The following is a 71,722-nucleotide window of genomic DNA, read 5'->3' on the forward strand; positions in this document are numbered from 1 at the left end:
ACCCATTTATTTACCATATGTAAAATAGACAGCAAGTGGGACTTCGCTATGTGACACAGAGAACTCAGCCTAGTGCTCTGTGACAACCTAGAGGGGTGAGATGGGGTGGGAGATGGGAGGGGAGTTCAAGTGGCGGGGGGGACATATGTATGCCTGTGGCTGATCAATGTTGATGATGTATTTTTAATTTTTTTTTTATTGTGGTAAAACTCACATAGTGAAAAACATACTATATTAATCATATTTAACTGTACAGTTCAGTGGCATTAAGTACATTCACATTGCTGTGCAATTCTCACTACCATTTATCACCCGAATTTTTCACCTTCGTAACCTGAAACACTGTCCGCTGTAAGCATTCACTTCCCATTCCCAGTCTCCACCTCCCCATCCCCCCAGACCCTGGCATCTACCAGTGTACTTTCTGACACTATGAATTTGACTTTTCTAAGTGTCTTATGTAAGTAGAATCAAACAGTATTTGTCTGCACTTAATGTATGTTGAAAAGCATAAAATTCACCCATTTAAAGCACACAATTGAATGGTTTTAATATATTTAAAGAATTGTACAACTGTCATCATAATCTAAGTTTAGAACATTTTCATCACTCCCCATACCCATTCAGTCACTCCTGTTTCTCTCTTTTTGGAAACCACAAGTCTCTTTCTGTTCCTTTGTTCTTAGTCCCTTAGTCGTGTCCTACTCTTTGTGACCCCATGGACTGTAGACCACCAGGCTCCTCTGTTTATGAAATTTTCCAGGCAAGAATACTGGAGTGGGTTGCCATTTCCTAGGTATTCTGTAATTTTTAAGGAAAACCTCTAATGTTGAATGTTTATGTTGTTTCTACATTTTTACTCTTGTTAACAAGGCTCCAATGAACATCTAAGATAATACAGTTTTTTACATTTTGTCTGATTATATTCTTAAGATGAATTTCTAGAACTAGAATTTTCTTAATAAAAAGCATGTCCTTTCTGTTTATTTCCAGAGTTATAAAATGACAGAGTTGAGCATGTATTTTTCTCTTGTTTGATGTGCATGAAAAAAATACTCAGTTATGTGGAGAAAATATTTTTCAAGAACAACAGTGTATGTGTGAATATGGATTTTTATAGCCTATGTCTATGATCTTCAAGAAATATAAAATTAAATTTATAAAAAAGTGGAAGACCAAGTACAAGCAGTCTGACATTTGCTTCAACATTCAGCACTATTATAATAATTTCTAGCATAAAAATAAGTTCTTGGATCTCAAGTATCTTCAGTAACTGTCAGTTTAATTTATGACTATTATCCTTGCTTCCCTGAGACCTCTCTTGGCTGTTTCTAAAGTTCTGTCTAGCTCCACTGATCTGTTCACTCCAACACCAGTACTGCACTGTTTTTGTGTTTGACAGAAAAAATGTTCCCTTTCTAGCACTCTTCTCGACATTGTCCAAATTTATTTTTAAAATATTTTTATTTATTTCTTTGGCTGCGCTGGTACTTAGTTGTGTCATGTGGGATCTAGTTTCCTGAACAGGGATCCGACTGCACTGGGAGCTCGGAGTCTTAGGTCCAGCTTGGAGCTGGACCACCAGCTTGTGTTTATTTTTAGATGAAACTTCAAATAGTCATTGTTTCCAGGAAGTCCTGTTATGATTTTGACTTGGATAGGCTAAATAATCTTAGATTAATTCAGGAGAATACACATATGTGCAATACTTCATCTTTATATCTAGAAATTAGTGAGTTTATTCATTTATTATTTAAATAGAGAAATGGAGAATTGGAAAGTGAAAGTCGTGTTTGACTCTTTTTGACCCCATGGACTGCCCATAGAACTCTCCAGGCAAGAATGCTGGAGTAGGTTGCCATTCCCTTCTTCAGGGGAAGAACTGGAAGGTCTTGCTCAATTCTTATTAACATTTTAAAGCTTAGATTATTTTGCTGACAATGTCATTGTTCACGTTGTATTTTCACCAGATAATTGTTTACCTATATATAATATTTATAACAGTAATAGGCAATATTTATTGTATGTCCACTACATGCTAATACTTTGTGTTCAGCACTTTATTCCTTAATTTTACCCTTACCACAACTCGTTGTTTACAGGGGAAATGCTGGTGTTAAAGAGCTCAGGTAAGTGGCATGAGGTTTCATAGTGAGTTACAGAGCTCAGATAGTGAGTTCCAGCTTCTGAAATATTCATCTTAATTCTTAATCACTGCATTGTAGGTGGACTTACTGGGCCCACTGTTAGTTTTGCGGTCTATTCATTCATTGTGTGATTGGCCACTTTGCTGACGCTTATTTTTGTTTCCAATGGCATTTCAGTTGATCGTCTTAGATTTTTCTGATAATCATCCTATCAATGAAAATGATACTTTTTCCTTCTCCTTTCCAATATTTTTCTCTCTCCCTTTGTCCAGTTGTATAATAATCATTTCTTATAGTGCATAAGAAAGAAAGAAAGTGAAGTCACTCAGTCACGTCCGACTCTGCAAACCCCATCTGTATATGGGATTTTCCAGGCAAGAATACTGGAGTGGGTTGCCATTTCCTTCTCCAGGGGATCTTCCCAACCCAGGGATTGAACCCAGGTCTCCCGCATTGCAGGCAGAGGCTCTACTGTCTGAGCCACCAGGGGAGCCCTTTTTATAGTGCATAACCTATTTTAAATATTATTTAAAAATCTGTTTGTCTTTGCACAGTGGCAGTATCATTGCCAATGAGGTTTATTTGAGGCGCAATTATTGCTAACTAAACATCTACTCAATATCATGATGTACTAATCTTTAAGCACTTCAAGAATATGGTAAGATGGTAGAATTTAAAATAAGACATAGATTTTATTCCTGTAATATTGAGTATGGCAGATAAGAAGAATAGCAGACCATTCAGTTCAGTTCAGTTCAGTTCAGTCACTCAGTCATGTCTGACTCTTTGCGACCCCATGCATAGCAGCATGCCAGGCCTCCCTGTCCATCACCAGCTCCCGGAGTTTACTCAAACTCATGCCTATTGAGTCGGTGATGCCATCCAGCCATCTCATCCTCTGTCGTCCCCTTCTCCTCCTGCCCCCAATCCCTCGCAGCATCAGGGTCTTCTCCAATAAGTCAACTCTTCACATGAGGTGGCCAAAGTACTGGAGTTTCAGCTTCAGCATCAATCCTTCCAATGAACACCCAGGACTGATCTCCTTCAGGATGGACTGGTTGGATCTCCTTGCAGTCCAAGGGACTCTCAAGAGTCTTCTCCAACACCACAGTTCAAAAGCATCAATTTTTTGGCGCTCAGCTTTCTTGACAGTCCAACTCTCACATCCATACATGACCACTGGGAAATCCATAGCCCTGACCAGATGGACCTTTGTTGGCAAAGTAATGTCTCTGCTTTTTAATATGCTGCCCAGGTTGGTCGTAACTTTCCTTCCAAGGAGTAAGTGTCTTTTAACTTCATGGCTGCAGTCACCATCTGCAGTGATTTTGGAGCCCAGAAAAATAGTCTGACACTGTTTCCACTGTCTCCCCATCTGTTTCCCATGAGGTGATGGGACCAGATGCCATGATCTTAGTTTTCTGAATGTTGAGTTTTAAGCCAACTTTTTCACTCTCCTCTTTCACTTTCATCAAGAGGCTTTTTAGTTCCTCTTCACTCTCTACCATAAGGGTGGTGTCATCTGCATATCTGAGGTTATTGATATTTCTCCTGGCAATCTTGATTCCAGCTTGTGCTTCCTCCAGCCCAGTGTTTCTCATGATGTACTCTGCATATAAGTTAAATAAGCAGGGTGACAATATACAGCCTTGACGAACTCCTTTTCCTATTTGGAACCAGTCTGTTGTTCCATGTCCAGTTCTACCTGTTGCTTCCTGACCTGCATACAGGTTTCTCAAGAGGCAGGTCAGGTGGTCTGGTATTCCCATCTCTTTCAGAATTTTCCACAGTTTATTGTGATCCATACAGTTGAAGGCTTTGGCGTAGTCAATAAAGCAGAAATAGATGTTTTTCTGGAACTCTCTTGCTTTTTTGATGATCCAGCGGATACTGGCAATTTGATCTCTGGTTCCTCTGCCTTTTCTAAAACCAGCTTGAACATCTGGAAGTTCACGGTTCATGTATTGCTGAAGCCTGGGCAGACCATACGACCCAGCAATCCTACTGCTGGGCATACACCCCAAGGAAACCAGAATTGAATGAGACGTGTGTACCCCAATGTTCATCGCAGCACTGTTTACAATAGCCAGGACATGGAAGCAACCTAGATGCCCATCGACAGATGAATGGATAAGAAAGCTGTGGTACGTATACACAATGGATTGTTACTCAGCTATTAAAAAGAATGCATTTTAATCAGTTCTGATGAGGTGGATGAAACTGGAGCCTATTATACAGAATGAAGTAAGTCAGAAAGAAAAACACCAATTCAGTATATTAATGCATACATATGGAATTTTGGAAGATGGTAATGATGACCCTGTATGTGAGATAGCAAAAGAGACACAGAGATAAAGAACAGACTCTTGGACTCTGTGGGAGGAGATGAGGATGGGATGATATGAGAGGATAGCATTGAAACATGTATATTACCATTTATGAAATAGTTCACCAGTCCAGGTTCAATGCATGGGACAGAGCACATAGGGCTGGTGTACTGGGACAACCCTGAGGGATGAAATGGGGAGGGAGGTGGGAGGGGGATTCAGGATGGGGAACACATGTACACCCATGGCTGATTTATGGCATGGCATAAATGTATGGCAAAAACCGCTACAATATTTTAAGTAATTAGCCTCCAATTAAAGTAGATAAAGAAATTTAAATAAAAGAAGTATGGCAGGGAAGAAGTCAATCCTAAAGGAAATCAGTCCTGAATATTCACTGGAAGGATTGATGCTGAAGCTAAAGCTCCAATACATTGGCCACCTCATTTGAAGAACTGACTCATTGGAAAAGACCCTGATGCTGGGAAAGATTGAAGGTGGGAGGAGAAGGGGACAACAGAGGATGAGATGGTTGGATGGCATCACCGACTCGATAGACATGGGTCTGAGTAAGCTCCCGGAGTTGGTGATGGACAGGGAAGCCTGGCGTGCTGCAGTCCATGGGGTCGCAAAGAGTCGGACACGACTGAGTGACTGAACTGAACTGAACTGAGAAGAAGTTGCTGGAATGACTAGAAGTTGCACATTGTCCATGTTATATGTTTATGCCTATTATTATTTTGTTGATAATCTGTATTAAAGTATTATAAAATTTGTCCAAGATATTTTAATGCCAAGAAAACAGTTGATTTTGTGTATGTGAATGTCCTTATTTAATAGAAGTAACTTAGTAAGCAAACGTTTGTTGGTGCTGATGTTGCAGACAGTTGGAGAAATGCATGGAAGCAACCAGAGTGGACTCTCAGAGTTCCTCCTCCTGGAGATCTCAGAGAATCCTGAGCAGCAGCAGGTCCTGTTTCGGATGTTCTTGTCCATGCACCTGGTCACAGTGGTGGGAAATGTGCTCATCATTCTGGCCATTGGCTCTGACTCCCTCCTGCGCACTCCCATGTACTTCTTCCTGGCCAACCTCTCCTTCACAGACCTCTTCTGAGAAGAGGTTTGTGTTGTCACCAACACAATCCCCAAGATGCTGATACACCTTCAGTCTCAGAACAAAGTCATCTCATATGCGGGGTTTCTGACTCAGCTCTACTTCTTGGTCTGCTTCATGACTCTGGACAACCTCATCCTGGCCATTATGGCATATGACGACTATGTGGCCATCTGCTGTCCCCTCTATTACAACACGGCCATGAGCCCTAGGTTCTGCATTTCACTCCTCACCTTGTGTTGGGCACTCTCTGTCCTCTCTGTCCTCATCCACACCCTCCTTATGACCAAGGTGACTTTCTTTGGGTCCCGGAAGATCCACTACATTGTCTGTGAGATGTACATCCTACTGAGGCTCACCTGTTCCTGATGTGACATTCACATCAGCCACACAGTGTTGATTGTCACAAGCTGCTTCATCTTCTTCACCCCTTTGGGGTTTGTGATCACCTCCTATGTCCGGATTGTCAGAGCTATCCTCCAAATACCTTCAGTGTCTGGGAAACACAAAGCTTTCTCCACCTATGCTTCCCACTTGGCTCTGGTCTCCCTCCTCTGTGGGACACTTGGTATGGTGTATCTATAGCTCCTCAAAACCTACTCCATGAAGGACTCAGTAGCCACAGTGATGTACACTGTGGTGACCCCCATGGTGAAGCCTTTCACCTACAGCTTGAGAACAAGGCCGTACATGGGGCGCTGGGAAGACTCCTCTTAGGGAAAGCCTTTCAGAGGTTGACATGAGGTAATCTGGGCATTGAAGTGGAGATTGCTTTAATTGATGTACAGGGCATTATCCTATGGAGGATGCAGGAGTGATGAGGACACACTTGTTTAGTCATTAAGTCATGTCTGACCCTTTTACGACCCCATGGACTGTAGCCTACCAGGCTCCTCTGTCCATGGGATTTGCCAGGCAAGAATACTGGAGTGGGTTGCTGTTTCCTTCTCCAGGGAATCTTCCCGACCCAGGGACTGAACCGGAGTCTCCTGCACTGGCAGGTGGATTCTTTATCACTGAGCCACCTGGGAAGCCCTATGAGAGCATAGATCCAGCTCAAAATGAGCTCATACCTCTGTGATGAAGAAAATACACCTATGTGTAACCAGTGTCCCCAGACCTCATCAACCTTGGCAATAAATAAGGTCATGCTAACACTAATACTAAAATTTTGCAGGATCAAAGTCTTCAACTTATCTGACCACAGGACCACAGCACCACCATCCCAGTCTTTCATAATATACCCAGCTGTGGCCTGGAGAGGGGGCTCTCTAGCACACTCTTGGTCTTGACCTCTGTCATGCTCTAGGACCTGCTGCCTGTGAGCCATTTGGAGACACCTGCATTACCCCCACTGCAGGTGCCCTGGGTGAGGCTACCCATTCCCTGGGCTCTGCGTTTCACTTCTCATCTTGTGTTGGGCGCTCTCTGTCCTCTGTGGCCTCATCCACACCCTCGTCAACCACATGAGTGTTGCTCTCTCAGACCTGAAAGCAATACTGACTGTGGCTTTCTCCTGTTTTCCTTTTCCCTGTGGAAAGACCTCATCCCTGAGCAGCCCACCCTATCTTGGGTTATGCCAGCTCCTCACTCCATGGTCCCACCTCTCCTGCTTGCAAACACTCTACCCTGCACTCAAAGCAAAATGTTCAAGCATGATCAACACATGTTCATGGACAGGATTGGTGGTGGAAGCAGAAGTGGAGGAGGTAATTGTGAGACCTTATCCCTACTTAGGTTCCACCAGCCTAGTGTCAAGTGCAATGGATACAAAAGGAGAGGTTACTGATGAGAAGATGAGTCCCTGGGCTCCAGCAGTGTGAAAGAGGGAGCAATCCTTTACAGATGAATCAGCAGAGCCAACACTGACCTAGACTTTGAGAGACAGGGAGAGTTGAATTGATCTGAAGTTCAGTTCGTTCCACTGATAATGACTGAATGCCTGTTAGTGGCTTAGACTGTTTTACAGACATGAATCAGGAGCTCATAAAGGACCAAGGAGGGAGGCTACCGTAATTCTGTGTCTGAAGGCAGTGGTTATGCTCTGGGCATGAGGGTTGGGGAGACAGAGGAGGAAGACTCGCCTGGCTTGTTAGTGATGGTGAATTCAGGGAGAGCTTCCTTGAGATGGTGAAAGCTGAGCTAAGAATTAAGGCATGTGGATGAAATTACTAGGAAAAGTGAGTAGAGCAAGGCAAGGTAAGATCACGGGGTGAGTGGTATGGGGGGAGTATTTGTGCTTGCAGCAGAGAGCCAAGCTCTCACACCCTGTGATGTAGCAGAGCCAGTCCGGAGGAAGAAAGACTCCTCTTCTTTCCTGGCAAGGACTCATCCAGTGAAAATCCAGAGGTCCTTTGCTGACCACAGCCCTCTTAACTTCCCTTTTCCCTCTATGTAAGCTGTGAGGTCTTTTCTCTAGTTGCAGCGAGTGAGAGCTACTCTCCGTCTCAGTGCCCGGGCTTCTCATTGTGGTGGCTTCTCTTGTGGGGCACAGGCTCTAGGGCATGTGGACTTCAGCAGTTGGGGCTTGTGGGCTCAGTAGTGGCAGTTCCCAGGTTCTAGAGCAAATGCCCAATAGTTGTGGCGCATGGACTTAGTTGCTCTGTGGCATATGGGATCTTCCTGAACCAAGGATTGAACCAGTGTTTCCTGCATTGGCAGGCAGGTGCATTACCACTGAGCCACCCGGGAAGCCCCCCTCCTTGGTTGAGAGCTCCACCAGGTTTCCAGTCTCCTACCTGGATCCCAAATCCCCACAAAGTCACTTTTGTCTGCATGTGTGTGTGTGTGCTCACTCAATCGAGTCCAGCTGTTTGTAGCCCCATGGACTGTAGCCCACCAGGCTCCTCTGTCCATGGAATTCTCCAGACAAGAATACTACAGTGGGTTGCCATTTCCTCCTCCAGGGGATCTTCCTGACCCAGGGACTGAACCCACATCTCTTGTGTCTCTTGCACTGGCAGGTGGATTCTTTACCACCTGGGAAGCCCACTTTTGTCTGCATGAAGTGAGGTGAAAGTTGCTCAGTTGTGTCCAGCTTTTGCGACCCCATGAACTCTATAGTCCATGGAATTCTCTAAGCCAGAATACTGGAGTGGGTGGCCTTTCCCATCTCCAGATCTTCCCAACCCAGGGATCAAACCCAGGTCTCCCGCATTGCGGGTAGATTATTTACCAGCTGAGCCACAAGGGAAGCCCAGGAAGCCCAAGAATACTGCGGTGGGTAGCCTATCCCTTTTCCAGTGGATCTTCCTGACCCAGGAATTGAACCTGGGTTTCCTGCATTGCAGGCAGATTCTTTACCAACTGAGCTATCAGGGAAGCAGTACATTTGTCTGCATATGGCTGCTAAATGGTTGTTGCTTTTTTCCATTGTATATCCTTGCCTCCTTTGTCAAAGATAAGGTGTCCATAAGTTCGTGGATTTATCTCTGGGCTTTCTATTCTGTTCCTTTGATCTTTATTTCTGTCTTTGTGCCAGTACCATACTGTCTTGATGACTGTGGCTTTGTAGTATAGTCTGAAGTCAGGCAGGTTGATTCCTCCAGTTCCATTCTTCTTTCTCAAGATTACTTTGGCTATTCGAGGTTTTTTGTATTTCCATACAAATTGTGAAATTATTTGTTCTAGTTCTGTGAAAAATACCGTTGGTAGCTTGATAGGGATTGCATTGAATCTAATGATTGCTTTGGGTAGAATAACCATTTTGACAATATTGATTCTTCCAGTCCATGAGCTTTAACAAGTGGTGCTGGGAAAGCTGGTCAACCACTTGTAAAAGAATGAAACTAGAACACTTTCTAACACCATACACAAAAATAAACTCAAAGTGGATTAAAGATCTAACTGTAAGACCAGAAACTATAAAACTCCTAGAGGAGAACATAGGCAAAACACTCTCCGACATAAATCACAGCAAGATCCTCTATGACCCACCTCCCAGAATTTTTTTTTTTCCCAGAATATTGGAAATAAAAGCAAAACTAAACAAATGGGACCTAATGAAACTTAAAAGCTTTTGCACAACAAAGGAAACTATAAGTAAGGTGAAAAGACAGCCCTCAGATTGGGAGAAAATAATAGCAAATGAAGAAACAGACAAAGGATTAATCTCAAAAATATACAAGCAACTCCTGCAGCTCAATTCCAGAAAAATAAATGACCCAATCAAAAAATAGGCCAAAGAACTAAACAGACATTTCTCCAAAGAAGACATACAGATGGCTAACAAACACATGAAAAGATGCTCAACATCATTCATTATCAGAGAAATGCAAATCAAAACCACAATGAGGTACCATTACACGCCAGTCAGGATGGCTGCTATCCAAAAGTCTACAAGCAATAAATGCTGGAGAGGGTGTGGAGAAAAGGGAACCCTCTTACACTGTTGGTGGGAATGCAAACTAGTACAGCCGCTATGGAAAACAGTGTGGAGATTTCTTAAAAAACTGGAAATAGAACTGCCATATGACCCAGCAATCCCACTTCTGGGCATACACACTGAGGAAACCAGATCTGAAAGAGACACGTGCACCCCAATGTTCATCGCAGCACTGTTTATAATAGCCAGGACATGGAAGCAACCTAGATGCCCATCAGCAGATGAATGGATAAGGAAGCTGTGGTACATTTACACCATGGAATATTACTCAGCCGTTAAAAAGAATTCATTTTAACTAGTTCTAATGAGATGGATGAAACTGGAGCCCATTGTACAGAGTGAAGTAAGCCAGAAAGATAAAGAACATTACAGAATACTAACACATATATATGGAATTTAGAAAGATAGTAACGACAACCCTATATGCAAAACAGAAAAAGAGACACAGAAGTACAGAACAGACTTTTGAACTCTGTGGGAGAAGGTGAGGGTGGGATGTTTTGAAAGAACAGCATGTATATTATCTATGGTGAAACAGATCACCAGCCCAGGTGGGATGCATGAGACAAGTGCTCGGGCCTGGTGCACTGGGAAGACCCAGAGGAATCGGGTGGAGAGGGAGGTGGGAGGGGGGATCGGGATGGGGAATACGTGTAAATCTATGGCTGATTCATATCAATGTATGACAAAACCCACTGAAAAAAAAAATAAATAAAGGAAAAATAAATAAATAAAAAAAGAAAAAAAAAAAAGGTTGTTGCTGAGGGCACACAAGCAGAGGACCTCCTATTTGCTTTCTTTCTCAGTCTTTCTGTATGGTTCTTTTCTCGCTTTGAGGAAGGAAGGCACCACATTTTAAGAGACCCAAGGGTCAAGGAGCTGAAGGCAGCCTCCAACCTCAGGCCAGTGAGGTCCTGAGGCCCTTAACCCCTAGCCTGCAAGGAACTGAGTCCTACCAGTGACCATGTGAATGAATGTGAAAGCTTTCCCTTCCTCAGTCAGGCCTGGAGACAGTTATACCACTGGCTGATGGCTTGATCGTAGCCTTGCGAGAGGACTCAGGTCAAGTATTTTTGATGAAATTTAGCATCCATATTGAGAAGTTCTGTAAATTTAAAATATACATGATTCTAAGGACAGTATGAAAAATAAGAATGTAAAATATCTCATTTATAATTTCATAATATTGATTATATTTGAGATAGTAATGTTTTAGATATATGAATAAGAGAAAATATATCACTTAAATTATTTCACTTGCTTATTTTTGCTTTAAAATGGTCCCTGCTACAGACTCAGAAACAGTCTTGTCCCCATGAGGCTTCTAGAAAATTTAAAATTATGTATATGGCTCAGATTAAGTTTCTGTTGCATGGCTCTGGATGATATCCTCTTCCTCCAAAAATTATTTATTTTTGCATCTATTAGGCACTAAGATTAGATCACTTTTGTTCAGTCTGGACCTGACCTGACCCAGGGACTGAACCCACATCCCTTGTGTCTCTTGCACTGGCAGGTGGATTCTTCACCACCTGAGAAGCCCACTTTTGTCTGCATGAAGTGAGGTGAAAGTTGCTCAGTTGTGTCCAGGTCTTTGTGATTCCATGGGCTCTATAGTCCATGGAATTCTCTAAGCCAGAATACTGGAGTGGGTGGCTTTTCCCATCTCCAGATCTTCCCAACCCAGGGATCCCAACCCTGAAACTCAAATTTGAGTTTCACTGTTTATGAAGGTTGGCCAGTTATGATTTCCTAACAAACAATCCAGTGGAAAAGAGGGCAAAAGCTGTCAAAATGCACTTCTAAAAGAAGAAATACAACTGGCCACTTAATATGTGAGAAGATATCCAACTGCAGTTTTAACTGGAATTAAAGATCCAAATAAAAATACTGCCATTTCTCAACCTTCAGTTTGTAAAACTTAAAGATATTTATTTATAACAACCCTTTATGAAAGGGAAGTGGTAAACAGACACTGTCATAACTTAGTGGATGTATAAATTAGTGCTAAGTGCTCATGGGGTAGATAGAGTGGTGGAAGTGGTGGTGGTAAAGCTCTCAAAATGTTTTCTGGGTTCATCCTCAGGAAAAAGTTCACCTAGAAAATAATATAAAAGGTCATTTAATGTTGAGAACCCTGGAGAGATGACCTCATTCCAGTTCTTTATGGTATAGCTAGAAACAAGCCCAGCCATAGTGACACACTTTCTAAGGTCCCAGAGCAGTGGTTACAGCCCACACTCATGGTTGTCATTCTCAAGAATTTTTCCCTTTGAGAGAAGCTCATTCTCTTTAATGCCAAAGTGTCTGGAGACCCAAGAGTATCAGGAAAGAGACTGATTTCATCTGTGTTCCTTAGACTGTCACCAGGTGCTGCACCCAGTGGCTGGGAGGCTGTTGATTTTGATGGCCCAGTGGGGTTATGGAGGATGAAGCCTCAGCACACACAACTTTCCTCTCTCTTCTCCATCTCTCAGTCCTACCCGCTGTCTTTCTAGGATCATCTCCTAGCCAGAGGAAGCAGAAGAGGAATACCTAAACTTCCTTGTATCATTTCACTTCATCAAAACTTAAACTTTTCTTTTCCTGGTTGGATGGGTGGGGCCCAACAGTACCATCAAATGTGCTAGTTATTCCATGGCCATATGCTAATAGGAAGTGATTCTATAGATGAATTTTATTCTTATCTCCCCTCCTATTCATTCTTCATTTTCTCTACACCCATCCTTGACCTCATCAGCATTCCTTAGGCATCTAGTTTGAAGCCCTTAATTCTCTCATCCATTCTCACCTCCCATCCTTTCATGTCCTTTTCCTAATTTTCATTTTTCCTGCTTATTTCTTTTGCTCACCATCCTGTCCCATCCCTCCACATATCCTCATTTTCATCTTCAGTCCTCCACTCCCAAGTCTTTCCTACTTCTCACTCTCATACCTTTTCTTCCTATCTTTATCTCAGCCTGTCCTTCCAGTTTCTTGACTCCAAGAAGAGATTACAAAGAAGACAAGCTCCAGGTGTAGCCATGGACAGTTTTGGGAATGACAGAGTAGAGAAACTATTTTTCCAGGTTGCTGCCCTCATGGGAAATTTCCCCCAACCCAGAAAAGGCAGGAAAAGAGGGACCCTATCACCCCTCATGTCAGTGACCGCCTCCCTACAAGTACCCGCCACAGGGCACCCTGAACGTCAGAGTTTCTAAGGCTGTAGATAAGTGGGTTCAACATGGGATTGATAATTGTGTTGAAAACTCCAACTCCCTTATCCTTGTCTGAAGCCTCCTCTGAACCCAGGCGCATGTAGTTGAACATACCAGTCCCATAGAAGAGGAATACCACAGTGAGGTGGGAGCCACACGTGGAGAGGGCTTTCTTCCTGCCCTCCACTGAGCGGATTTGTAGAACTGCAGCTGCCACGTGGATGTAGGAGATGATGATGAGAACAATAGTTGTACCTGCCATTATGAAACTCATGCCAAAGAGTAGCAGCTCATTGAGCTGAGTGCTGGAGCAGGAGAGCTGGAAGAGCTGTGGGAGGTCACAGTAGAAGTGATTGACCTCGTTGGGACCACAGAAGTTTAGGGTGGTTAGGGCAATCGTGTGGGTCAGTGCATTGGTGATGGCACAAGCCCAGGACACAGCCACCAGTATCCTCTGGACCGTCTGGCTCATGCGGGTGCTGTAGATGAGGGGTCGGCAGATGGCCAAGAATCGATCATAGGCCATGGCTGTCAACAGGAAGCAGTCCATCCCAGCCAGAAGGTGGAAGAAGAAGAGCTGGGAGAGGCAGGCTGCATAGGGAATTGTGCGCTTGTGGGACAGGAGATGACCCAACATGGCAGGAACAGTGACGGTGATGCACCCAATGTCCAGCACTGACAGGTTCCCCAGGAAGAAGTACATAGGGGTGTGGAGTTTGGGTTCCACCAAGATGGCTGCCAGGATGCTGAGGTTGCCCCCGACAGTGACCAAGTAGGCAAAGAGGAAGAGTACAAAGACCATAGGCTGGAGATTTTCTGTTTCCACTAAGCCCAGTAAAATGAATTCAGTTACAGCCGTCCTGTTGGTTCTAGCTTCTGGCTGCATGAGTCTCTGTAAAGAAATGTCACAGGAGTGGAAGTTTCAGTCTACTTAATGTACTTATTCAACATGAATATCTTAAACCATATATGTTCAAAGCCCCATGGTAAGTTCCTAGCTGCCTGGGTGATGGTTTTCCCACTCCCTAGGGTCACTTACACTTCCCTGGTGGCTCAGATGGTAAAGCGTCTGCCTACAATGCGGGAGACCCGGCTTCAATCCCTGGGTCGGGAAGATCTCCTGGAGAAGGAAATGGCAACCCACTCCAGTATTCTTGCCTGGAAAAGCCCATGGATGGAGGAACCTGGTAGGCTACAGTCTGTGGGGTCACAAAGAGTTGGACATGTCTGAGCAACTTCACAGGGTCACTTACACCTCACTCACTGACTTCCTTCATCCCTCCATGTCTTTACCTTAGTCTTGACTGAGATGCCCCAAACCACCAGAACTTTGTCGCTCCCATCTTTTCCCAGCTGAAAAATGTTAGAATACTTGGGAAAATAAATTCAGATAAAAGCAAACTTCCTCTTTGAATATAGTGAGACTAAAATGGAATTTCCCCAATTTACTCTTGAGGGATCAGCCCAAACCAATAAACAGATTTCAAAGTAGAAAAATTAATGGTATTTGCAGAGAAATATCTAGAAAGCATTTGAAAACACAGCCTAGGTTCTAAAACTTGTAGAAATAATGATGATCAAGCCAAGGTATGGCAAGAGTCAGAAAGAAGATACCATGATTGTGGCTATCAGGTACTCCAGGCCTTTCTCCAAGGTGTGGGGGCATAGTCCGAAGAATAAAATTAAAAATCTTTATGTCACTAAATTGCTAGTATTATTTGCTCGTATTGTTGCTAATTAAGCCCTTACATGAGACTCTGAATAATGGCTTATTTTAAAATAATTTATTCTTTTCATAGTATCTGCTACTTGCCTCTGGAATCAAAATTTTAAGCATGATCTGTGGATTGGTTGCTACTAGATGCAGTTAGTTTTCTGCATAGCAAAACCACCCATTGTCCACTTGCCCTTGTTTTAGGCATGGTAGACTGGCCAGTAGCTCTAATGGCATGTGTGCATGCTCTGTACTGTCCAGCTCTTTGTGACCTCTTGAATTGTAGCCCGCCAGGCTCCTCTGTCCGTGGGATTCCCCAAGCAAGAATACTATACCTATTATGCAGGTGCATAGTAGAGAACCAGATTGAGCTAAGTCTTTCAGATCTTATAATAAACTCTTGGTAAAAAAAAAAAAAAATCCATGTCTCTCTATTGCCCATGGAATAAGCAGAGCCAGGGCTTCCCTAAGAGTAACATTGTCTCCCTGCGTAGAATGCACTGGACCAGAGGCTGCAAAATAAGAACAGAAGGGAAAGGGTGATGAGAGCCTGAGCTTGGGTGAAAATTGGAAACAGTGATCTCTAAGATATCCTTAAAATTCTGAGATCACACGATCAGTGAGGTATGGGGATCATCTTCAGGCCTGACCATCATTGATGAAATTGATAATTGATAAATACAGATAGACAAATCACTGAATGGAGAGTAGTTCTTTTCATATTTTATATTAAGGAGCAGCAATGACCTGCAATGAAAACCTGCTGTTTTCACCTTGGAGTCCATTTTGACCCAAGCATTGATTGTAACCCTGTGGTTTTCTAACCTCCTTTCACATGCTGTTTTCTGTACCGGTGATGACTTCCTTCCAACTCCACATGCCCAGGTATTTCAAGAGTTGACTGCAATGCTGCCTTCTGAATGAATCCTTGGAAACTTCTCCATCTCAAAAGGAGCTCTGTTTCTTCTAAACGTCCACTGCACATTATTTTATTGAACTTATTACAGTTTTCCTTCTAGATAAGTCATTTTTCTATAGAGTATGTCTCCCCTACTTCTCTGTAAGCTACTTGAGGACAAATATATTAATACGTTTGACTCAGTTTTGCAGTAACAGTACTTAACACAGTACTTCCTTTATGGTAGATACTCAATATTTTTAAATAAATAAATGGATGAGTCAAGTGTTCATAGGATTGCAGAGAAAGAAAAGATCAGTTTGAGCTAGAGATGTCATGGAAGAGTCTCTGGTCGTATTCGAATCTGAGCTAGAATTTTGTGTGTGTGTGTGTGCTTAGTCGCTCAGTTGTGTCCGACTCATTGCGACCCCATGTACTGCCGCCCGCCAAGCTCCACTGTCCATGGGATTCTCCAGGCAAGAATTTTATGGATTAGTACAGTGTAAGGAAGTTCCAGGGCCAGGTGCGTGCGCAAGGACTACTGGTTTCTTTGGTTTTGATGGGACAAGCAGATAGAAATCTATCTTGACATGTTCCTTGTCACGTAAACCACTCAACTAGGCACTTAGGAGCGGTGTACCTTACAGACAAGCAAGTTATGGCTAGGGGTAGAAGAGCAACAGAACAGCTGCTGCCAACCCTCAGTTGGCTGGAGATGCAGCTTGTTTCAACTCTGTGGGATTCTGGGATGAAGTCAGATCTTCCAGAGACATCTAGAGTGCCTGATGGGTGTCATGCCCATCAATGAGGATTACCACTCTCAGGGCTTCATAATGAGCCTCAGTTTCTCCCTACTGAGCCATGACAACCTCCTACTCTGGAATTCCACCCAACACCTCCAGATTCCAGTGATGAAACAGTTCAGCAAGGCCTCTGACTGGAGTCAAGTTTCTAGCTACCGATGAAGTGGGTCCTGGGCAGCAAACTGGACTCAGTGAATCCCCTTAATACTTACTCCTTAGAGTTGCAGGGACTTCCGTGGTAGCTAAGCTGGTAAAGAATCTGCCTGCAATGCAGGAGACCCCAGTTGGATTCCTGGGTTGGGAAGATCCCCTAGAGAAGGGATAGGCTACCTGTTCCAGTATTCTTGGGCTTGCCTGGTGGCTCAGATGGTAAAGAATCTGCCTGCAATGCGGGAGACCTGGGTTTGATCCCTGGGTTGGGAATATCACCTGGAGGAGGGAATGGCAACCCACTCCACTATTCTTGCCTGGAGAATCCCCATGGACAGAGGAGCCTGGCGGACTATAATCTCTGGGGTCACAAAGAGAAGGACACCACTGAGTGACTAAGCACAGCACAGCACAAGTGTTGCAGAGAGCGGGCTTCATCCAAGAGAAGGAGACACGGACAAAAGGGCCCAGAAAAGGAGCCAGGATCTTTGGGTTACAGTCTCAGATCTTCTAAAAAGGCTCCCCACTTTAGGGGCATCAGTTGCACCAAGTGTAAAGTCAGGTTTGTGCTGATGGCAGCAGAAGCCCCGTTTCTGTTTTGTAAGAGCTGAGGAAGGACCTATGAGTACTCACCTGGCACAGGCACAGACACCAGAGAGTGTTTTCAGGAGACGATGAGGCGCTCTGCAGACCTAGTCATCCACCCCAAATCCAGGAAGGGGCTTTGTATAAGGAAATGAGGGAAATCATAGGACTGTCTTCTCTATGGTATCATCCTCTGGTGGCCTCAGAAATCAGCCCTCTCAGGCAAACAGAGACAAATGGGGGAGAGAGACAAGTTGTTTTATAAACAACTCAAGCTCTTCATAAATATAGCAGCAATGCCTCATACCTTCTCATATTTAAACTTTCCTTAAAAAAAAAAATAGGTTATCTCTAGCCTTGGCTTTATGGCAGGTCATTAAGTCAGGTGATATACAGTCCACTAATGGTGGGGTTGCTGAGGTCTACAGGACTTGTCCATATTCTCCAAGTCACCCAGGAAGTTAGAGGTGTAATTGGGACTAGATATGGGTTTCCTGAGGGAGCAGTTTTCTTTCTCAGATGTCAGCCCCAGGCAGGGCCTATAAGCAGAGAGCAGCTAATTTCCAGACTTGCTTTGGACCTGGGGATGTGGAGGAAGCCCCAGCAGAGAGGAAGAGGGAGAAGCTTTCTTCAAATCCAGTTTCCTCATGAGTCCTCAAGAATGTGGGACTTCCTCCCTTAGAGCCTCATTATTGGGGCCTCCAGGACTGTGTCTTGGGGATCCTGTAATGATTTTGGAAGTGCTGGTAAAAGGAGTATGTTGAGGGAATTCCCTGGTAGTTCACAGGTAAAGAATCCACTTGCCAATGCAGGGGGCATGGGTTCAGTCCCTGGTTAGGGGAGATCCCACATGACGAGGAGCAGCTGAGCCCCTGTGCCACAACTATTGAGCCTGTGCTCTAGAGTCCGGGAGCCACAACTCCTGAGCCCACGCGTTGCAGCTACTGAAGCCTGCATGCCCTGGAGCCCATGCTCCACAAGAGAAGCCAGAGCAAGGAGAAGCCCGCTTACTGCTGCCAGAGAGGAGCTCCCATTCACTGCAACTAGAGAAAGCCTGTGCATAGCAACGAAGAACCAGCACAGTCAAAAGTAAATAAATAAAATTATTTTTTTTTAGTTTGGTCTACTTAAAAAAAAAAAAAAAAGATGTATGCTGAGCTTGAAGGACTGCTGGTTAGGTCTCAGCATACTCTGAGAAAGGAAGTACCATTTATGTCCAAAAAGAAATAACTTACTCATTAACAATAGTTCCCATACCTGGCTGTGGTAGGGCCCCAAAGATATGCAGGTATTAATCCCTGAAATCAAGTTTAAATCATGTAAAAGGGACTTTGTAGGTGTGATTGTTAGGGGTCTTCATCTGGGGAGATTATCCTGGATTATCCAAGTGGGCCCTATGTGATGTGTAATCGTACAGTCCTTTGAAGAGAACGGTGGAGAGATATTTGACTACAGAAATGAAAAGGGCAATGTGGGGACTTCCCTGGCAGTCCAGTGGTTAAGATGCTGAGCTTCCATTGCAGGGGGTGCAGTTTCGAATCCTGCACCGAAAAAAGAAAAAGACAATGTGATGATGGACATGGAGACTGGAGTGATGTGGCCACAAGCCAAGGAATGCCAGAAGCCACCTGAAACTGGAGAAGACATGGAATAGATTTCCCCTGGAGCCTCCCAAGAGAACTCTTCCTGCTGACATCCTGAAGTTAGCCCTGTAGGACTCATTTTTGACTTTTGGTCTCCAGGACCCTGAGAAGATACATTTCTGTTATTTTCAGTCACTAGATTTGTGGTACTTTGTTACAGCAGCAACAGGAAATGAATATACTGGCCAATATATCCTGGCAGGAACTGGAATTTCCTCCAGTTTATAGAGGAGCAGTGTGGGAGTGGATCATGAGGGCCCAAGAAGTGGGGTAGAACATAAGGCTGAACAGGGAGAGTTTCATTGACACGGTCTCCTCACCTGTCATGATTCAGGATTTAACATCCAGGCAAGGGTGCCTGGGGCTGGTTGTAATAGACTGCCGAGGTGTTGGTAATAGGGCCTCTTCAAGAGCTGGCAGACGGGGACTTCCCCGGTGGTCCAGTGGTTAAGGCTCCATGCACCCAGTGCAGGGGGGCTGGGTTTGATCCCTGGTCAGGGAACTAGATCTCACATGCTGCAATTAAGGGCCCGCATGCCATGACTAAAGATCCTGAATGCCACACCTAAGACCTGGGGCAGCCAAATAACTAACTAAATAAATAAATAAACAAAAATAATTTTTTTTTTTTTTTTTAAGATCCACCAGTTTGGCTGGCCTGCATGTGGGAAGGTGTCTTCCTCCAGGTCGCTGGGTTGGCAAAAGTGTTCCCAGTCTATGGTTTCAAGGAGCAGAAACTGGGTTATGGAGTCACTTCAAGATCTGCAGTCAGACAGAAGTCAGTGGGCCTGTCTCTCAGGGCACAGAAGACTGTTTTCTGATGGGTCCCTGGACAAGCAGGTGTGTTCTTGACCTATGCCTACAAGGTGCTGGAGCCAAGTGACAGGACTGTGTTGTCTGCAGTCGGACCAAGGTTGGACAGTGTGTCTTAGGGGCGTGGATGGGCATCACCTGCCTGGTGCTTGGGTGGGCAGGGCTGGCAGCCGAGAGGGGCTAGGACTGGGCCATAGGCCACTTCAGCATCCACAGCCTAGGGCACAAGTGGGCCTGACTAATGCTGGGTCTCTTGACGGATGTTGTTGGTGACAGAATCAAGGCCAAGAGGGGCTGTAGCTGAATACACAGCTGAACACACAGTTTCCAGGCCTGTATCCAGAATTCCCGTGTGCAAGTCTGCCAGCTGGGCACAGTCTTGTCTTCTCAAAATAGCCCTCTTTGGACTTGACTCCACTGGGGTCTCATAATCTCTTACCTAGATCCAAAAGCTCCCACAAAGGCAGTTTTTGCCCAAATTATTTTTTATAAGGGAGGAATATGAGTGAGGGAAACTCTTCTTTTCTGCTATTATATATCTGTAATATCAGGCTTCCCTGGTGGCATAGTGGAAAAGAATCCACCTGCCAATGCAAGAGATGTGAGTTCAATCCTTGGGTCAGTAAGTTCCCCTGGAAAAAGAAATGGCAACCCACTCCAGTATTCTTGCCTGGGAAATCCCATGAACAGAGGAGCCTGGCATGTGGGATCTTCCAAAACCAGGGATCGAACCTGTGTCTCCTGCAATGGCAGGTGGATTCTTCACTTCTGAGACACCAGGGAAGCCCTATTCCTTTTAAAGAATAGGGTTGTTGTGGGAATGATGTAAAAGAGTGATAATGACATTCTGTATTGTTTAAACCTTTCCAACATGATATATTACATCCTTTGGGTTGGTCAAAATGTTCATTTGAGTTTTTCCTTAACAGCATATGGAAACAAACTTATTGGCCAACCAGTGTGATACATTTTTAAGTAGCAAAGATGACCAGTTTGTAATAAAAAAGAAGAGACAAGTTCCAAAGGAAAGGAAATCTCCCAATTGTTAAAGAAATCTTATGTTCGTAAATGCTGGGAACATGTGTCTTTGGTTATCCTTTATGATGCTGAACCAGCTGATGCATTCCACCCAGGGATGATGTCACACAGAATTATGCCTCAGAATTATCCCTTGATGTGACTTGAGATGAATGTTCAATTGGGAAAAAGGCCAGAGGCACAGGAATTCCGGGGAGTAAACAACTAGCTCTGTTTTGCAACTAACTCTGTTGCTTGCTATAGGTAGAAGAAGTGATGGTGGAATTTGTTGTGTTTCTTCAGGGTTAACAGTGAGACAGTCTTTCTGTTCATTCCAAATCAGAGGACATTAGAGGTGAAAGAATATTGACCTTTATCTTGGGCCTCTGTCAAGTTCAGACCCAGGGGAAGTAAAGGACCCAATCAAGGTCAGGAACACTGCAGATGAGAGGAGCCTGTTGGGCTACAGTCCATGGGATCACAAAGAGTCGAACACGATACATGCAATATCTGCATCTTGCCTTCTCAAATCCTTTTGCTTGCAATTATGTTTCTCCCTGTTCCTCATTTTTCATCTTCACTTCCCACAAACTCTCTGCCTCCATCTAATCTTGTTTTGCTTCCTTCCCTCCTGTCCTTTCAGTCCCTTCATCCCCATAAAGTATCATGAGAAGCCAATCGTGCAGGTGTAGGTCAAAGGGAAGTTTTAGGGAAATTAGTCAGAAAACAGCAGTGGCACAGTAGAGATGCCAGGAATGGGCAATTAATCTAAAAGAGACCCTAGCGGACTTCTTTGGTGGTCCAGTGGTTAAGGCTCCAAACTTCAAATGCAGGGGGTGTGGGTTCCATCCCTGGTCAGGGAATTAAGATCCCACATGCCACATGGTGTGGCCAAAAAATAAAAGGGGCTCTAGAAGGAAAATATAGCTAGATAATGACAGTACTAAAGACTAGTAGCACATATCGCCATGTGACTTGTATTTACAGAAACATATTGTCTTAGCTAGGAGGTTTGGGGACTGAGAGTGAGAATTCAGAGGGGAATTTCATGTTGATTATTCTGTTTTTTTAAATATTTAAATTATATTTAGGGTATAATCCTTTCAAAAGATTTGAAACATATATGGATACGTGAGCAAATTTCATCCTTGTATTTTGAGAATGATCGTATTTGTTACAGTTTTGAAACTAAAAAAAAATTTTTAAGTTGTAAAAATCTTTACAGAGGTGTCATGGTTTCCCCGAGTTACTCAAGAATACATGACCATACAGTTTCCCATCTGTTCCTTCTATATCCTGTGGTATTGATATCTTGTGTGATAGGAGAGGACTGAGCTGCTTTTTTTGGCTTGTAGAAGCCTGATGGGAGAAATAGAGTCATCTTGATCTCTAGGCCTATGTTTTGTAAAAGATTAACGATTCCTGAACTTGAAGAAGTCATATGACCACCTGGGAAGTTACTGGGATAGTCTTGCTATAAGCAACGGAAGAGTTATTCCTTATGAGATATGCACCTGAAGGCATTCAAGGCTTCCTGGGTTTCACTTCCACCCAGAAAAGGAGCGTACAGTGACTTAAGTTGTAATTTGTCAAGGAGACTGACTTGGCAGAACCTACCTGTCCATTGCCTATATTGGGTAGGGCTCCTATGGATATTATCCCCTACCAAAAAAATAAAATAAAATCCAAAAGCTCAGGGAGATAGAGAAGGTTCTGGACCATTTGTCCCAATTACTGGCCCCAGAGAATTATTCCTTAGTCCAAAAAGAGAAAGGGAGAAATTGACACAAGACCTCATCACGCCAGTGACCACCTCCCCTTGATCACCCGCCAGAGGGCACCCTGAACGTCAGGGTTCCTGAGACTGTAGATGATTGGATTCAGCATGGGATTGGCTACAGTGTTAAAAATTCCAACAGCTTTATCCTTATCTGAAAGCTTGGCTGAACCTAGTCGCATGTAGTTAAAGATACCTGAACCATAGAATATGGCAACCACAGTGAGATGGGAGCCACATGTGGAGAAGGCTTTCTTCCTGCCCTCAGCTGAGCGAATTCGTAGAACCGCAACAGCCACATGGATGTAGGAGGTGACAACAAGAGCCAGGGGGGTACCTGCCATTATGAACCCCACGCCAAAGAGCAGCAGCTCGTTGAGCTGGGTGCTGGAGCAGGAGAGCTGGAAGAGCTGCGGGAGGTCACAGTAGAAGTGGTTGATGACATTGGGACCACAGAAGTTGAGTGTGGATATGGCTACAGTGTGGGTCAGTGCATTTGAGAAGGCACAAGCCCAGGACACAGCCACCAGCACCCTCTGGACCGTCTGGCTCATGCGGGTGCTGTAAGTGAGGGGTCGGCAGATGGCCAGGAATCGGTTATAGGCCATGGCTGTCAACAAGAAGCAGTCCACCCCAACCAGGAGGTGGAAGAAGAGCTGTGAGAGGCAGGCTGCATAGGGAACTGTGCGCTTGTGGGACAGGAGATGACCCAACATCGAGGGAACGGTGACGGTGATGCACCCAATGTCCAGCACTGACAGGTTCCCCAGGAAGAAGTACATGGGTTGTGGAGTTTGGGCTCCACCAAGATGGCTGCCAGGATGCTGAGGTTTCTCCCGACAGTGACAAGGTAGGCAAAGAGGAAGAGTACAAAGACAACTGGTCGTAGCCCTGGGGTCTCCACCAAACCCAGCAGGATGAACTCAGTAACAGCTGTTCCATTGGCCTCAGGTTGTGTCCGCATTAGTTCCTGCAAGGAAATATCCAAGGAAATAAGGAATAATTCCTCTCGATATATTAAAAGAAGAAATAGACTTCTTTCTATGTCCTGAGCCCTCTACTAAGTTCTCCGTTTCCAAGTAAGGACTTTCCCACCATCCAGTCCACACCACACTGGTTAAGTCACTACATTTGCTACAACATTCTCAGCCACATGAGAATCCTTTCACCATGTAAACATATATCAAATGATCATGTTATACTTTGACAGTTTTACTTGTTAATTACACCTGTATTAGGCTAAAAAAATAACATTTTATAAGCTTAAAAAAAAACTGAGAAGTCAAGGAATAGACTGAAACTAATATAGGAATTTAGTATATAATTCAAGCAGCATCTTAAAGGAATGGGAAAAAGTATTATTCAGTAAGTGCTTATGAGGGCAATAATACAGCTATGTTGGAAAACTACAAGTCATATACATACCTCATATATTTTGCAAAAATAAATTCTAAATGGATCAAAGTTTTAAATGAAGTATTAAACCACAAAGTTATTGGGGAAATGGAGAATTTAATAGTAGTAGTGCAAGGATAACTCAAAATATAGAAAAAATTTCAATAATCAAAAGTAATGTTTTAGTTATTTTAAAATTCTGGCCAACTAGCTAAATGGAACCACTTCTTCTCAATCCCCATTCTCTGTAGGCTTCCAGATTAGGGTTGGCCACAAGGGGAATTTGCATAATATCTGTAAGGCAGAAGTGAAAAGGAGAAAGGACAATTTGGCAACATCTTTGAAATTATAAATGTATTTTTCTTTTTACCTGACAATTGCATGTCTGGAAATTTATCCAACAGATGTATGGTCACAGAAATGATGGTGACACAGAAATGATGTCTGTGTCACACAGAAATGATGTCTGTGTGAGCTTATTTGTTGCAGCATTGTTCGTAAGAGCAAATAATTAGAGATAATCTATCTGTTCATTATTAAAGGGCTTACTAAGTTAATTATGGAATATTTTTCCAAAGGAATATTATGCAGCTGTAGGAAATAGCTCTATCTGTGCTGATTTGAAAGATATCAAAGCAGTATTATTAAATGTAAAGTAGAGACTGTATAATACATATACCATATACTATGCTTTGCTTATTGTATGGCAGAAACCAACACAACATTGTAAAGCGATTATCCTTCAACTAAAAGTAAAAGTTAAAAAAAACCCACAACTGTGTGAATATGAATTGAATTTATGCTTTAACTGGGTGAAGTGTGTGCTCAGTCACTCAGTTGTGCCCAACTCTTTGCGACCCCATGGACTGTAGCCCACCAGGGTCCTCAGTTCATGGAATTTTCCAGGCAAGAATACTGGAGTAGGTTGCTATTTCCTTTTCCAGGGGATCTTCCTGACCCAGGGATTGAACTGACAGAATTCTCTTGGGAGCATCCCCTGCTAATAATTACAGGGAGACTTACCCTGGGCTACAACAGTGCATAGTTTTAAGTCCTTTGTGGTTAACTCATTTATTCCTCACAACCTCCCAAAAAACAGATACCAGTTTAATCTGCATTTTACAGAAAGAACATGAGTCACATATAGCAAGTGGCTGAGGGCAAGGTCTTAACTAGGATATTCTGACTTTTAACCTGTTCTTAACATTTACACATACCATCAGGACACCTCAAGGATCATAAAGCCATGGCTTTCTCCTGCAACTCTCTCTCAATGTCTTTCTTTTCTTTTTTCTCCCAATGTATTTCTGACTCATTCTCATGATTCAAAGACATACTCTCATGCTCATGATAGCTGTGCCCTTGTAAGTCCCAGTCTTGCCTTGTAGGCTGCAGTAGCTCAAGTCCAAATCAGGGCCTTGGATGGATCATGGCCATGGTCAGCAGCTGCCCTCTGATTTCCCTTTTTATTTTAACCCATGTCTTAAGATAGCAAACTCTGTGAGTTCCTAGATTGCCACCTTTGCTTATGCTATTTTCTCTGTATTGAATGTCTTCCTTCCAATGTCACATATTCAAAATCTTCATGATTTAGCTCAAATGCTGTCTTCCTCCAGAAACTCTGCCCTGATCTGTGCCCATTTTAAAGTGATATTTTCACCTTCGACATTCCCGTGACACTTTAGTTGTATTCTACGTGGCACTATGCTTTCAGCACAGTCATTCATTGATTGATTATTGATTAGTCATTTAGTGATTTAGTCATTTAGTAATTTAGGGGTGAGATTCATGGCTGACTCAACCTTAGGAACTATATGCATAAACTCATTGTAATTGTGCATCATCTTGTAAATAAATGAATAGCCGCACTGGTTGACAAAGGTTTTCTGGCAAAAAGGGCCTCATTGTGGGCTAAGCTGGTGAGGAAAGGATTTGTAGACGATGGGAATTGTGCTAGACTTTGAAGGATTGACATGATCTGGAGGAAGTCGAGTCGAGTGAAAGGCACAGTGTGACTGCTGTAGGGAGAGGGTTGATTCCTCCATTTGTCTCGATAGGCATGCAGTGGTTGTAGCATCCATGCATTGACATATAGCTCTTTGTATGAACTTCCCACATATTTTCTACAATCAGAAGAGGGACTCTTCAAAAACAAGTAAGTCATGAGCCAGATATACTATGCTCACCTAGTAGCTTCTGTCCAGCCCTCAATTAACAAGTATCGAAACTTACATACGTCTCCTAAATTCTGGTTGTTCACCAGACTAGCCGTCCAGGGCTTCACTGGCGGATGAAATCACAGGTGTAATCCATTAATGAGGTGACCCTTCTAGATCACCATTCTTGGGGATCCATATGAGTCCTGGGCTTCCTCATTATGCTGTGACCACTCCCTGCTCTGAAGTCCCAATAAGTCCTTCATGCTATAGGGTTGGTCTCAGGAATCTGGTCAAGTTGCCCAGTAAGGACTGAGTTCTGGGCAGGGACAGTGAACACTGAATAAAATCAGAAAACAAGCTTTATCTTAAAAAGAAGGAAGAATTGGTAAAGGTGCCTGGAAGTGAAACCTCAAGCTTTGGATCATAGTCCTAGCTTTTTCACTCACCTGATATGTCATCCTGTGCAAGTCTCTTATTTTTGCTTTTGAGACCTTGGTTGCTGCATCTGTAAAACCAGGAAGCTTGACTTAGTGACCCCTGAAGTCCCTTCTCTGTTACATGGGAGCAGACGGAAGGTCATGAAAGAAGTTACTTTGCTATGGCACAGAGGCCAGCTAGGTTTCATGGAAAGGGTTGTAAAAGGGGGATGAGAATCTGTAAAAGTCAGTCCACTATTCTGGGGGAAAGAAAGGGGCCATATATACAGAAATGAGATAAAGAGAGGCTGAGGCCGTCTCTGTCTTGGGACTTCTCCACCATGGTGTTGTCCCCTTGGGACCTCGAAATTAGCCCAGGAAGGGGAAGGAGGCCATGGGGAGAGCTAAGGACAGGTACACAATAGAAGCCCTGATAAATACTGCAGTGGCAAATCAATGGTGCCTCATGACTCTGTTGACTTAGAATTTTTTCAAACATCTTCATCGCCATCCCTCATATTAATTTATGGAGCTAGTTAGGGCAGCTGTCCTAATAACTCTGTTTAACAGATGGGTACATAGGCAGCAAACGGCTTTCCCAAAGTCATGAGGTAACTAGAGGCAGAGCCAGGACAGAATCTGGGGTCTCAGGTTGGAGGTTTTGCTTTCCCAGAGGTCTGGTCCAAACAGAACCTTGCGGGTATAGACCAGCTGACTCCCGAACCCCAGGATGAGGAAGAAACCCAAGAAAGGAGGCAAAGGCTCCTTTTCCAACTTCAAATTTGTAACAAATCTTCAGAAAGAAAATCCATTGCCACCTGGGGCTTATTAGCAAGGGCCACACACTCTTGGGGATCCTATAATGATCCTGAGGGTGGTAGAAGCTGAGGATTCCCCCTGGGAAGTTGCCCCCCACTATAATTTTCTGGGCCAAGTCTTTAGAAAGTGAGAGTCTACTGTTAGAAATGACAGAGATTGAAAATTGGAGAGGCTGTGTAATGCAACCCCTGGATTCTCATGTCCTCAATTCATTACACCCAGGCCCATATGACAGCACACTGTCTGTGGGAGCCTGCTGGACTTTCTAAAGGAACAGACCTGCTCATCCAGTTATGAACAACTACTGAACCCCACTGAACCCCAGTTTCCCTATTTGGAAAATGGGTAATATTCTCTCTCAGGGTTGCTGGGAGGATTAAATAAAGTAACACACATGAAGTTCCTATTAGGAGACCACCGATGATGTTAGTAGCATAATAATAACATTTATTACACGGTGTACATGACACTACACCATGAGCTTTATATACATGGAATCTCAACCAACCCTTACAACAATCCTATGAGGTCAAAATTGCAAAATTTTTTGTTCTGGTTCTGTGAAAAGTGCCATTGGTAATTTGATAGGGATTGCATTGAATCTGTAGACTGCCTTGGGTAGTACAGTCGCTTTTATAATGATTCTTCCAATCCAAGAACAGCAAATGCACCTTATCCCAGTGCCCCAGCTTCTCTCCCACTCTGAGTGTCAGCCCACCAGACCTGGCACCAAGAGGGATGCCCTCAGCTACAGCTTCCCCCCATGGGCAAAATGGAACAGGAGGATACATGCAGCATTTGCACCCAGGACCCTGATAGGCTACTATGGTCACCTACAAGGCTCCCACAGTTTTGACTACCAAAGACCCCCATGGTTTTTGCCAACGTTGACATCAGTAGGAAAAGCTACACCAACCAATGTGCTTTTGCACAGCAAAGGAAGTAATCAATCAATTGAAAGCCAACCTACAGAATGGGAGAAAATACTTGCAAACCCATATTCGGTGGCTTCCCAGATGGCTCAGTGGGTAAAGAATCCGTCTGCAATGCAGGAGACACAGGAGACGAAGGCTCGCTTCTTGGGTCAGGAAGATTCCCTGGAGACAGAAATGGCAACCCACTCCAGTATTATTGCCTGGAGAATTCCACGGACAGAGGAGCTTGGTGGCTATAGTCTGTGGGGTCACAAAGAGTCAGACACGACTGAGCAACTAAGCACATGTGTCTGATAAAAGGTTAATACCCCAAATCTATAAAGATTGCATACAACACAATACCAAATAAAATGAAAAAGTCTTAATTTTAAAAGTGGGTAACAGACCCGAATAGAAATATTTTTCCAGAGAAGACATCCAAATGATCAACAAGTACATGAAAAGGTGTTCAACATCACTAGTCATCAGGGAACTGCAAGTCAAAACCACAGTGGTATCACCTCATACCTGTTAGTATGACTGCTGTCACAAAGACAAGAAATAACAAATGTTGGTGAGGATGTGGAAAGAAGGGAGCCCTCACACACTGTTGGTGAGAATATAAATTGGTATAGCCATATGGAAAACAGTATGGAGTTTCCTCAAAAAATTAAAAATAGAACTGCCATATGGTCTAGATCCTCTGTCCATGGGATTCTCCTGGCAAGAGTACTGGAGTGGGTTGCCATCTCCTTCTTCAAGGGCTCTTCCCCAGCCAGGAATAGAACCTGAGTCTCTTATGTCTCCTGCATTGGCAGGCAGGTTCTTTACCACTAGCGCCACCTGGGAAGCCCAGTTGCATATCCAAAGGAAATGAAATCATTAGTAAAGAGATATCTATGCTCCCATGTTCGCTGCAGCATTATTCATAATAGTCAAGATATGGAAACAACCTAAATGTTCTTCAGCAGATAATTGGATAAAGAAAATGTACACAGAGGAGTATCATTCCACCGTGGAAAGGAAGGAATGCCTGTCACTTGAAACAAAATGGGTGGAATTTGAGGGCAAGCTCGTCTGTCCATGGACTTCTCCAGGCAAGAATACAGGAGTGGGTCACCATTCCCTTCTCCAGGGGATCTTCCCAACCCAGGGATCAAACCTGCATCTCCTGCATTAACAGGCAGATTCTTTGCCACTAGTGCTACCTGGGAAGCCCTAATTAATCTTATTTAACCTTAATTACTTTCTAAAGACCTTATCACCAGATACAGTCACATTGCGAGTTTTAGGGCTTCAACAGATGAATTTTGGTGAGACATAATTCAGTCCATATCATGGATATTAAACATTTGAAAAATATTCAATTTAATGTGAACATAGAAGAGATGAATATTGAAACACTCATTGGTAATTTTCAGCCTTTATATTGTGAAAAATGAGAAGCGTTTATTTATAGCAGCTGACAAAGTTATGAGGATGAAGTGATTTCACTCACTATTGGAATAACAGAATAGTGCAAATATTTTGTAGAATAAGAGCAAAATACATATCAAAAATCTAAATTTTTATTTTACTCAACTCAGGAATTTTGTTAATTAGAACTTATAGAAATGTTTGCAGGATAGTAGAAACTCATCTCTAAAGAATAGTTTTTACATCATTGGTTGTAATTGCAGTAAATCTACAAACAATCTAAACTCCATCAAAAGGAACATGGTTAAGCAAATTATGATTAGCTCATAAAGTAACACTAGCAGTCATTAAAATGGATTAAGTAAGTGTTCAGATAGTTAGCATGTAGAAAAGTCTACCGTGTAATGTGTAAACATAAAACATGACATATATGCCTCTATTGATATGAATATACACAAATATGTTTATGTTGATATAAACATACATAAATATATTTATGAATGTGTAAAAAAAGCTAAAAGGGTCAGTACCAAATTCTTAACAGTAGTTTCTTCTGGAAAATTGCATTATGAAGAGTGAGGACAGAGAGGATGAAGGTTTTGATTTTACACTCGTAAAATTTTGTTTTCATTTCTATAAACATGATTTCTAAGAAAAATTTTAAATCAATGGATATTTCTATTTCAGAAAAATAGAAAGAAATGCCAAAGGAAATATAAATTCTCCACTGTTAAAAAGCCTAGAATCTTGAAGTATAAGCAGGGTCTCAAATTATACTGTACTAGGTCTCGATCCTTGTGTAGGATCCTTGTGTAAAAGCAGGTTGGGAATGCTGCTTTCAGAGCAAGCCTGACAGGAGGATGTGCTAATACTTGGCACCAGGCTGTGAGTTTCCATATTCCAGTCTAGATAGAATCTCTGCTGGTGTGTAGTTTGGGGAACCCCAGCAGGAAAAAACTAAAGGTTCTTCCTATAGGGTCATGAGCCTTCCAGAATATAGAACTACCTGGGTTCCATCTCCATCTGGAGTGTGAGGGGGTAGCTAGGACCAAATGGCAACTAGTCAAGGGTTCTGGTCTATAGAACCTACACATCTATTATCAGCTCAAACCTCCTTGAGGAATAAGAAGTCTCACTTCCTAACAAAAGTCAGCTTGCTCAAGATCTAGGAAGGACAGGGATACTTGCTACGGTTTCACCCTCTTGAGACATCCCTCATGCAAAGGCTCGCTTCCCCATGAGCACCCTCCTTAGGGCGCCCTGCACATCGGGGTTCCGGAGGCTGTAGATGAGTGGGTTCAGCATGGGACTGATGACGGTTTGAGGATGCCAATCCCCTTGACCTTGTCCGAAGCCTCCACGGAGCCCAGCCGCATGTAGCTGAAGACACCTGTGCCATAGAAGATGCCCACCACGGTGAGGTGGGAGCCACACGTGGAGAAGGCTTTCTTCCTGCCCTCAGCTGAGCGGATCCGCAGGACTGCAGCTGCCACATGGATGTAGGAGGAGACAATGAGAATCACAGGTGCACCTGCCATGAGGACACCCAGACCAAAGAGCAGCAGCTCGTTGAGCTGGGTGCTGGAGCAGGAGAGCTGGAAGAGCTGCGGGAGGTCACAGTAGAAGTGGTTGATGACATTGGGACCACAGAAGTTGAGTGTGGATATGGCTACAGTGTGGGTCAGTGCATTTGAGAAGGCACAAGCCCAGGACACAGCCACCAGTACCCTCTGGACCGTCTGGCTCATGCGGGTGCTGTAAGTGAGGGGTCGGCAGATGGCCAGGAATCGGTCATAGGCCATGGCTGTCAACAAGAAGCAGTCCACACCAGCCAGCTGATGGAAGAAGAAAAGCTGTGAGAGGCAGGCTGCATAGGGAACTGTCTGCTTGTGGGGCAAGAGACGACCCAACATCGAGGGAACAGTGACGGTGATGCACCCAATGTCCAGCACTGATAGGTTCCCCAGGAAGAAGTACATGGGGGTGTGGAGTTTGGGCTCCACCAAGATGGCTGCCAGGATGCTGAGGTTTCCCCCGACAGTGACAAGGTAGGCAAAGAGGAAGAGTACAAAGACAACTGGTCGTAGCCCTGGGGTCTCCACCAAACCCAGCAGGATGAACTCAGTAACAGCTGTTCCATTGACCCCAGATTCTGGCTCCATGGGTCCCTGTAAGAAGATGTCCCATAGGGGAAGGGATCAGTCTTTCCAAATTAGCTGATCAGAAGAAATACACTGACTCGCTTTCAGATGTCAAGCCTCAGGGTAAATTCCCGTGTCCTAGTGGGTATTTCCTCTTTCAGGCCACACTTCACTCATTAACCTGCTCTGTCTTCATCTCAGAGTCCTTACCCAGCGTCCAGGTGAGTTACTTATGCCACAGCTCCATTGGACTTCCCCACTTCCTCATGAAAGATAAAAATCCCTTTCTTCCTTTGATCTCTAGAACCAAGGAAGGAGGCCCTCCCACTCCCAACAACCCCTATGAGAAGATTTGGGGAAAACATAATGCTGAGGTAAAATTGAACAGATGGTAACATAGAAAGCAACAGAACTGATCATGTTGTTGTTGTTTAGTTGCTAAGTCACCTCCAACTCTTTTGCAACCCCATGGACTGTGGCCTGCCAGCCTTCTCTGTCTATGGGATTTCCCAGGCAAGAATACTGGAATGTTGGCATTTCCTTCTCTAGAGGATCTTCCCAACCCAGGGACTGAATCCTTGTCTCCTGCACTGGCAGGCAGAACCTTTACCACTGAGTCACCAGGGAAGCCAGAATTGACCATATTTATAAGGACTTTATAATTCATAATTGTCCTTATAAATATATTACAAAGAAATAAATATCTGGACAACATGTAAGCAAGAAAAATATAAAGGGACACAAAATTAGGAATTGAAAAGGTCACAGATAAAGAAAATAGTAACGGAACACTATTTGTCCTGAGTTTGAACAATCAATTCAAGAGTAGTGCCTAAACCAAATAAACCAACTGAAAAATGGAAGAAGTGATTGATAATATACTTCCATTTTAAGCTCCAGGCTCATATGCTTCTTTGACCAATTATTTTTTTATATAATTATAATGTAATATAAACTCTTCTTAACTTACAAAATATGAAAGCCTTCCAATATATACTTTTAAAGTTAGCAAATCCTGATATTAAAATGTAACAATGGTGGCAAAAAAGGAATTATTCTACACTATCCTTGTTTGATATTATGTATGTAAAAATCTTAACTACAATACACGAATCCATCATTATCTAGTAGATTTTATAGGAGAGGATGGTTTAATATTGGTAAATCTATTAATATATTGTAACATATTCGTTGGCTTAAAAAGAGGAAAATTTTATAGAGGCAATTCTTAAACATCTGCACATATACGGAATATAGAAAGAAAAGAAAAAAAGAGAAAAACACACTTGTAGTTACTTGAAATGGAAATATATCACTTTATGTTACAGAGCATGTCCATTGCAAATCTGAATCATTTATAATGGCAGAATAGTAGTGATATTTGTATTAAAATCAGGAACAAGGAAAGCTATGGCCTTTCTACTTCAGATATTTCTCATTCTAAAAGTTTTGGGCAAAGGAAAATAAAATGCTTAAGTAATAAAAATAAGAAAGAAAAGAGTAAGTTAAGAACAATAGCATTGCCTAAATAGAAGAAAGAAAAAACTTGGAAATTTGTGGAATTATTAAGATATTAGCAAGTTAAATAAAAAACAATTATACACAAGCCAATGGATTCCTTACACGACAACAAAAGTCAGTCAGTGTTAGTGGCTCAGTCGTGTCTGACTCTTTGTGACCCCATGAGCTGCAACCTGCCTGGCTCCTCTGTCCATGGAATTCTCCTGGCAAGAATACTGGGTTGGGTTGCCATTCCCTTTTCCAGGGGATCTTCCTGACCCCAGGGATCGAACCTGGGTCTCCTGCATTGCAGGAAGATTCTTTACCTTCTGAGCCACCAGAGAAGCCCATATGCCAACAAGGGTCAGCTATAAAACTCAGAAGTTCAATTGTAGGGTGAGATCTTACAACATGAATTAAATTACTTTCATAATATATCTTTCAATGTTCTATTTTCTCTAAACTCCAGAGATCTTTAAAGGCCAGCAGTAGTAGCTCAGTAGTTCCTCCTATCATATTTCCACCAGGTTCAAGGTGTTCAAGTCCCTTATATAAAATGGCTTAGCACAGTCAGCCCTCTGTATCCATGGGTTCTGCATCCATGGACACTGAAAGCCAACTGTTTAAAACTTTTTAAACTGTACCAAGGTAATCATCTTACTAGGAGCAAATTTTAGTTAAAAGGGCCAGCTTCTCTTTGTCAAAGGAAAATATATAGCTATAATGTAACAGAAGCAGAAGGTATTAAGAAGAGGTGGCAAGAATACACAGAAGAACTATACAAAAGAGATCTTCATGACCCAGATAACCATGATGATGTGATCACTCACCTAGAGCCAGACATCCTGGAATGTGAAGTCAAGTGGGCCTTAGGAAGCATCATTGCAAACAAAGCTAGTGGAGGTGATGGAATTCCAGTTGAGCTATTTCAAATCCTAAAAGGTGATGCTGTGAAAGTGCTACACTCAATATGCCAGCAAATTTGGAAAACTCCAAAGTGGCCATGGGACTGGAAAAGGTCAGTTTTAATTCCAATCCCAAAGAAAGACAATGCGAAAGAGTGTTCAAACTACCACTCAATTACCGTCATCTCACATGCTAGCAAAATAATGCTTAAAATTCTCCAAGCCAGGCTTCAACAGTACATGAACTGTGAATTTCCAGATGTTCAAGCTGGATTTAGAAAAGGCAGAGGAACCAGAGATCAAATTGCCAATATCCGCTGGATCATCAAAAAAGCAAGAGAGTTCCAGAAAAACATCTACTTCTGCTTTATTGACTACACCAAAGCCTTTGACTGTGTGAATCACAACAAACTGTGGAAAACTCTTCAAGAGATGGGGATACCAGACCTACCTGATCTGCCTTCTGAGAAATCTGTATGCAGGTCAAGAAGCAACAGTTAGAACTGGACATGGAACAACAGACTGGTTCCAAATTGGGAAAGGAGTATGTCAAGGCTGTATGTTGTCACCCTGCTTATTTAACTTATATGCAGAGTACATCATGCAAAATGCCTGGCTGGATGAAGCACAGCTGGAATCAAGATTGCCAGGAGAAATATCAATAACCTCAGAAATGCAGGTGACACCACCCTTATGGCAAAAAGCAAAGAAGAACTAAAGAGCTAAAGAACTAAAGAGCCCTACTTAGGTTCCGAGCCTAATGTCAAGTGCAATGGATACAAAAGGAGAGGTTACTGATGAGAAGATGAGTCCCTGGGCTCCGGCAGTGTGAAAGAGGGAGCAGTCCTTTACAGATGAATCAGCAGAGCCAGCACTGACCTAGACTTTGAGAGACAGGGAGAGTTGAATTGATCTGAAGTTCAGTTCATTCCAGTGATAATGACTGAATGCCTATTAGTGCCTTAGACTGTTTTACAGACATGTATCAGGAGCTCATAAAGGACCAAGGAGGGAGGCTACCGTAATTCTGTGTCTGAAGGCAGTGGTTATGCTCTGGGCATGAGGGTTGGGGAGACAGAGGAGGAAGACTCGCCTGGCTTGTTGGTGATGGGGAATTCAGGGAGAGCTTCCTTGAGATGGTGAAAGCTGAGCTAACAATTAAGGCACGTGGATGAATTACGAGGAAAAGTGAGTAGAGCAAGGCAAGGTAAGATCATGGGGTGAGTGGTATGGGGGGAGTATTTGTGTTTGCAGCAGAGAGCCAAGCTCTCACACCCTGTGACTGTAGCGGAGCCAGTCTGGAGGAAGAAAGACTCGTGTTCTTTCCTGGCAAGGACTCATCCAATGAAAATCCAGAGGTCCTTTGCTGACCACAGCCCTCTCAACTTCCCTTTTCCCTCTATGAAAGCTGCGAGGTCTTTTCTCTAGTTGCAGCGAGTGAGAGCTACTCTTCGGTTCAGTGCCCGGGCTTCTCATTGTGGTGGCTTCTCTTGTGGGGCGCAGGCTCTAGGGCATGTGGACTTCAGCAGTTGGGGCTCGTGGGCTCAGTAGCGGCAGTTCCCGGGTTCTAGAGCAGATGCCCAATAGTTGTGGCGCATGGACTTAGTTGCTCTGTGGCATATGGGATCTTCCTGAACCAAGGATTGAACCAGTGTTTCCTGCATTGGCAGGCAGGTGTGTTACCACTGAGCCACCGGGGAAGCCCCCCTCCTTGGTTGAGAGCTCCACCAGGTTTCCAGTCTCCTACCTGGATCCCAAATCCCCACAAAGTCACTTTTGTCTGCATGTGTGTGTGTGCGCTCACTCAATCGAGTCCAGCTGTTTGTAGCCCCGTGGACCGTAGCCCACCAGGCTCCTCTGTCCATGGAATTCTCCAGGCAAGAATACTACAGTGGGTTGCCATTTCCTCCTCCAGGGGATCTTCCTGACCCAGGGACTGAACCCACATCTCTTGTGTCTCTTGCACTGGCAGGTGGATTCTTTACCACCTGGGAAGCCCACTTTTGTCTGCATGAAGTGAGGTGAAAGTTGCTCAGTTGTGTCCAGCTCTTTGCGACCCCATGAACTCTATAGTCCATGGAATTCTCTAAGCCAGAATACTGGAGTGGGTGGCCTTTCCCATCTCCAGATCTTCCCAACCCAGGGATCAAACCCAGGTCTCCCACATTGCAGGTGGATTATTTACCAGCTGAGCCACAAGGGAAGCCCAAGAATACTGCCATGGGTAGCCTATCCCTTTTTCAGTGGATCTTCCTGACCCAGGAATTGAACCTGGGTTTCCTGCATTGCAGGCAGATTCTTTGCCAACTGAGCTATCAGGGAAGCAGTACATTTGTCTGCATATGGCTGCTAAATGGTTGTTGCTGGGGGCACACAAGCAGAGGACCTCCTATTTGCTTTCTTTCTCATTCTTTCTATATGGTTCTTTTCTTGCTTTGAGGAAGGAAGGCACCACATTTTAAGAGGCCAATGAACTGAAGGCAGCCTCCAACCTCAGGCCACTGAGGTCCTGAGGCCCTCAGCCCCCTAACCTGCAAGGAACTGAGTCCTACCAGTGACCACGTGAATGAATGTGAAAGCTTTCCCTTCCTCAGTCAGGCCTGGAGACAGTTATACCACTGGCTGATGGCTTGATCGTAGCCTTGCGAGAGGACTCAGGTCAAGTATTTTTGATGAAATTTAGCATCCATATTGAGAAGTTCTGTAAGTTTAAAATATACATGATTCTAAGGACAGTATGAAAAATAAGAATGTAGAATATCTCATTTATAATTTCATAATATTGATTATATTTGAGATCGTAATGTTTTAGATATATGAATAAGAGAAAATATATCATTTAAATTAATTTCACTTGCTTATTTTTGCTTTAAAATGGTCCCTGCTACAGACTCAGAAACAGTCTTGTCCCCATGAGGCTTCTAGAAAATTTAAAATTATGTATATGGCTCAGATTAAGTTTCTGTTGCATGGCTCTGGATGATATCCTCTTCCTCCAAAAATTATTTATTTTTGCATCTATTAGGCACTAAGATTAGATCACTTTTGTTCAGTCTGGACCTGACCTGCTTCAAAGCTGAGTTTCATTGTTTGTGAAGGTTGGCCAGTTATTATTTCCTAACAAACAATCCAGTGGAAAAGAGGGCAAAAGCTGTCAAAATGCACTTCTAAAAGAAGAAATACAACTGGCCACTTAATATCTGAGAAGATATCCAACTGCAGTTTTAACTGGAATTAAAGATCCAAATACAAATACTGCTGTTTCTCAACCTTCAGTTTGTAGAAATTAAAGATATTTACTTATAACAACCCTTTATGAAAGGGAAGTGGTAAGCAGACACCGTCATAACTTAGTGGATGTACAAATTAGTGCTAAGTGCTCATGGGGTAGATAGAGTGGTGGAAGTGGTGGTGGTAAAGCTCTCAAAATGTTTTCTGGGTTCATCCTCAGGAAAAAGTTCACCTAGAAAATAATATAAAAGGTCATTTAATGTGGAGAACCCTGGAGAGATGACCTCGTCCCAGTTCTTTATGGTATACGTAGAAACACGTCCAGCCATAGAGAAGCACTTTCTAAGGTCACAGAGCAGTGGTTACAGCCCACACTCATGGTTGTCATTCTCAAGAATTTTTCCCTTTGAGAGAAGCTCATTCTCTTTAATGCCAAAGTGTCTGGAGACTCAAGAGTATCAGGAAAGACTGATTTCATCTGTGTTCCTTAGACTGTATCACCAGGAGCTACACCCAAAAGCAGGGAGGCTGATGACTTTGATGGCCCAGTGGGGTTATGGAGGATGAAGCCTCAGCACACACATCTCCCCTCCATCTTCTCCATCTGTCAGTCCTACCCTCTGTCCTTCTAGGATCATCTCCTAGCCAGAGGAAGCAGAAGAGGAATACCTAAACTGCCTTGTATCATTACACCTTCATCAAAACTTAAACTTTTGGAAGGGTGGGGCCCAACAGTAACATCAAAGGTGCTAGTATTCCATGGCCACATGCTAATAGGAAGTGATTCTGTAGGTGAATTTTATTCTCATCTCCCCTCCTATTCAATCTTCATTTTCTCTACACCCATCCTTGACCTCATCAGCATTCCTTAGGCATCTAGTTTGAAGCCCTTAATTCTCTCATCCTTTCTCACCTCCCATCCTCTCATGTCCTTTTCCTAATTTCCATTTTCCCTTCTCACTTCTTTTGCTCACCATCCTGTCCCATCCCTCCACATATCCTCATTTTCATCTTCAGTCCTCCATTCCCAAGCCTTTCTTACTTCTCACTCTCATGCCTTTTCTTCCCATCTTTATCTCAGCCTGTCCTTTCAGTTTCTTGACTCCAAAAGAGATTACAAAGAAGACAAGCTCCAGGTGTAGCCATGGACAGTATTGGAAGTGATAGAGTCGAGAAACATCAGAATTACCAGGACAGGGTAGGCAGCCTTTCCAAGGGAGGATGAAAAAAGGTTACAAATCAATAATGGATGAAATGAATGCTGCATGAACATCAAGTTGAGGAAATTCTCTAGGTTAGAGCTGTACTGATGCATTAGGAAAAAGTTAAAGGTGTCACTCCTAGGGACTACCTTTATGGATATTTTTTGAGCTAGGAGGTTTGAGAGAGAAAAGTAAGACTTTTGAGAAGGTTATTTTGGATATTCTACATGGAAAATTCTAAGGAAATCATAGTAAAAATGCCTCTTTCAAAGACTTTATCATTTATATGAGGAAGAAGACATTAAATAAGAAAGATAGTAGAAGATGGAGATAGAAATGTTCCTTTTTTGATCTTAAGATATATCATGGATGCTTTAATATAGTTTTTATTTAGTGGGCTCGTTCTTTTTCTAGACCCAACCTGTGCTCTAGATATACTCTGGGATTCCTGTGTGGTTGTGAAAATAAGGAAGTGATTTTCTGAGAGGCAAAAGGCAAATAATAAAGTAGAATAATCCTTGGCACTGAACCCACAATTTAGGACACCATTCTGCACCCTGATCTAGAGGGAATCTCACATCCCCACCAGAAGAAAACTTGATATTATTGGTTACTTAGGCTGTGGTTAACCAAATAACCCTTCCCTGTAGGACATTTCTACCCAAGACCTACCAGACTACCAAGTCCTCAACTCTACATGGAAAGTGAGCACAGCCAAAAGCAAGGTAGCAGCTTGCCCTGGAAACTTTCACTAACTTCATATCCCCCTGTTGTGTTTGTTTTTTCTCTACTGCACATATCGCCATGTGATCTACCATATAGGATGCTTGTTTATACTCGATGAATGCTGTCTCTCTTCATTAGAATGTGAGTTGCGTGAGTGCTCAGACTTCTACTTTGTTCATCAGTGCCCAAGAAGAGTGTCTAGGTCACAGAAGAATTCAATAAATACCTGTTGTATAAATAAATGAATGAATTCTGTAGGGTTTCTTTGCAGAACAAGCACACAACACAAATCATCAGGCAGCAGAGCTAGGAAAATGGTTGTGAAACATTTTTCCAGGTTAATGCCCTCATGGGAAATTTCCCCCAACCCAGAAAAGGCAGGAAAGGAGGGACCCTATCACCCCTCATGTCAGTGACCACCTCCCTACAAGTACCCGCCACAGGGCACCCTGAACATCAGGGTTTCTAAGGCTGTAGATAAGTGGGTTCAGCATGGGATTGATAACTGTGTTGAAAACTCCAACTCCCTTATCCTTGTCTGAAGCCTCCTCTGAACCCAGGCGCATGTAGTTGAAGATACCGGTCCCATAGAAGAGGCAGACCACAGTGAGGTGGGAGCCACACGTGGAGAAGGCTTTCTTCCTGCCCTCCACTGAGCAGATTTGTAGAACTGCAGCTGCCACGTGGATGTAGGAGATGATGATGAGAACCACAGGTGTACCTGCCATTATGAAACCCACGCCAAAGAGCAGCAGCTCATTGAGCTGAGTGCTGGAGCAGGAGAGCTGGAAGAGCTGTGGGAGGTCACAGTAGAAGTGATTGACCTCGTCGGGACCACAGAAGTTAAGGGTGGTTAGGGCAATCGTGTGGGTCAGTGCATTTGAGAAGGCACAAGCCCAGGACACAGCCACCAGTATCCTCTGGACCGTCTGGCTCATGCGGGTGCTGTAGGTGAGGGGTCGGCAGATGGCCAAGAATCGATCATAGGCCATGGCTGTCAACAGGAAGCAGTCCATCCCAGCCAGAAGGTGGAAGAAGAAGAGCTGGGAGAGGCAGGCTGCATAGGGAATTGTGCGCTTGTGGGACAGGAGATGACCCAACATGGCAGGAACAGTGACGGTGATGCACCCAATGTCCAGCACTGACAGGTTCCCCAGGAAGAAGTACATGGGGGTGTGGAGTTTGGGTTCCACCAAGATGGCTGCCAGGATGCTGAGGTTGCCCCCGACAGTGACCAAGTAGGCAAAGAGGAAGAGTACAAAGACCATAGGCTGGAGATTTTCTGTTTCCACTAAGCCCAGTAGAATGAATTCAGTTACAGCTGTCCTGTTGGTTCTAGCTTCTGGCTGCATGAGTCTCTGTAAAGAAATGTCACAGGAGTGGAAGTTTCAGTCTACTTAATGTACTTATTCAACATGAATATCTTAAACCATATGTGTTCAAAGCCCCATGGTAAGTTCCTAGCTGCCCGGGTGATGTTTTTCCCACTCCCTAGGGTCACTTACACTTCCCTGGTGGCTCAGATGGTAAAGCATCTGCCTACAATGCGGGAGACCCGGCTTCAATCCCTGGGTCGGGAAGATCTCCTGGAGAAGGAAATGGCAACCCACTCCAGTATTCTTGCCTGGAAAAGCCCATGGATGGAGGAACCTGGTAGGCTACAGTCTGTGGGGTCACAAAGAGTAGGACATGACTGAGCAACTTCACAGGGTCACTTACACCTCACTCCCTGACTTCCTTCATCCCTCCATGTCTTTACCCTACTCTTGACTGAGATGCCCCAAACCACCAGAACTTTGTCCCTCCCATCTTTTCCCAGCTGAAAAATGTTAGAATACTTGGGAAAATAAATTCAGATAAAAGCAAACTTCCTCTTTGAATGCAGTGAGACTAAAATGGAATTTCCCCAATTTACTCTTGAGGGATCAGCCCAAACCAAAAAACAGATTTCAAAATAGAAAAATTAATGGTATTTGCAGAGAAATATCTAGAAAGCATTTGAAAACACAGCCTAGGTTCTAAAACTTCTAGATATAATGATGATCAAACCAAGGTATGGCAAGAGTCAGAAAGAAGATACCCGTGATTGTGGCTATCAGGTACTCCAGGCCTTTCTCCAAGGTGGGGGGCATAGTCCGAAGAATAAAATTAAAAATCTTTATGTCACTAAATTGCTAGTATTATTTGCTAGTATTGTTGCTAATTAAGCCCTTACATGAGACTCTGAATAATGGCTTATTTTAAAATAATTTATTCTTTTCATAGTATCTGCTACTTGCCTCTGGAATCAAAATTTTAAGCATGACCTGTGGATTGGTTGCTACTAGATGCAGTTAGTTTTCTGCATAGCAAAACCACCCATCGTCTACTTGCCCTTGTTTTAGGCATGGTAGACTGGCCAGTAGCTCTAATGGCATGTGTGCATGCTCTGTACTGTCCAACTCTTTGTGACCTCTTGAATTGTAGCCCGCCAGGCTCCTCTGTCCGTGGGATTCCCCAAGCAAGAATACTATACCTATTATGCAGGTGCATAGTAGAGAACCAGATTGAGCTAAGTCTTTCAGATCTTATAATAAACTCTTGGTAAAAAAAAAATCCATGTCTCTCTATTGCCCATTGAATAAGCAGAGCCAGGGCTTCCCTAAGAGTAACATTGTCTCCCCGAGTAGAATGCACTGGACCAGAGGCTGCAAAGTAAGAACAGAAGGGAAAGGGTGATGAGAGCCTGAGCTTGGGTGAAAATTGGAAACAGTGATCTCTAAGATATCCTTAATATTCTGAGATCACACGATCAGTGAGGTATGGGGATCATCTTCAGGCCTGATCATCATTGATGAAATTGATAATTGATAAATACAGATAGGCAAATCACTGAATGGAGAGTAGTTCTTTTCATATTTTATATTAAGGAGCAGCAATGACCTGCAATGAAAACCTGCTGTTTTCACTTTGGAATCCATTTTGACCCAAGCATTGATTGTAACCCTGTGGTTTTCTAACCTCCTTTCACATGCTGTTTTCTGTACTGGTGATTTCCTTCCAACTCCACATGCCCAGGTATTTCAAGAGTTGACTGCAATGCTGCCTTCTGAATGAATCCTTGGAAACTTCTCCATCTCAAAAGGAGCTCTGTCTCTTCTAAACGTCCACTACACATTATTTTATTGAACTTATTACAGTTTCCCTTCTAGCTAAGTCATTTTTTATAGAGTATGTCTCCCCTACTTCTCTGTAAGCTACTTGAGGACAAAAATATTAATACATGTTTGAGTCAGTTTTGCAGTAACAGTACTTAACACAGTACTTCCTTTATGGTAGTGTAAGGCGAACAGAAGTAACACAGCTTAGATTAGGAGTAGGCCTTCCTACTTGGTAAGATTATCAGGCCACCTGGATACAACCAATTAGCCAATTAGGACCAATTATCTTTCACTTAATACTGACCGCTGGTTGCCAATTAGGAAATTAGGAACGGAGCAGAAACCCCCAGGAAAGTCCCCCACGCGCGAGGTTGACCAATGAAATTGCTTTGCAAACGTGTAACCAATCCGCTTCTCACCCTATAAATTTGTGTAACAGCTTGGGCTCGGGGCTCTCTGACTCGCACCACTGCGTTGGTTGTGGACGGAGAGTCCTGGCTCGAGTCAGTAATATACTTCCCTTCCTGCGAGTTGCATTGTCTTGGAGGCCTTCTCTCTTCCCGCTCGGGGATTCGGACATCGGGCATAACAGTAGATACTCAATATTTTTAAATAAATAAATGGATGGGTCAAGTGTTCATAGGATTGCAGAGAAAGAAAAGATCAGTTTGAGCTAGAGTTGTCATGGAAGAGTCTCTGGTCGTATTGGAATCTGGGCTAGAATTTTGTGTGTGTGCTTAGTCGCTCAGTTGTGTCTGACTCATCGTGACCCCGTGGACTGCAGCCCGCCAGGCTCCTCTGTCCATGGGATTCTCCAGGCCAGAATTTTATGAACTAGTCTAGTATAGTTTAAGGAAGTTACAGGGCCAGGTGCATGTGCAAGGACTACTGATTTCTTTGGTTTTGATGGGACAAGCAGATAGAAATCTATCTTGACATGTTCCTTGTCGTGTAAACCACTCAACTAGGCACTTAGGAGCGCTGTACCTTACAGACAAGCAAGTTATGGGCAGGGGTAGAAGAGCAACAGAACAGCTGCTGCCAACCCTCAGTTGGCTGGAGATGCAGCTTGTTTCAACTCTGTGGGATTCTGGGACGAACTCAGATCTTCCAGAGACATCTAGAGTGCCTGATAGGTATCATGCCCATCACTGAGGATTACCACTCTCAGGGCTTCATAATGAGCCTCAGTTTCTCCCTACTGAGCCATGACAACCTCCTACTCTGGAATTCCACCCAACTCCTCCAAGATTCCAGTGATGAAACAGTTCAGCAAGACCTCTGACTGGAGTCAAGTTTCTAGCTACCCGATGAAGTGGGTCCTGGGCAGCAAACTGGACTCAGTGAATCCCCTTAATACTTACTCCTTAGAGTTGCAGGGGCTTCCATGGTAGCTCAGCTGGTAAAGAATCTGCCTGCAATGCAGGAGACCCCAGTTGGATTTCTGGGTTGGGAAGATCCCCTAGAGAAGGGATAGGCTACCTGTTCCAGTATTCTTGGGCTTGCCTGGTGGCTCAGATGGTAAAGAATCTGCCTGCAATGCGGGAGACCTGGGTTTGATCCCTGGGTTGGGAAGATCACCTGGAGGAGGGAATGGCAACCCACTCCACTATTCTTGCCTGGAGAATCCCCATGGACAGAGGAGCCTGGCGGACTATAATCTCTGGGGTCACAAAGAGAAGGACACCACTGAGTGACTAAGCACAGCACAGCACAGCACAAGTGTTGCAGAGAGCGGGCTTCATCCAAGAGAAGGAGACGCGGACAAAAGGGCCCAGAAAAGGAGCCAGGATCTTTGGGTTACAGTCTCAGATCTTCTAAAAGGGCTCCCCGCTTCAGGGGCATCAGTTGCACCAAATGTAAAGTCAGGTTTGAGCTGATGGCAGCAGAAGCCCCGTTTCTGTTTTGTAAGAGCTGAGGAAGGACCTATGAGTACTCACCTGGCACAGGCACAGACACCAGAGAGTGTTTTCAGGAGACGATGAGGCGCTCTGCAGACCTAGTCATCCACCCCAAATCCAGGAAGGGGCTTTGTATAAGGAAATGAGGGAAATCATAGGACTGTCTTCTCTATGGTATCATCCCCTGGTGGCCTCAGAAATTAGCCCTCTCAGGAAAGCAGAGACAAATGGGGGAGAGAGACAAGTTGTTTTATAAACAACTCAAGCTCTTCATAAATATAGCAGCAATACCTCATACCTTCTCATATTTAAACTTTCCTTTAAAAAAAAAAATAGGTTATCTCTAGCCTTGGCTTTGTGGCAGGTCATTAGTCAGGTGATATATAGTCCACTAATGGTGGGGTTGCTGAGGTCTGCAGGACTTGTCCGTATTCTCCAAGTCACCCAGGAAGTTAGAGGTGTAATTGGGACTAGATATGGGTTTCCTGAAGGAGCGGTTTTCTTTCTCAGATGTCAGCCCCAGGCAGGGCCTATAAGCAGAGAGCAGCTAATTTCTAGACTTGCTTTGGACCTGGGGATGTGGAGGAAGCCCCAGCAGAGAGGAAGAGGGAGAAGCTTTCTTCAAATCCAGTTTCCTCATGAGTCCTCAAGAATGTGGGACTTCCTCCCTTAGAGCCTCATTAGTGGGGCCTCCGGGACTGTGTCTTGGGGATCCTGTAATGATTTTGAAGTGCTGGTAAAAGAGGTATGTTGAGGGACTTCCCTGGTAGTTCACAGGTAAAGAATCCGCTTGCCAATGCAGGGGGCATGGCTTCAGTCCCTGGTTGGGAAAGATCCCGCATGCCGAGGAGCAGCTGAGCCCCTGTGCCACAACTATTGAGCCTGTGCTCTAGAGTCTGGGAGCCACAACTCCTGAGCCCACGTGTTGCAGCTACTGAAGCCTGCACACCCTGGAGCCCATGCTCCACAAGAGAAGCCAGAGCAAGGAGAAGCCTGCTTACTGCTGCCAGAGAGGAGCTCCCATTCACCGCAACCAGAGAAAGCCTGTGCATAGTAACGAAGAACCAGCACAGTCAAAAGTAAAGAAATAAAATTATTTTTTTTAGTTTGACCTACTTAAAAAAAACAAAAAGAGACGTATGTTGAGCTTGAAGGACTGCTGGTAAGGTCTCAGCATACTCTGAGAAAGGAAGTACCATTTATGTCCAAAAAGAAATAGCTTACTCATTAACAATAGTTCCCATACCTGGCTGTGGTAGGGCCCCAAAGATATGCAGGTATTAATCCCTGAAATCAACTTTAAATCATGTAAAAGGGACTTTGTAGGTGTGATTGTTAGGGGTCTTCATCTGGGGAGATTATCCTGGATTATCCAAGTGGGCCCTATGTGATGTGTAATCATACAGTCCTTTGAAGAGAACGGTGGAGAGATATTTGACTACAGAAATGAAAAGGGCAATGTGGGGACTTCCCTGGCAGTCCAGTGATTAAGATGCCGAGCTTCCATTGCAGGGGGTGCAGTTTCGAATCCTGCACCAAAAAAAGAAAAAAGAAAAAGACAATGTGATGATGGACATGGAGACTGGAGTGATGTGGCCACAAGCCAAGGAATGCCAGAAGCCACCTGAAACTGGAGAAGACATGGAATAGATTTCCCCTGGAGCCTCCCAAGAGAACTCTTCCTGCTGACATCCTGAAGTTAGCCCTGTAGGACTCATTTTTGACTTTTGGTCTCCAGGACCCTGAGAAGATACATTTCTGTTATTTTCAGTCACTAGAGTTGTGGTACTTTGTTACAGCAGCAACAGGAAGTGAATATACTGGCCAATATATCCTGGCAGGAACTGGAATTTCCTCCAGTTTATAGAGGAGCAGTGTGGGCGTGGATCATGAGGGCCCAAGAAGTGGGGTAGAACATAAGGCTGAACAGGGAGAGTTCATTGACACGGTCTCCTCACCTGTCATGATTCAGGATTTAACATCCAGGCAAGGGTGCCTGGGGGCTGGTTGTAATAGACTGCTGAGGTATTGGTTATAGGGCCTCTTCAAGATCTGGCAGATGGGGACTTGCCTGGTGGTCCAGTGGTTAAGGCTCCACGCACCCAGTGCAGGGGGGCTGGGTTTGATCCCTGGTCAGGGATCTAGATCTCACATGCTGCCATTAAGAGTCCGCATGCCATGACTAAAGATCCTGAATGCCACACCAAAGACCTGGGGCAGCCAACTAACTAACTAAATAAATAAATAAGCAAAAATAATTTTTTTTTTTTTTAAGATCCATCAGACCCAGTTTGGCTGGCCTGCATGTGGGAAGGTGTCTTCCTCCAGGTCTCTGGGTTGGCAAAAGTGTTCCTAGTCTATGGTTTCAAGGAGCAGAAGCTGGGTTATGGAGTCACCTCAAAATCTTCAGTCAGACAGAAGTCAGTGGGCCTGTCTCTCAGGGCACAGAAGACTGTGTTTTCTGATGGGTCCCTGGACAAGCAGGTGTGTTCTTGACCTATGCCTACAAGGTGCTGGAGCCAAGTTACAGGACTGTGTTGTCTGCAGTCAGACCAAGGTTGGACAGTGTGTCTTAGGGGCGTGGATGGGCATCACTTGCCTGGTGCCTGGGTGGGCAGGGCTGACAGCCGAGAGGGGCTAGGAGTGGGCCATGGGCCACTTCAGCATCCAGAGCCTAGGGCACAAGTGGGCCTGACTAATGCTGGGTTTCTTGACGGATGTTGTTGGTGACAGAATCAAGGCCACGAGGGGCTGTAGCTGAATACACAGCTGAATACACAGTTTCCAGGCCTGTATCCAGAACTCCTGTGTGCAAGTCTGCCAGCTGGGCACAGTCTTTTCTTCTCAAAATAGCCCTCTTTGGACTTGACTCCACTGGGGTCTCATAATCTCTTACCTAGATCCCAAAGCTCCCACAAAGGCAGTTTTTGCCCAAATTGTTGTTTATAAGGGAGGAATATGAGTGAGGGAAACTCTTCTTTTCTGCTGTTATATATTTATAATATCAGGCTTCCCTGGTGGCATAGTGGAAAAGAATCCACCTGCCAATGAAGGAGATGTGAGTTCAATCCTTGGGTCAGTAAGATCCCCTGGAAAAGGAAATGGCAACCCACTCCAGTATTCTTGCCTGGGAAATCCCATGAACAGAGGAGCCTGGCATGTGGGATCTTCCAAAACCAGGGATCGAACCTGTGTCTCCTGCAATGGCAGGTGGATTCTTCACTTCTGAGACACCAGGGAAGCCCTATTCCTTTTAAAGAATAGGGTTGTTGTGGGAATGATGTAAAAGAGTGATAATGGCATTCTGTATTGTTTAAACCTTTCCAACATGATATATTACATCCTTTGGGTTGGTCAAAATGTTCATTTGAGTTTTTCCTTAAGAACATATGGAAACAAACAAACTTATTGGCCAACCAGTGTGATACATTTTTAAGTAGCAAAGATGACCAGTTTGTAATAAAAAAGAAGAGACAAGTTCCAAAGGAAAGGAAATCTCCCAATTGTTAAAGAAACCTTATGTTCATAAATGCTGGCAACATGTGTCTTTGGTTATCCTTTATGATGCTGAACCAGCTGATGCAGTCCACCCAGGGATGATGTCACACAGAATTATCCCTTGATGTGACTTGAGATGAATGTTCAATTGGGAAAAAGGCCAGAGGCACAGGAATTCCGGGGAGTAAACAACTAGCTCTGTTTTGCAACTAACTCTGTTGCTTGCTATAGGTAGAAGAAGTGATGGTGGAATTTGTTGTGTTTCTTCAGGGTTAACAGTGAGACAGTCTTTCTGTTCATTCCAAATCAGAGGACATTAGAGGTGAAAGAATATTGACCTTTATCTTGGGCCTCTGTCAAGGTCAGACCCAGGGGAAGTAAAGGACCCAATCAAGGTCAGGAACACTGCAGATGAGAGGAGCCTGTTGGGCTACAGTCCATGGGGTCACAAAGAGTCGAACACGATTGAGCATACATGCAATATCTGCATCTTGCCTTCTCAAATCCTTTTGCTTGCAATTATGTTTCTCCCTGTTCCTCATTTTTCATCTTCATTTCCCACAAACTCTCTGCCTCCATCTAATCTTGTTTTACTTCCTTCCCTCCTGTCCTTTTAGTCCCTTCATCCCCATAAAGTATCATGAGAAGCCAATCGTGCAGGTGTAGGTCAAAGGGCAGTTTTAGGGAAATTAGTCAGAAAACAGCAGTGGCACAGTAGAGAAGCCAGGAATGGGCAATTAATCTAAAAGTGACCCTAGTGGACTTCTTTGGTGGTCCAGTGGTTAAGGCTCCAGACTTCCAATGCAGGGGGTGTGGGTTCCATCCCTGGTCAGGGAATTAAGATCCCACCTGCCACATGGTGTGGCCAAAAAATAAAAGGGGCTCTAGAAGGAAAATATAGCTAGATAATGACAGGACTAAAGACTAGTAGCACATATTGCCATGTGACTTGTATTTACAGAAACAGATTGTCTTAGCTAGGAGGTTTGGGACTGAGAGTGAGAATTCAGAGGGGAATTTCATGTTGATTATTCTGTTTTTTTAAATATTTAAATAACATTTAGGGCATAATCCTTTCAAAAGATTTGAAACATATATGGATACATGAGGAAATTTCATCCTTGTATTTTGAGAATGATCATATTTGTTAAAGTTTTGAAACTAAAAAGAAATTTTTAAGTTGTAAAAATTTTCACAGAGGTGTCATGCTTTCCCGAGTTACTCAAGAATACATGACCATACAGTTTCCCATCCGTTCCCTCTATATCCTGTGGTATTGATATCTTGTGTGATAGGAGAGGACTGAGCTGCTTTTTTTGGCTTGTAGAAACCTGATGGGAGAAATAGAGTCATCCTGATCTCTAGACCTATGTTTTGTAAAAGATTAACCATTCCTGAACTTGAAGAAGTCATGTGACCACCTGGGAAGTTACTGGGATATTCTTGCTATAAGCAACGGAAGAGTTATTCCTTATGAGATATGCACCTGAAGGCGTTCAAGGCTTCCTGGGTTTTACTTCCACCCAGAAAAGGAGCGTACAGTGACTTAAGTTGTAATTTGTCAAGGTGACTGACTTGGCAGAACCTACCTGTCCATTGCCTATATTGGGTAGGGCTCCTATGGATATTATCCCCTACCAAAAAAAAAAAAAAAAAATCCAAAAGCTCAGAGAGATAGAGAAGGTTCTGGACCATTTGTCCCAATTACTGGCCCCAGAGAATTATTCCTTTAGTCCAAAAAGAGAAAGGGAGAAATTGACAGAAGACCTCATCACGCCAGTGACCACCTCCCCTTGATCACCCGCCAGAGGGCACCCTGAACGTCAGGGTTCCTGAGACTGTAGATGATTGGATTCAGCATGGGATTGGCTACAGTGTTAAAAATTCCAACAGCTTTATCCTTATCTGAAAGCTTGGCTGAACCTAGTCGCATGTAGTTAAAGATACCTGAACCATAGAATATGGCAACCACAGTGAGATGGGAGCCACATGTGGAGAAGGCTTTCTTCCTGCCCTCCACTGAGCGAATTCGTAGAACCGCAACAGCCACATGGATGTAGGAGGTGACAACAAGAGCCAGGGGGGTACCTGCCATTATGAACCCCACGCCAAAGAGCAGCAGCTCGTTGAGCTGGGTGCTGGAGCAGGAGAGCTGGAAGAGCTGCGGGAGGTCACAGTAGAAGTGGTTGATGACATTGGGACCACAGAAGTTGAGTGTGGATATGGCTACAGTGTGGGTCAGTGCATTTGAGAAGGCACAAGCCCAGGACACAGCCACCAGCACCCTCTGGACCGTCTGGCTCATGCGGGTGCTGTAGGTGAGGGGTCGGCAGATGGCCAGGAATCGGTCATAGGCCATGGCTGTCAACAAGAAGCAGTCCACCCCAACCAGGAGGTGGAAGAAGAAGAGCTGTGAGAGGCAGGCTGCATAGGGAACTGTGCGCTTGTGGGACAGGAGATGACCCAACATCGAGGGAACGGTGACGGTGATGCACCCAATGTCCAGCACTGATAGGTTCCCCAGGAAGAAGTACATGGGTTGTGGAGTTTGGGCTCTACCAAGATGGCTGCCAGGATGCTGAGGTTGCCCCCGACAGTGACTAGGTAGGCAAAGAGGAAGAGTACAAAGACAACTGGTCGTAGCCCTGGCGTCTCCACCAAACCCAGCAGGATGAACTCAGTAACAGCTGTTCCATTGGCCTCAGGTTGTGTCCGCATTAGTTCCTGCAAGGGAATATCCAAGGAGATAAGGAATAATTCCTCTCAATATATTAAAATGAGGAAATAGACTTCTTTCTATGTCCTGAGCCCTCTACTCAGTTCTCCCTTTCCAAGTAAGGACTTTCCCACCATCCAGTCCACACCACACTGGTTAACTCACTACATCTGCTACAACATTCTCAGCCACATGGGAATCCTTTCACCATGTAAACATATATCAAATGATCATGTTATACTTTGACAGTTTTACTTGTTAATTACACCTGTATTAGGCTAAAAAAATAACATTTTATAAGCTTAAAAAAACTGAGAAGTCAAGGAATAGACTGAAACTAATATAGGAATTTAGTATATAATTCAAGCAGCATCTTAAAGGAATGGGAAAAAGTATTATTCAGTAAGTGCTTATGAGGGCAATAATACAGCTATGTTGGAAAACTATAAGTCATATACATACCTCATATAATTTGCAAAAATAAATTCTAAATGGATCGAAGTTTTAAATGAAGTATTAAACCACAAAGTTATTGGGGAAATGGAGAATTTAATAGTAGTAGTACAAGGATAACTCAAAATATAGAAAAAAAATTTTAATAATCAAAAGTAATGTTTTAATTATTTTAAAATTCTGGCCAACTAGCTAAATGGAACCACTTCTTCTCAAATCCCATTCTCTGCAGGCTTCCAGATTAGGGTTGGCCACAAGGGGGATTTGCATAATATCTGTAAGGCAGAAGTGAAAAGGAGAAAGGACAATTTGGCAACATCTTTCAAATTATAAATGTATTTTTCTTTTTACCTGACAATTGCATGTCTGGAAATTTATCCAACAGATGTATGGTCACAGAAATGATGGTGACACAGAAATGATGTCTGTGTCACACAGAAATGATGTCTGTGTGAACTTATTTGTTGCAGCATTGTTCGTAAGAGCAAATAATTAGAGATAATCTATCTGTTCATTATTAAAGGGCTTACTAAGTTAATTATGGAATATTTTTCCAAAGGAATATTATGCAGCTGTAGGAAATAGCTCTATCTGTGCTGATTTGAAAGATATCAAAGCAGTATTATTAAATGTAGAGACTGTATAATACATATACCATATACTATGCTTTGCTTATTGTATGGCAGAAACCAACACAACATTGTAAAGCGATTATCCTTCAACTAAAAGTAAAAAAAACCCACAACTGTGTGAATATGAATTGAATTTATGCTTTAACTGGGTGAAGTGTGTGCTCAGTCACTCAGTTGTGCCCAACTCTTTGCGACCCCATGGACTGTAGCCCACCAGGGTCCTCAGTTCATGGAATTTTCCAGGCAAAAATACTGGAGTAGGTTGCTATTTCCTTCTCCAGGGGATCTTCCTGACCCAGGGACTGAACTGACAGAATTCTTTTGGCAGCATCCCCTGCTAATAATTACAGGGAGACTTACCCTGGGCTACAACAGTGCATAGTTTTAAGTCCTTTGTGGTTAACTCATTTATTCCTCACAACCTCCCTATGAAACAGATACCAGTTTAATCTGCATTTTACAGAAAGAACATGAGTCACATATAGCAAGTGGCTGAAGGCAAGGTCTTAACTAGGATATTCTGACTTTTAACCTGTTTTTAACATTTACACATACCATCAGGACACCTCAAGGATCATAAAGCCATGTCCTTCTCCTGCAACTCTCTCTCAATGTCTTTCTTTTCTTTTTTCTCTCAATGTATTTCTGACCCATTCTCATGACTCAAAGACGTACTCTCATACTCATGGTAGCTGTGCCCTTGTAAGTCCCAGTCTTGCCTTGTAGGCTGCAGTAGCTCAAGTCCAAATCAGGGCCTTGGATGGATCATGGCCATGGTCAGCAGCTGCCTGCCCTCTGATTTCCCTTTTTATTTTAACCCATGTCTTAAGATTGCAAACTCTGTGAGTTCCTAGATTCCCACCTTTGCTTATGCTATTTTCTCTGTATTGAATGTCTTCCTTCCAATGTCACATGTTCAAAATCTTCATGATTTAGCTCAAATGCTGTCTTCCTCCAGAAACTCTGCCCTGATCTGTGCCCACTTTAAAGCGATATTTTCACCTTCGACATTCCCATGACACTTTAGTTGTATTCTATGGGGCACTAAGCACTGTGCCTTCAGCACAGTCATTGATTTATTGATTAGTCATTTAGTGATTTAGTCATTTAGTAATTTAGGGGTGAGATTCATGGCTGACTCAACCTTAGGAACTATATGCATAAACTCATTGTAATTGTGCATCATCTTGTAAATAAATGAATAGCCGCACTGGTTGACAAAGGTTTTCTGGCAAAAAGGGCCTCATTGTGGGCGAAGGTGGTGAGGAAAGGATTTGTGGACGAGTGGGAATTGTGCTAGACTTTGAAGGATTGACATGATCTGGAGGAAGTCGAGTCGAGTGAAAGGCACAGCGTGACTGCTGTAGGGAGAGGGTTGATTCCTCCATTTGTCTCGATAGGCATGCAGTGGTTGTAGCATCCATGCATTGACATATAGCTCTTTGTCTGAACTTCCCACATATTTTCTACAATCAGAACAGGGACTCTTCAAAAACAAGTAAGTCATGAGCCAGATACACTATGCTCGCCTAGTAGCTTCTGTCCAGCCTTCAATTAACAAGGAACGAAACTTACATACGTCTCCTAAATTCTGGTTGTTCACCAGACTAGCCGTCCAGGGCTTCAGTGGCTGATGAAATCACAGGTGTAATCCATTAATGAGGTGACCCTTCTAGATCACCATTCTTGGGGATCTGTGTGAGTCCTGGGCTTCCTCATTATGCTGTGACCACTCCCTGCTCTGAAATCCCAATAAGTCCTTCATGCTATAGGGTTGGTCTCAGGGATCTGATCAAGTTGCCTAGTAAGGATTGAGTTCTGGGCAGGGACAGTGAACACTGAATAAAATCAGAAAACAAGCTTTATCTTAAAAAGAAGGAAGAATTGGTAAAGGTGCCTGGAAGTGAAACCTCAAGCTTTGGATCATAGTCCTAGCTTTTCCACTCACCTGATATGTCATCCTGTGCAAGTCTCTTATTTTTGCTTTTGAGACCTTGGTTGCTGCATCTGTAAAACCAGGAAGCTTGACTTAGTGACCCCTGAAGTCCCTTCTCTGTTACATGGGAGCAGACGGAGGGTCATGAAAGAAGTTACTTTGCTATGGCACAGAGGCTGGCAAAGTTTCATTGAAAGGGTTGTAAAAGGGGGATGAGAATCTGTAAAACTCAGTCCGCTACTCTGGGGGAAAGAGAGGGGCCATATATACGGAAATGAGATAAAGAGAGGCTGAGGCCGTCTCTGTCATGGGACTTCTCCACCATGGTGTTGTCCCCTTGGGACCTCGAAATTAGCCCAGGAAGGGGAAGGAGGCCATGGGGAGAGCTAAGGACAGGTACACAATAGAAGCCCTGATAAATACTGCAGTGGCAAATCAATGGTGCCTCATGACTCTGTTGACTTAGAATTTTTTCAAACATCTTCATCGCCATCCCTCATATTAATTTATGGAGCTGGTTAGGGCAGCTGTCCTAATAACTCTGTTTAACAGATGGGTATGTAGGCAGCAAATGGCTTTCCCAAAGTCATGAGGTAACTAGAGGCAGAGCCAGGACAGAATCTGGGGTCTCAGGTTGGAGGTTTTGCTTTCCCAGATGTCTGGTCCAAACAGAACCTTGCGGGTATAGACCAGCTGACTCCTGAACCCCGGGATGAGGAAGAAACCCAAGAAAGGAGGCAAAGGCTCCTTTTCCAACTTCAAATTTGTAACAAATCTTCAGAAAGAAAATCCATTGCCACCTGGGGCTTATTAGCAAGGGCCACACACTCTTGGGGATCCTATAATGATCCTGAGGGTGGTAGAAGCTGAGGATTCCCCCTGGGAAGTTGCCCCCCACCATAATTTTCTGGGCCAAGTCTTTAGAAAGTGAGAGTCTACTGTTAGAGATGACAGAGATTGAAAATTGGAGAGGCTGTGTAATGCAACCCCTGGATTCTCATGTCCTCAATTCATTACACCCGGGCCCATATGACAGCACACTGTCTGTGGGAGCCTGCTGGACTTTCTAAAAGAACAGACCTGCTCATCCAGTTATGAACAACTACTGAACTCCATTGAACCCCAGTTTCCCTATTTGGAAAATGGGTAATATTCTCTCTCAAGGTTGCTGGGAGGATTAAATAAAGTAACACACATGAAGTTCCTATTAGGAGACCACCGATGATGTTAGTAGCATAACAATAACGTTTATTACACGGTGTACATGACACTACACCATGAGCTCTATATACATGGAATCTCAGCCAACCCTTACAACAATCCTATGAGGTCAAAATTGCAAAATTTTTTGTTCTGGTTCTGTGAAAAGTGCCATTGGTAATTTGATAGGGATTGCATTGAATCTGTAGACTGCCTTGGGTAGTACAGTTGCTTTTATAATATTGATTCTTCCAATCCAAGAACAGCAAATGCACCTTATCCCAGTGCCCCAGCTTCTCTCCCACTCTGAATGTCAGCCCACCAGGCCTGGGGCCAAGAGGGATCCCCTCAGCTACAGCTTCCCCCCACGGGCAAAATGGAACAGGAGGATACATGCAGCATTTGCACCCAGGACCCTGATAGCCTACTATGGTCACCTACAAGGCTCCCACAGTTTTGACTACCAAAGACCCCCATGGTTTTTGCCAACATTGACTTCACTAGGAAAAGCTATACCAGCTAACATGCTTCTGCACAGCAAAAGAAGTAATCAATCAATTGAAAGCCAACCTACAGAATGGGAGAAAATACTTGCAAACCCATATTTGGTGACTTCCCAGATGGCTCAGTTGGTAAAGAATCCGTCTGCAATGCAGGAGACACAGGAGACGAGGACTCGCTTCTTGGGTCAGGAAGATCCCCTGGGGATGGAAATGGCAATCCAGTCCAGTATTATTGCCTGGAGAATTCCACGGACAGAGGAGCTTGGTGGCTATAGTCTGTGGGGTCACAAAGAGTCAGACACAACTGAGCAACTAAGCACATGTATCTGATAAAAGGTTAATACCCCAAATCTATAAAGATCGCATACAACACAATACCAAATAAAACCAAAAAGCCTTAATTTTAAAAGTGGGTAACATACCTGAATAGAAATATTTTTCCAGAGAAGACATCCAAATGATCAACAAGTACATGAAAAGGTGTTCAACATCACTAGTCATCAGGGAACTGCAAGTCAAAACTACAGTGGTATCACCTCTTACGTGTTAGTATGACTGCTGTCACAAAGACAAGAAATAACAAATGTTGGTGAGGATGCAGAGAGAAGGGAGCCCTCACACACTGTTGGTGAGAATATAAACTGGTATAGCCATATGGAAAACAGTATGGAGTTTCCTCAAAAAATTAAAAATAGAACTGCCATATGGTCTAGATCCTCTGTCCATGGGATTCTCCTGGCAAGAATACTGGAGTAGGTTGCCATCTCCTTCTTCAAGGGCTCTTCCCCAGCCAGGAATAGAACCTGAGTCTCTTATGTCTCCTGCATTGGCAGGCAGGTTCTTTACCACTAGCGCCACCTGGGAAGCCCAGTTGCATATCCAAAGGAAATGAAATCATAAGTAAAGAGATATCTATGCTCCCATGTTCACTGCAGCATTATTCATAATAGTCAAGATATGGAAACAACCTAAATGTTCTTCAGCAGATAATTGGATAAAGAAAATGTACACAGAGGAGTACGATTCCACCGTGGAAAGGAAGGAATGCCTGTCACTTGTAACAAAATGGGTGGAATTTGAGGGCAAGCTCGTCTGTCCATGGACTTCTCCAGGCAAGAATACAGGAGTGGGTCACCATTCCCTTCTCCAGGGGATCTTCCCAACCCAGGGATCAAACCTGCATCTCCTGCATTGACAGGCAGATTCTTTGCCACTAGTGCTACCTGGGAAGCCCTAATTAATCTTATTTAACCTTAATTACTTCCTAAAGACCTTATCACCAGATACAGTCACACTGGGAGTTTTAGGGCTTCAACAGATGAATTTTGGTGAGACATAATTTAGTCCATATCATGGATATTAAACATTTGAAAATATATTCAATTTAATGTGAACATAGAAGAGATGAATATTGAAACACTCATTGGTAATTTTCAGCCTTTATATTGTGAAAAATGAGAAGCATTTATTTATAGCAGTTGACAAAGTTATGAGGATGAAGTGATTTCACTCACTATTGGAATAACAGAAGAGTGCAAATATTTTGTAGAATAAGAGTGAAATACATATCAAAGATCTAAATTTTTATCTTACTCAACTCAGGAATTTTGTAAATTAGAACTTATGGAAATGTTTGCAGGATAGTAGAAACTCATCTCTAAAGAATAGTTTTTACATCATTGGTTGTAATTGCAGTAAATGTACAAACAATCTAAACTCCATCAAAAGGAACATGGTTAAGCAAATTATGATTAGCTCATAAATTAACACTAGGCAGTCATTAAAATGTATTAAGTTTTCAGATATTTAGCATGTAGAAAAGTCTACCGTGTAATGTGTAAACATAAAACATGACATATATGCCTCTATTGATATGAATATACACAAATATATTTATGTTGATATAAAAATACATAAATATATTTATGAATGTGTAAAAAAAAAACTAAAAGTGTAAGTACCAAATTCTTAACAGTAGTTTCTTCTGGAAAATTGCATTATGAAGAGTGAGGACAGACAGGATGAAGGTTTTGATTTTACACTCATAAATTTTGTTTTCATTTCTATAAACATGATTTCTAAGAAAAATTTTAAATCAATGGATATTTCTATTTCATAAAAATAGAAAGAAATTCCAAAGGAAATATAAATTCTCCACTGTTAAAAAGCCTAGAATCTTGAAGTATAAGCAGGGCCTCAAATTATACTGTACTAGGTCTCGATCCTTGTGTAGGATCCTTGTGTAAAAGCAGGTTGGGAATGCTGCTTTCAGAGCAAGCCTGACAGGAGGATGTGCTAATACTTGGCACCAGGCTGTGAGTTTCCATATTCCAGTCTAGATAGAATCTCTGCTGGTGTGTAGTTTGGGGAACCCCAGCAGGAAAAAACTAAAGGTTCTTCCTATAGGGTCATGAGCCTTCCAGAATATAGAACTACCTGGGTTCCATCTCCATCTGGAGTGTGAGGGGTAGCTAGGACCAAATGGCAACTAGTCAAGGGTTCTGGTCTACAGAACCTACACATCTATTATCAGCTCAAACCTCCTTGAGGAATAAGAAGTCTCACTTCTAACAAAAGTCAGCTTGCTCAAGATCTAGGAAGGACAGGGACACCTGCTACAGTTTCACCCTCTTGAGACATCCCTCATGCAAAGGCTCGCTTCCCCATGAGCACCCTCCTTAGGGCGCCCTGCACATCAGGATTCCGGAGGCTATAGATGAGTGGGTTCAGCATGGGACTGATGACGGTGTTGAGGATGCCAATCCCCTTGTCCTTGTCCGAAGCCTCCACGGAGCCCAGCCGCATGTAGCTGAAGACACCTGTGCCATAGAAGATGCCCACCACGGTGAGGTGGGAGCCACATGTGGAGAAGGCTTTCTTCCTGCCCTCCGCTGAGCGGATCCGCAGGACTGCAGCTGCCACATGGATGTAGGAGGAGACAATGAGAATCACAGGTGCACCTGCCATGAGGACACCCAGACCAAAGAGCAGCAGCTCGTTGAGCTGGGTGCTGGAGCAGGAGAGCTGGAAGAGCTGCGGGAGGTCACAGTAGAAGTGGTTGATGACATTGGGACCACAGAAGTTGAGTGTGGATATGGCTACAGTGTGGGTCAGTGCATTTGAGAAGGCACAAGCCCAGGACACAGCCACCAGTACCCTCTGGACCGTCTGGCTCATGCGGGTGCTGTAAGTGAGGGGTCGGCAGATGGCCAGGAATCGGTCATAGGCCATGGCTGTCAACAAGAAGCAGTCCACACCAGCCAGCTGGTGGAAGAAGAAAAGCTGTGAGAGGCAGGTTGCATAAGGAACTGTGCGCTTGTGGGACAAGAGACGACCCAACATCGAGGGAACGGTAACGGTGATGCACCCAATGTCCAGCACTGACAGGTTCCCCAGGAAGAAGTACATGGGGGTGTGGAGTTTGGGCTCCACCAAGATGGCTGCCAGGATGCTGAGGTTTCCCCCGACAGTGACAAGGTAGGCAAAGAGGAAGAGTACAAAGACAACTGGTCGTAGCCCTGGCGTCTCCACCAAACCCAGCAGGATGAACTCAGTTGTTCCATTGACCCCAGATTCTGGCTCCATGGATCACTATAAGAAGATATCCCATAGGGGAAGGGATCAGTCTTTCCAAGTTAGTTGATCAGTAGAAATATATTGACTCGCTTTCAGATGTCAAGCCTCAGGGTAAATTCCCAAGTGTCCTAGTGGGTATTTTCTCTTTCAGGCCACACTTCACTCATTAACCTTCTCTGTCTTCATCTCTGTGTTGTTACCCAGCATCCAGTTGCTGCCACAACTACATTGGACTCCCCCCTCCTCATGAAAGATAAAAATCCCTTTCTCCCTTTGATCTCTAGAATCAAGGAATGAGACCCTCCCACTCCCAACAACCCATATGAGAAGATTTGGGGAAAACATAATGCTGACGTAAAATTGAACAGGTAGTAAAATAGAAAGGAACAGAACTGATCATGTTGTTGTTTAGTTGCTAAGTCACATCCAACTCTTTGCAACCCCATGGACTGTGGCCTGCCAGTCTTCTCTGTCTATGGGATTTCCCAGGCAAGAATACTGGAATGTTGACATTTCCTTCTCTAGAGGATCTTCCGAACCCAGGGACTGAACCCTCGTCTCCTGCACTGGCAGGTAGAATCTTTACCACTGAGTCACCAGGGAAGCCAGAATTGACCATATTTATAAGGACTTTATAATTCATAATTGTCCCTATAAATATATTACAAAGAAAAAAATATCTGGACAGCATCTAAGCAAGAAAAATATAAAGGGACACAAAATTAGGAATTGAAAGGGCCACAAATAAATAAAATAGTAATGGAACACTATTTGTTCCTGAGTTTGAACAATCAATTCAAGAGTAGTCCCTAAACCAAATAAACCAACTGAAAAATGTTAGAAGTGATTGATAATATACTTCCATTTTAGGTTCCAGGCTCATATGCTTCTTTGACCAATTATTTTTTTATATAATTATAATGTAATATAAACTCTTCTTAACTTACAAAATATGAAAGCCTTCCAATATATATTTTTAAAGTTAGCAAATCCTGGTATTAAAATGTAAGAATGGCAGCAAAAAAGGAATTATTCTACACTACCCTCATTTGATACTATGTATGTAAAAATCTTAAGTACAATACGTGAATCCACCATTATCTAGTAGATTTTATAGGAGAGGATGGTTTGATATTGGTAAATCTATTAATATATGTAGCATATTAGTTGGCTTAAAAAGAGAAAAATTTTATAGAGGCAATTCTTAAACATCTGCACATATACTGGATGTAGAGAGAAGAGAAAAAAAGAGAAAAACACACTTGTAGTTACTTGAAATGGAAATATATCACTTTATGTTACAGAGCATATCCATTGCAAATCTGAATCATTCATAATGGCAGAGTAGTAGTGATATTTGTATTAAAATCGAGCAAGGAAAGCTATGGCCTTTGCTCCTTCAAATATTTCTCATTCTGAAAGTTTTGGGCAAAGGAAAATAAAATGCTTAAGTAATAAAAAGAAAAAAGAGCAAGTTAAGAACAGTAGCATTGCCTAAATAGAAGAAAGAAAAAACTTGGAAATTTGTGGAATTATTAAGATATTAGCAAGTTAAATAAAAATTATACAGAAGTCAATAGATTCCTTACACGCCAACAAAAGTCAGTGTTAGTTGCTCAGTCGTGTCTGACTCTTTGTGACCCCTTGGGCTGCAGCCTGCCTGGCTCCTCTGTCCATGGGATTCTCCTGGCAAGAATACTGGGTTGGGTTGCCATTCCCTTTTCCAGGGGATCTTCCTGACCCCAGGGATCAAACCTAGGTCTCCTGCATTACAGGAAGATTCTTTACCTTCTGAGCCACCAGAGAAGCCCATTTGCCAACAATGGTCAGCTCTAAAACTCAGAAGTTCAATTGTAGGGTGAGATCTTACAAAATGAATCAAATTACTTTCATAATAACTTATCTTTCAATGTTCTATTTTCTCTAAACTCCAGAGCTCTTTAAAGGCCAGCAGTAGTAGCTCAGTAGTTCCTCCTATCATATTTCCACCAGGTTCAAGGTGCTCAAGTCCCTTATATAAAATGGCTTAGCACAGTCAGCCCTCTGTATCCATGGGTTCTGCATCCATGGATACTGAGAGTCAACTGTTTACAACTTTTTAAACTGTACCAAGGTAATCATCTTACCAGGAGCAAATTTTTAGTTGAAAGGGCCAGCTTCTCTTTGTCAAAGGAAAATATATAGCTATAATGTAACAGAAGCAGAAGATATTAAGAAGAGGTGGCAAGAATACACAGAAGAACTATACAAAAAAGATCTTCATAACCCAGATAACCATGATGATGTGATCACTCACCTAGAGCCAGACATCCTGGAATGAGACATCAAGTGGGCCATAGAAGCATCATTGCAAACAAAGCTAGTGGAGGTGATGAAATTCCAGTCGAGCTATTTCAGATCCTAAAAGGTGATGCTGTGAAAGTGCTACGCTCAATATGCCAGAAAATTTGGAAAACTCAGCAGTGGCCACAGGACTGGAAAAGGTCAGTTTTAATTCCAATCCCAAAGTAAGGCAATGCCAAAGAATGTTCAAACTACCACACAATTACAGTCATCTCACATGCTAGCAAAGTAATGCTCAAAATTCTCCAAGCCAGGCTTCAATAGTACATGAGCCGTGAACTTCCAGATGTTCAAGCTGGATTTAGAAAAGGCAGGGGAACCAGAGGTCAAATTGCCAACATCTGCTGGATCATCAAAAAAAGCAAGAGAGTTCCAGAAAAACATCTATTACTGCTTTATTAACTACGCCAAAGCCTTTGACTGTGTGGATCACAACAAACTGTGGAAAACTCTTCAAGAGATGGGGATACCAGACCTACCTGATCTGCCTCCTGAGAAATCTGTATACCGGTCAAGAAGCAACAGTTAGAACTGGACATGGAACAACAGACTGGTTCTAAGTTGGGAAAGGAGTATGTCAAGACTGTATATTGTCACTCTGCTTATTTAACTTATATGCAAAGTATGTCATGCAAAATGCCTGGCTGGATGAAGCACAAGCTGGAATCAAGATTGCTGGGAGAAATATCAATAACCTCAGAAATGCAGATGACACCACCCTTATGGAAGAAAGCAAAGAAGAACTAAAGAACCTCTTGAAGAAAGTGAAATAGGAGAGTGAAAAGTTGACTTAAAGCTCAGTATTCAGAAAACTAAGATCATGGCATCTGGTCCCATCACTTCATGGCAAATAGATGGGAAACAATGGAAACAGTGAGAGACTTTATTTTCTTGGGCTCCAAAATCACTGCAGATGGTGACTTCAGCCATGAAATTAAAAGATGTTTGCTCCTTGGAAGAAAAGCTATAATCAACCTAGACAGCATATTAAAAAGCAGAGACATTACTTTGCCAACAAAGGTCCATCTAGTCAAAGCTATGGTTTTTCCACATGGATATGAGAGTTGGACTATGAAGAAAGCTGAGCGCCAAAAAATCGATGCTTTTGAACTGTTGGAGAAGACTCTTGAAAGTCCCTTGGACTGCAAGTAGATCCAACCACTCCATCCTAAAGGAAATCAGTCCTGAATATTCACTGAAAGGACTGATGCTGAAGCTGAAACTCCAATACTTTGGCCACCTGATGCAAAGAACTGACTCATTGGGAAAGACCCTGATGCTGGGAACGATTAAAGGCAGGAAGAGAAGGGGACGACAGAGAATGAGATGGTTGGATGGCATCACCGACTCAATAGACAGGAGTTTGAGTAAGCTCTGGGAGTTGATGATGGACAGGGAAGTCTGGCGTGCTGCAGTCCATGGGGTCACAAAGAGTGGGACACGACTGAACAACTGAACTGAACTGAACTGATTATGTACTTCAATTTTGGCTTCCCTGGTAGCTCAGTGGTAAAGAATCGGCCTGCCAATCTGGGAGACGCAGGTTTGATCCCTGGGTTGGGAAGATCCCCTGGAGAAGGAAATGGCAACCCACTCCAGTATTATTGCCTGGAAAATTCCATGGACAGATGAGCCTGGCGGGCTACAGTCCATGAGATCGCAAAAGAGTTGGACATGACTTAATGACTGAGCATACATGTTAAAAGCACTTATCTCTGTTAATCTCCTGCATGGTCATTTCTCTACAGAGCATTCCACTGTTCTATTCACTATAAATGGCTTCAGGACAGATTTACGCCTGACTCAGCTTTGCATTCTCAGTGCCTATCATCACACTTGCATACAGTAGGTGCTTAATATTTCTGAAATAAGTAAATAAATGAATTCGGCAACCAACACCAAGGAGTTGGGAAAGGATTTCTGAATGAGCTGGAATTATTGCAAGACAATGAAAGGTTGATATGACTTAAAGGAGATATGGGTTTCAGTGAAAGGCAGAGCAGTATTGCTGTGGGAATCACTGATTCTTTAGCTAGATTAGACATCAGGAACCATCAAGCAATAGTTAAAACAATCCTGGTCACTGCACATGTCTTTTCTTGAAATAGCCCCCAAATCAGGAGGGACAGACCCTGTGAATAAATAAGTCTAGGCAAGAAGAGTGCTTCCCAGGTGGCGCTCGTGGTAAAGAACCTGCTTGCCACTGCAGGAGGTGTAAGATATGCAGGTTCGATCCCTGGGTCGAGAAGATCCCCTGGAGGAGGAGTAGAGTATACCTCACAGAGATACCATGGAATCCTCACTCTAAGTGGTGAAGCTTACTTTTTGCTACCAAGATTCTAGGATGATCACTGTGCTGTTCATCTAAGAATTCCATCTTAAACAAGATCACCATGATGACCTTAACTGAAGAGGTTCTCCTAGATTATGACTCTCAGGTGTCCAGAGTGAGCCCCAGGCTGTCCATACTGAGTGTTTACAGCTCCATGCTATGATGTTCCAACTAAACCCTTTATGCGTCTGATCAGGAAGGTTCAATCAGGCCCTCTGATGGAGGGGTCTGGTCCACGGTTGCCTGAGGAATGGGTCCAGCAGGAAAACTGGATTTGATGAATGCCCTCCTGCTCACTCCAATAAAAACAGAAAGCGGGCTTTATCCAAGAATGACAAGCTTTGGCAAAGGGACCTGGAATGGGTTTGTCAGCTCTTCCCCTCACCTGATATGTTACCCTGAGTTAAGACTCTTTCTGTACTGAATCCTCTGTGAAAGAGATCTGACTTGCTTGATAACAACTCAAGTGCCTTCTCCATTACTAGGGAGCAGAGGGGAACCCAGGAGAAGACTCACCTGTTACAGGTACAGAAGCCAGGGAGGTTCCTGGTGAAGAGAGTGCAGCGCTTTGTGGACCCTGGCGCTGGAGAGCAAGGAAGGGGCCATATATAAGAAAACGGGTGAAGGAGACATGAGATCACCTGTGTTGTGAGGTGCTCCCCACTGCAGTGTCACCCCTGGGGCCCTCAGAAATTATCCCTCCCAGGAGGGGTTGGGGTTTGGGGAGCCACAGACCAATAAGCACCCCAAGTCTCTGCTGAGCCCAGTAATGATGCTTCACAACTTTGTGATGCTTCTTATTTCCTCAAAATGATCTCCCATCTGACTCCTTACTCCACCTCTGATGTTAGTTCCATGGGGTGACTGGGGGATATTATTAATCCTATTTATCACTCAAAGGCAGTGAAGTCCAAAGAGGTTTCCAAAGTCACCCATGGAGCTAATGGTAGAGCTGGGATGAAACCAGAATCCAGACTGAGAGCTTTGCTCTCCCAGAAGGAGAGCTTTGAGCAGAGTGCGGCCAACTCCCCAGGCTTGCCTTGACTTGGGGATGAGAAGAAACACAAGAAAGGAGGCAAAAGGGAGAAGCCTTCTGCAAACTCAGTTTCCTAAGGAGTCCTCAGGAATGCAGTGCCTTCTCCCTCAAGACTTGTTAGTGGAGGCCACTGGGATTGCATCTTGGAGGGTCCTGTAATGATTCTGGAAGTAGCAATAGAAAAACTGAGTTGTATTATGCCCACCCTTGACTCAGATGGTGAAGAGTCTCCCTGCAATGTGGGAGACCCAGGCTTGATCCCTGGGCTGGGAAGATCCACTGGAGAAGGGAAATCCCATGGACAGAGGAGCCTGGTGGGCTACAGTCTATGGGGTTACAAAGAGTCAGACATGACTGGGCAACTAACACGTTCACTTTTTTTTCTTCGTGCCCACCATAATGGAGAACTTGCATTGGTTTAACTGTAGAACCCCTGGTCCTCATGCTTTCCCAGGGCAACCTAATGCAGCATGAAAAGCATGGATGTGGTCTATGGACTCGCTTCTCCAGTTCTTAATGGTATGACTTAGGACTAGCTGCTGAAGAACTCTGAAGTTTCCTTATCTGTAAAATGAGAACGATATCTTGACCACTGAGGGAGGGCTGGTCTGAGAATTAAATGAAATTAACATACTTAAAGTCCCTGGGGAATCTGGGGATCAACAAGTAATAATAATAATAATAGCAATCACTAATATTTTCTACATTTTAATGTGTTATCTCCCTTAATCCTCCCAATAACTCTGATGTAACTTTGTTATTTGCCTCACAATGCAGAGGAGAAAATGAGGATCAGTGAGGTTTAGTAATTTGCTTGATGCTGCACAACTAGGATGTAACAGAGCTGGATCTCAAACCCCATAATATGGTTTTAACAACTTTCTAGAAAATGTTCCATCCTTACTGGAGTAGGCTGCCATTTCCTTCTCCAGGGGATCTTCCTGATCCAGGGATCGAAAATAATGCATGGGAATTTGGTCTCTGCATTGCCTGCATTGGCAGGCAGATTCTTTACCAGCTGAGTTACCAGGGAAGCTCTCTCTTCTTCCAACTTCTTCAAAAAGCACCTACTGCCATGTCATATGCCGCGTTGACTCTGTCTCTGCTGCCGAGATGGACTCTTATGTTGGTGCCAACTTTTTTCAGTTCCTTCATGGTCAACTGTACATGATGCATTTGCTTACAGGATATTGGCCATTTGCAAAAGTGTTTGTGGGTCTATTTCATTTTCCGATGCTTGCTGTCCATCTCACAATTGCCTGGTACCTGTCTTGCCGTGGATGAGCTTGAGGCTTTCTGTCTAAGCTGTGCTCCTTCTGTCCAAGCCCAGTTCTCAACTCTGGCCTCTAATTCTAGCTAAAAGCTTCTGCCAGCCACAGTATGGAAAGTGGAAGGAAAGTTATGACCAACCTAGACAGCATTTAAAAAGCAGAGACATTACTTTGCAAACAAAGGTCCGTCTAGTCAAGGCTATGGTTTTTCTAATGGTCATGTATGGATGTGAGAGTTGGACTATAAAGACAGTTGAGCACTGAAGAAGTGATGCTTTTGAACTGTGGTGTTGGAGAAGATTCTTGAGAGTCCCTTGGACTGCAAGGAGACCCAGCCAGTCCATCCTAAAGGAGATCAGTCCTGGATGTTCATTGGAGGGACTGATGCTGAAGCTGAAACTCCGGCCACCTGATGCGGAGAGCTGATTCATTTGAAAAGATCCTGATGCTGGGAAAGATTGAGGGCAGGAGGAGAAGGGGACGACAGAGGATGAGATGGTTGGATGGCATCACCGACACAATGGACATGGGTTTGGTTGGAATCCAGGAGTTGGTGATGGACAGGGAGGCCTGGCGTGCTGCGGTTCATGGGGTCACAAAGAATCGGACACGACTGAGCGACTGAGCTGACTGACTGAGCCATGGTATGACTCTCTTACTGTGGCACTAAACTGCTCCTGCCTGCCCTACAAGGCATCACAACATGTTTTTTAAGGTATAGTAATTAAGATTGTGCTGTATCTGAGCAAAACAAAAAAACAGGCTTCCCTGATGGCTCAGTAGGTAAAGAAGCCGCCTACAAGGCAAGAGACGAACACAGATTCAATCCTTGGGTCGGGAAGATCTCCTGGAGAAGGAAATGGTAACCCATTCCAGTATTCTTGTTTGGGAAATTCCATGGACAGAGGAACCTAGAGGGCTATGGTCCAAAGAATCACAAAAGAGTCAAACATGACTGACCCAACTGAGCACATCAGAGAAATGAAGCAAAAGAACAAATTAGAGGGTCTGAAAATAATGCATGGGAATTTGGTATGTGACGTGGGCAGCCAGCAGAGCAGTAGGAAGAGGACATGCCTTTCAATAAATGATGCTGGGGTAATCAGATAGCCATAGGAAAAAAGACATTACTGTCTTTCTCCATGCACAAAAATCAGTTTCAGGAGGGTGAGATACTTATATTGAAGATTAAAATGTTCAAACTGTAAAAATACTCTATAGAATACCTTCATGATCTTTTGGGAGTTCAGCCATTCTTAAAGAAGTTCAAAAAGGGGCTTCCATGGCAGTCTAGTGGTTAAGACTCCATGCTTCCAGTGCAGGGGATGCAAGTTCAATCCCTGGTCTGGGAACTAAGATCCCAAATACTGCATGGTGTGGCCAAAAAATAATTTTTAAAAAGATTAAAAAAAAAAAAGAAGTCCAAAAAGCTTTAGTCATTTTTAAAAGACTGAGAGATTTGCCTGCATTAAAATGTAAAAATCCCTACACATCACAGGATAACTTTTTTAAAGTGAAAATGCAGTTTCAAATTAAAAGAGATGTGGACTTCCCTGGTGGTCCAGAGGTTAAGAATCCACCTGCCAATTCAGGGGCCATGGGTTCAGTCCCTGGTCTGGGAAGATTCCACATGCCTTGGGGCAACTAAGCCCATGTACACCAACTACTAAAGCCCAGGTGTCTTACAGCCCATGCTCTGCAACAAGAGAAGCCACCACAATGAGAAGCTACTGAGAGTAGCCCCAGCTAGGTACAACCAAAGAAAAGCCCACACAGCAACTAAGACCCAGAATGGCCAAAAATACATACATACATACATACATTTAAATGTTTTAAAAAGTAAAAGAGACTTGCAATATGTATATAGATCTCCTAGAGTATCCAAGATATATCCAGACTTCTACACTCAATTAAAAAAATACAACGGATCTGATAGAAAACAGACAAAGGATATGAACAGAAGAGGAAACACAAATGGCCAGTGAAAGGAAGTTCAGCCTTATTTGTGATCTACCAAATGCAAATTAAAATCACAGTTGAGACACCATTTCACACTGTATTGGTCTGAATAAAGAAATGAGATAATGGCAAGTTTTAATGAGAACATAGAATTTTTAAAATTCTTATGCACAACTGCTAAGACCCTAAAGTGGTATAAGTCCTTTAGGAAACAATTCGAATTTATCCTTTAAATCTGACGACTCACAAACTTTATTTCTAATTAACAATCATAGAGAAGTTCTTGCATGAGTGTACCAAGAAATATATACAATAATGTCCACAGAAGCAAAATACCTTGAAGAAGCAAAATACCTTGAAACAGGAAAGAAATTATAAACTTTGGTGTATTAATAGCCTGCAATGCTATACAGCCTTAAAAAATACATAAGCAATTGTTGTAGACAGTAATATGAGAATCATACAAACGTAATAGTGAAATAAGTCAAAGAAGAATAGCTATTGAAGGACCACATTTATATAAAGACCAAATATAATGGTAAAGTCTAGATGATAGGTATATGGGTGTTCACTGTATAATTTTTAAACTTTACAACGAGCCCTAAAGTTTTTACAATAAAGTATTAGGGGAAAACAGTCTGTCATTTTTTTAAGATTTTTTTTTGTTTTGTTTTGATGTGAACCATTTTCAAAGTTGTAATTGAATTTGTTACAAAATTGCTTCTGTTTCTGTTCTGGCTTTTTGGCCAAAAGACATGTGAGATCTTAGCTCCCCAACCAGGGACTGAACCCTCACCCCCTGCACTGGAAAGTGAAGTCTTAACCCCTGGACCACCAGGGAGGTCCCAGTCTGTCATTAAAAAGACCTGGCTAAATATCTTGCTGTCAAATATACCAGTTTTTATTACCTTTCAAACTACTTCTAGGAATCTGTTCTAAATGTAGAAGAGCCATAATAAAGGGAAATTTTAACTTATCTACCAATAAGGGAATAATCAAGAAAATTTTATATTCACCATCCCTTTATTGAAACTCTCTTCCTTGACCCAGTGTGAATCCGGAGGTGACTCTAGGGAGGAAATGGTGTCAGGAGATGAGATGAGGTTCCCTCTGATATTCTAAGGGGCTTCCCAGGTAGCACAGTGGTAAGGAATCCACCTGCCAAAGCAGTAGACATAGGAGATGAGAGTTCGATCCTAGTCAGGAAGATGCCCTGGAGTAAGAAATGACTACTCACTCCAGTATTTTTGCCTGGAAAATTCTAGGCACAGAAGAGCCTGGTAGGCTCTGGTGCATGGGGTTGCAGAGCGGGACACAACTGAGCACGCACACACTTGCACTGATATCCTACCCAGTATGCTTGGACTCGGGCAAGGCAGTGCCCTGCACCCTCTTCTGGGAGGCTCTTCCATCCCGCATGCAAACTGACCTCAGTAAGACCTTCCCTCACTGCCATATTTTTCTAACTTCTAAGGTGAAGTAACTCATTCTCAAACTGAGAATAGCATAGCTTATGCAACATTGTTATATGTGTTTTATTTATGAAACATGTTCAAAATAAAAATGAATGCCCAAAGCATTATTAGTGAAACAAAAAATAATCAGAAAGAGAGACCTTATAGCATTTTTTATCTAGTTGGGAGCTGAAGTCTAGACTTGTAGCAAGATAGTAGTAGTAGTAATAGTGAAGTCACTCTGTCGTGTCTGACTCTTTGCGACCCCATGGACTGTAGCCCACCAGGCTCCTCCGTCCATGGGATTCTCCAGGCAAGAATACTGGAGTGGGTTGCCATTTCCTTCTCCAGTAATGGGTATAAAAGGTTCAATTTGGGTCCTGGAATTTTGAAGTTCCCTTCTGTGGACGGCTGTCAGTAGAGAAGTCATTCTATTTCCCTGTCAATGTCTCCTTGGCCTCTGGCAGTCCTGAGTCACTGTGAGGCTCTTCCATTGATCCTGCAAAGAACTTCTCTCAAACTCGCTAATGAGAGCCAGTGGGAAAGCATTCTCTTTTTCTTTCTTTCTTTCTTTTTTTTTTTTTTGGAGTTAAAGTTGAGATCCAGATCACCTTATTTCATCACCAAAGTGGCCTAGTGAAGTCAGACTCAACAGCCAGCTGGGATTAGAAGCAACTGAAGTGAAAACGATGTCCTAAACTGCTGAGACATAGCAAGAAGAGGGCTGGTCCACCACACCTGAGTGCTTCTCGGGAAGTTAAATATCTCCAATAGCTCACCAAGAAAGAAGTGACTCTGACATTAATTAGGAATTAATATTTTTTAAATGCCTCAAGCCACTTTAGGAGCAAAAGTAGAATGGTCTTGGTCACTCATGAAGTTGAGGGCACAAAGCTCAAAAACGTTTTGGGTCAGGACAGTAGAGGGTTTGGGGTAAGGTACAGGAGTGGAGGAAGGGCAAGATATTTGTTTGACACTAGAGGAAGAGCCAGGTTTGAGGATGGCAGTAGTGACAGGATGTGTGAGGCGACCTTGTGAAATGATGGAGGGCATGAGATAGGAGCAAATCCTGCTCCAACTCCCCCCGCCCCCAGCCCCAAGTGGCAGGCAAGGCTAGGATGTCACAAGGCACTGCTCCTCCTCTCCCAAGATGGTAGGCTGGACTAAATCAGAAATCCAAAGTCCCAACTCCACCTCCAACGCAGTGTAAGCTTAACTGCCTTTTAAGACTCTCTGAGATTTATTCTAACTCCATGAAGTGCTGAGATGGTTACGAGGAGGAGAAGGATGGGGGAAAGGGATAGGCAGAAGTTTGGGATCAACGTGTACCCACTACTATATTTAAAATGGTAACAAAACAAGGACCTACTATATAGCACAGGGAACTCTGCTTAATGTCATGTGGCAAGCTGGATGGGAGGGAAGTTTGGGGAGGATGGATATGGCTGGGTCACTTTGCTGTGAACCTGAAACTATCACAACATTGTCAATTGGCTGTACTCCAATATAAAATTAAAAGTTTAAAATTTACAAAAAAAGAGAGACTTAAAAAGAATGTCAGTTCACAGTAATTGCTCAAAAATATTTTTGTTAAATAAATGAATGAATGTTGCCGTGTCCGTGAAGGTCATACTTGGAAACATTTTCAGAAAAGTTCAAAACTTTTTAAAGACACTAGAGATCATTATGTCTGTTTATCCAGCTTTGGCTCCCCCTGGAAAGTCTAATTTCTGATGCCTCCAGGGTAACAATTGGGCGGAGAAAAATCCCACTGTGAGGGTGATGTCACGTGAGTTGTTTATCTCCTTGTCTCTGTGTCCTTCATAAGCTATCCCCACTTGAACGTCTTTGGGCCACCATGACTGTCCCCTGCTGTTTGCCCAAGATGTGTTCAGCCCCTTGACTGGGTGGGTGCCAAGACCCCTCACTGCGTGCTCCCAACTTGGATTTCATACAAGCAAAATAACAGCTTCTCCCTTCGCCTGAAAAAAACCAGTGGGACTCAGTCCCTTGAATGTAAAGGTTAGAGACAGGGAGAAGTCAGTTTTAACCAAGGTTTAAAGCCTCACTAACTTGGAGGGGAGCAAGGCTGTTACCAGATAGTTAAGTCCAGAGCAGATTTAGAATGAAAACCAGTTCACGTCTGGAGAGGTGGAGCTGATGGTCAGAACATGTCCATGCAGAAAAGGTCAGACCATTAGATGGAGGTTGATCCGTTGTGGACTTGACTTTATTCTCAACATTAATCATTAGAAAACATTTTCCTCTGCTCATGCCTTATGCCTTTTGCCCACCTCCCACCCCCACCCTACCCCATGCTCAGGAAGCTCCAACTCCAGCCTCTTCCCGTTTGAAGTAGACTCCATGTGAATGACTTCA

General features: G+C 43.4%; 5 protein-coding genes and 2 pseudogenes across 5 annotated transcripts; 1 reads left to right on the forward strand and 6 right to left on the reverse strand.

Moving 5' to 3' along the window:
- Positions 1–5,330: 5,330 nt before the first annotated feature.
- LOC122693405 lies at positions 5,331–6,331 on the forward strand (annotated as a pseudogene).
- Positions 6,332–13,107: 6,776 nt separating this feature from the next.
- LOC122693406 (olfactory receptor 3A2-like) lies at positions 13,108–14,067 on the reverse strand. Its single transcript, XM_043900906.1, has one exon. The coding sequence runs from the start codon at positions 14,053–14,055 to the stop codon at positions 13,108–13,110; it is 948 nt and encodes a 315-aa protein (XP_043756841.1). The 5' UTR covers positions 14,056–14,067.
- An 8,522-nt stretch (positions 14,068–22,589) lies between these two features.
- On the reverse strand, positions 22,590–23,545 carry LOC122693407 (annotated as a pseudogene).
- Positions 23,546–30,909: 7,364 nt separating this feature from the next.
- Positions 30,910–31,850, reverse strand: LOC122693408 (olfactory receptor 3A1-like). Its single transcript, XM_043900907.1, has one exon. The coding sequence runs from the start codon at positions 31,848–31,850 to the stop codon at positions 30,987–30,989; it is 864 nt and encodes a 287-aa protein (XP_043756842.1). The 3' UTR covers positions 30,910–30,986.
- A 7,876-nt stretch (positions 31,851–39,726) lies between these two features.
- Positions 39,727–40,796, reverse strand: LOC122693409 (olfactory receptor 3A2). The gene has a single exon (XM_043900908.1). The coding sequence runs from the start codon at positions 40,743–40,745 to the stop codon at positions 39,798–39,800; it is 948 nt and encodes a 315-aa protein (XP_043756843.1). The 5' UTR covers positions 40,746–40,796; the 3' UTR covers positions 39,727–39,797.
- Positions 40,797–49,703: 8,907 nt separating this feature from the next.
- On the reverse strand, positions 49,704–50,650 carry LOC122693412 (olfactory receptor 3A1-like). Its single transcript, XM_043900909.1, is given in 2 exon segments — positions 49,704–50,473; positions 50,476–50,650. Coding segments are annotated over 2 exon segments (945 nt in total).
- Positions 50,651–58,015: 7,365 nt separating this feature from the next.
- Positions 58,016–58,957, reverse strand: LOC122693413 (olfactory receptor 3A1-like). The gene has a single exon (XM_043900910.1). It carries the CDS (start codon positions 58,955–58,957, stop codon positions 58,016–58,018), a length of 942 nt encoding a protein of 313 aa, XP_043756845.1.
- Between the last annotated feature and the right edge of the window lie 12,765 nt (positions 58,958–71,722).

The sequence above is a fragment of the Cervus elaphus genome, chromosome 5, assembly GCF_910594005.1.
Source record: "Cervus elaphus chromosome 5, mCerEla1.1, whole genome shotgun sequence".
NCBI lineage: Eukaryota > Metazoa > Chordata > Mammalia > Artiodactyla > Cervidae > Cervus > Cervus elaphus.

Excerpts from the sequence above, each read along its gene's own strand:
- LOC122693413 (XM_043900910.1), bottom strand. The coding sequence starts at position 58,957 with ATGGAGCCAGAATCTGGGGTCAATGGAACAACTGAGTTCATCCTGCTG.
- LOC122693408 (XM_043900907.1), bottom strand. The coding sequence starts at position 31,850 with ATGGAGCCAGAATCTGGGGTCAATGGAACAGCTGTTACTGAGTTCATC.
- LOC122693409 (XM_043900908.1), bottom strand. The coding sequence starts at position 40,745 with ATGCAGCCAGAAGCTAGAACCAACAGGACAGCTGTAACTGAATTCATT.
- LOC122693406 (XM_043900906.1), bottom strand. The coding sequence starts at position 14,055 with ATGCAGCCAGAAGCTAGAACCAACAGGACGGCTGTAACTGAATTCATT.